Below are 69281 nucleotides of genomic sequence, written 5' to 3'. Positions count from 1 at the left end.
TGTTTTGAAGCGGGATTTCCGTTCTGCGGAAAGGGTTTTATGACTGCCTTTTATGGTATTCGAAACACACAAATGGATGAGTGGGATCCTGAATGCTTGTGTATGGGTTAGCTTTTGCAACATTTTGAATACCATTTGTTTAAAGTTTGCTCAGCATTCTGACGGCTTAGCCATATTTTTTTCCGGGTTGTACGCGGCGTATGCGTAATGTGCGTACGACACACATTAAAAATGTATCAGTCAAATGAAACGGAAATGGGTACAACATATCGATTGAAATATGAAAAATAATTTTGAATTTTTGTGCATTTTCATGTCCCACTGACATATTCTAATCCAGATTAAAAAAATGCAAATAATTACTGCGTTTTTTTCCATTAGAGAGCAATGCACATGTCAAAGCTTGAAGTTTTTCTATGAGCACATGTCAAATGTGACAGCATAATCGTTGGATTTCTATGACACAGGTATGTATGTATGTTTAATAAATACTGGTCAGATTTATTCAAAATAAAATGGCTGGTGTACAGGCATTTGTGAACATGACATTAAATGTTTAAAATCTACTAAAATAGTTCAGCTTTGTGTTTGGCTTTAAGTTTTAAGAACTTTACTTACTCTTTGTAACGTTCTTTATCAAAGATCTTGATAACGGCGCTTTTCTTGAGGCCCAAATAGATTCTGCCCTTCGGCTAGTTGGATATCAATCCAATTAAGCCTCCCTTTGTGGGCAGTGCCCATTAGGGTTCTGAAAAACACAGATAGCTCCTGTAAGCGGCTACGTGCTTCTCCAAGGATCTTTAAGATATGTCGACCCCCCTGAATAAAGCCATATTCTTGTAGAGCCACCGCAAAAGTACTCTCACGGGCGCTTTAATCTGGCCGCAACACCGTGAACTTGGTAGCAACCCTTGGCTGGATTGAAATGAACTTGGATTCCAACTTGAACTCGGACGACTATCATCCCCCGTTAAGGAAAACACCTTGCAACCACCGAGCTGAACAGACACTAACATAAATTTCATTTCATGCCAATTTAATCAATTGGGGCTATCGTTGGCACCCCCCCAACAAAAATGAGAATAAAACCGAAAAGTCCTAGCCGCCACGCACAATCGAAATGGGAGGCTGTTTGTCACATGCTGACGAAATTAATTCGATTTTGATTAGGCGCAAAAAATCAATTTCTCGACCAAACTCAGTTTTATTTGTTTATGGCGGACATCAGTTTTTCTAGCCGCTCGCCCCCTGGGCAGCTGTTACGTCACATTATTTGTTGCTGTCTGTCTGCGAAAGGCAACAGTTGATGCTGGCCAATTCCCCCCCACACCTGCCATACCTTCCATCACTTCCCTCACTTCCATCCCTTCCACCAACTCGATTAGACGTTTATTTGTTTTTGCTGGAGGTAAATGCAAATTCGAGTGGGTGGTTTATAAATCAAATGCGCGTCGCTTGGACAGCAGCTTGTGCTGGCAGCTTTTCTACGGTTTTTCGATCGCCATGTTGACAATTTTTTGCCTCAGTTCCGCCCCCATGACCCCGAACTCCGAGCTTCGGAGTTCTCGTGACCCTTGACCACCGCCCATTCCACGGATTCGGTAATTAACACATGCAGATTTCATCGGCCGGGATGGGTGGCAAAAATGCGGCTGGCCAATTTGGCACAACTGTTGCCACGCAGGACCTTTTTTGGCCAACGATTTTGGGGGGCGTTTTAATTTCAAATTCAATATTGACGCTGCCAACGATTCAAAAAGATAGAGAAAGGTAGAAGGACAGGGACGATTGGCAAATTGTTGTCACATGTTTGGCCGATTCTCCCTTTATTTGTTCGCAAACTTTACATAATTAATGGCCAGACGATTGAATGGGCTTTGAAAGCGACGTAGAGAAAAAGTGCAATTTGAGAGGGAAATTTGGGATTGTGGTAAATATGAAATATAAAATGCTTGTACAACAATTCAGCTTCGATTTTAAACTGTAACATGACAAACGCAAGCTTGAAAAAATCGTTGACAATTTTCCACCGCTAAAAAATTTTTTTTAATTTCAGAAACAACATTACTGATTGCTAGCAATTATAAGCACTTATCCCTAATTATAATCTTTATATTTAGCTTGAAATGATACGTATAAAGCCTAATCCATTATCAATCCTGTTCCGCCATCACATAGTGCTAAATGCTGTCTGTCACAACCCCAGCCTTTTGTCCACCTGAATGGGATAGCGTGACGAATCGTCGACTGTGAAACTGTGAAACGCTCTTGTTTAACCCAGGAAACCTGAGGGAAACTCAGGTTCAATGCACCTTTCCCGAAAACTATGCCACTGCGGCGAATTTATCGATTTTCCCTACGGCTTTCGCACAGTTCTCGTGGCCTGCAGTCGGCGTCCGTTCGAATCAATTTCATTAACACCGAACAGGAAGCAAAATCAATAGTAATTAATAAGAGTACTTGACGAGGACACGATAGATGGGGCGGGTCGTGCCATTTCACCTACCCACTACAGCCGACCACAAATCAAAAATCAAATATTAAGCGAGTTGGAGATGAGTCAGGGGAAAAGATGGGGTCGGAAACTCGGGTGTGTGAGTGTGTGTTAAATAAATACGTTTTAGCCATGAAAATCCCTTTTAATTGCCACGCAACGGCCAAAGGATTTGCGCACACACACTCACCACACACATGTACACACTTGCCCCAGACAGACATAAGCAGGAAGAGGAAGGACTAAACAACTCAAACTGCCTATGCAGCCGGAATACTCCCTCCAGTGGAGAACGGAGAACCGGAGCACGGAGAACCGGAGTCAGTCGAACGGCGGACCTGGCCACATCCAAGTGGGATTTAGTGCAAATTGCAAAGTGTAACTTGTTTTTCGGAAAAAGCACTTTAGCGCATTAGAACCCACGCACACACACGGAGCATTCGAGGGTTGCTTTCCGAATCGGATGGTCAGACATCCACATGGTCGTCCACAGCCAAACGGACAAATCTATGGCACAGTTGTCGATGATGATTAGAAGCCCACTGGGAATGCGAGTGCAGAGTGCAACAGGGTCCAGTTTACACAGCTCACGAAGAGTAAACATGACTTTCCGAGTATGACATTTTCAATGAAATATTAGTGCAATTTAAATTTTGTTTCTCTGTAAGAGAGCACTAAGAGCACTTTTTCCCATTAGCTGAACAAATTCGCGATAAACGCAAATCCTAATTTCTGGTGCGGCATAAGCGGAGTTGCAGTGGCAGTACTCGAGGACCCTGCCGCATGTTGTTGCATGTCCGCTACAACGGCAGCAACAAGCTTGCATATTGCAATGTCCTGGCTGAATTCGGTAAATATCCTCGACCGGACTGGCACCATTCGAAGGGAAAATGCATATGTGCGGAGCGAAAGCGGCTCAGACAACTTTCATTAAACAAACAGCATTAATTACATTAAAGATTTTGAATACATTACTGGTGACTCGGTCGCAACTCGGCAATTGAGGGTTTGAGTGTTCGAGGAACGAGGAATGGGATCCTGAAAGGATGCAGCTGCCGGATAATGGAGTTCTGTTAGTTTAACTAGTTATGAGCCCATTATGCACAGGGCTTTTAAACAAGTGGCAACTGCATGCAATTTTACGGCGTAGCAATGTGTTTGTAATTCGGATTAAATGGGAACAAGTTTATCCTGTGAATAACAGCTAGCTTAATTTAATAATGTACGAAATAAATCGCGCCCTTGTAAGATGTGCATCATTTCGATGAACTTTTAACTGATATACGGTCGTGTATTTAAGACTCGGTGCGCACATTTTCACAGCAAATCGAATTACAAGCCAGCCGAAGTGAGTGAAATGAAAATTAATTGAAGACAATGGAATGCAAAATGCAATTTCAATTAATTTTCATTCTCTGGACAGTGCGACCACCGCACGTACTACATATACTCGTATGCACTCGCACAAAATCACATATTCATTATGTCGTTATGATTTGAGGTGTCGTGATGGCAGGCCATTGTCCAAAGTGTCGGATGTTTTTTATCAATTAAGTGCTTGGCATAATTTCGGTTTTTCACAACATTTTTTTGCGCCTGCAGCAACTTTATCGCCGCATATTGGTTATTTGTCATTTCGAGTGCGCAAAGTGTTGAGTATATCGGTTTCGTTATGGAATTTTAAGCTGTATTTTGCAGTGGTTTCTTAAAAATTTCAGTTTTTATAGGTCAGGTCGCATCTGATGTTTGGATCAGTGAGTTTTCACCAGCTGCCCGTTCCGTTCAATTATAAAACATATTTTCAAATCAATAAGATACGACAGAGCGCGATTACATTGCGCCGGAAGACAGACGGTGGTGCGGAAATAACACCATGAAATTAATGAAAAACCGCAAATGTTCAAGGACCTCCAACCATGATCCTGCCCCGCCCACCTCCTATCGCCGCACTTCCGGTGGCGGCCCGCTCGGTTAGCTGGTCGGTTGGTCGTCTGCCAGGCGGCCATAATTGTTTGCGAAAAGTTTATGCACGTAGCGATAACCGGCAGGAAAAAATGCAGGACCCTCTGCCATCGGCTGTGCCGCCGCTGAAAATCGCCATTCGCCTAAACTTCAAACATAAAACGCCAAATTGCACCATTAAGAAATTCGTTGCGCATCACTGAACATTTAAAATGGGGTCGTGGGCGCTGGCTTCATAAATAATAGTTATAAATACTTAGTGGTAGTAAACTTTGTCATTGAACCCGAAAACCCAAAACCGAGCATCGGGAAGCGAGGGTCCGGCGCACTTAGCAACACAAATAATGCGGCAAGGACTCTCGGCTACACGGAGAGAAAACATGCCAAGCGAGTCACCTAGATGTTTAGTAAAAGAAAACACATGAGAGTTTCGTACTTAGAAGATACCCTTAACTTAAAGAAATGAATTTTTTCCATTCAGATACAAGTTTATGTATTTATCTTGAGTATTCTCTCTGTGCATCGTGAGTCCTGAAATCAGCGCACGTCAGCGCAAAACTTGCCCAGGCCGGCGCACTTTGCTGCTTCCTGTTTCTGGCCATCGTAATCACTTGAATATTACGGAGCGGAAATCGAAAAGTACGCTGAGGAATTTTTCAACGCTATCGCACTGGCGGCGAGGGGCAGGAGCCAAAAGCTTATGACAATAATGAAAGCGTTTTGAATGTGCGCCAGTCGCCATCAATTTGCAGCTTTTGGCCAAGCGGACTCCTCCAGGATAAGAGTTTGAGTAGCGGAGACTACTTGCCGCCGGAAGTGGCAGTGCTGCAAATAAAATGGCGGCGCGTCTGCTGGCATCGCATTTTGGTCATTTTTGCGGCGCCATTGAACAATTTCGTTTGTGTTTTGCAAGTTGTCGCAGGTTGATGATGATGGCGCTGGCGGTGGCGATGGAGGAGCTCCTGGTGAAGCACCAGGAAGCCGCCCAGTAGTGGGAGGCTTCCCTAATTTTGTGCTTCGCTGGCGATCTCCTGGCTGGCTGCAGTTTTGGTCCTGGCGCCACTTAGACCGCCGTATCTTGTTTATGGCACATAACTAATATGCTGTAAAATAAGTGAGAATTTACGGTGGCGAACTGTCTCCTGCCCGTTTGGCAAGTTTTCTGTTCAAAAACACATTTGCAATCAGTTTGTCTGCGGTGGCATGCATTTTCGATGGGAAAGGGATAAAGGATAATAAATGCCACACAAAAAGTGCATTGCTTAAATTTTAATACAGTAAAAGCAATAAATTGTTTTTCAATATAGCACGCATTTAATAAAATTATGCCAAATATTTTATACACCAAATGTTTGTTGTTAGGCAAACTGTAGTTGTGCAACAACTGCGGACACAAAATGTTGCATTTCGAGGGAACTTTTCTTGCGATTTCCGCTTCAACTGAAAACTGCCAACTGCCAACTGCCAACTTGCAACCCACAACTGGCAAATGCTTTGTCTGTGTCCATTCGAAGTGCGATCCAACAAAGGACTGACTCTGGATGGTGGAAAACGCAAACAATTGTAATGACAAAACCAAACTAACCACATGGGCGAGGACTGGAGGATGTTGCTGCAGGATGGACAGATAGATGGATATACGAATACGTACGTACCGAATGCTTAGAGATGGATGGCACGCAGAACGCAACGGGTTTCGAGCACAATAGCTGGCAGGAAGGGGAGAGAAATATATAAAAATCTGCTAAAATCATTCATGGGTCTCGCTAGTTTCACAGAAACTGACAAAACTGACAGTATGGGCGAGGGGTCGAAGACAATGGCCCGAACATGTTGACAAAAATTGCACACACACAAAATGCTCTAAGTCTCGGAGACGGAGGGAGACTCGAGTCACAACCTTTGAGTTTGGGTTTGCGGTAGGGACAATGGTCATGTGACCGTTGCGATGTCCCTGGGTGACGCCCTTCCAAGGGCGTTTAAATAAAAATCTGATTAATTTCCTTTATATTCGTTCGGGTTTTGTGGCATTGTGTGGTGAAAGGCAGCAGCAGATTTGGGCGGGACAAGGTGGCAGGAAAGGAAACCAGATTGAAATGGGCAGTGACATGTTTTGTGCGCAGCACATGACACATGTGTGTGGCACTCACCATCAGATGTGGCATTCAGCTGCAGCTAAATGTTGTTTTACTAACCGATATCATAGAAGGCATTTGCTTTTGGTGTGTCGGGAGTGTCCATCGCAGAGCAGACATCATTATAATAATACGCCCTGGAACAGATCGATTTCCATATTCCGCTCTTATCACCGAGACTTGCCAGAAAAGTTCACACATCACAAAATCAGATGAAAGAGTTTCCCCATTTAGCATCGCCGCTTAGGTGGGTATTTTCGAATTTGTTTCTAAATTCGGGTTCACATCGCGGGAAAAGAGCTCTTATTTTATTTTTTTTTCGGTTTTATCTCAGGGTATTCACACTTCCCACTTTCCGCTCACGTTCCCTCGCGACCGAGCATTATTGTTGAAAAGTCGAAAATGTCTTCTAATGACTCATAAGATTAAAAAGTAATTTTCTTGTTATGCGCAGCGATTTTCGTTTCGTTGTCGCCGGCTTCCCCCCCTCGTTAATTTTATACATATTAATATTGGAAAGGCTAGGGTATAAACATAAATTTTGATGCACCAAATTGGGTCATTATTGGCAGCACCGTTCGATTCGGTTCGGGATAGGTTTGGGTCTTCTTGGGTTTTCTTGGGTTTTCTCATTCTTTTTCGTTTTTTTTTTTTTTTTTCTTTTTTTGGGGTCGCAGGTCTGTTGTCTTGGGCGCGTAAAATTACGCCAAACAAATTCATAATTTCGTCTGTGTATTCTTTTTACGATTAGCACGCCCTTAAAGCAAAGGAACCCCTCGAAAAACCAAGGCGACATTTGCGCCCATTTATGTTCATTTGGGGTGGCTGGGTGTTGGGCCATCGGGCGATTGGGTGGTGTGGGTGAGTCAGCGACTCTTAATTATTAGCTGCCTTTTTTATGGCCTTGGAAAGTGGGTGCCATGGGAGGAGGGAACTCAGACAGACACAAGAGCAGCACACCAATTTCTGTGGTTTCCAATTCAACGCACTCTCCCAATTAGAACGTCCAATAAATAGTCTGGATGGGGAGCGACAATTTTTGGGTGCTGGGCCATGTGGCCGCGTGGCCGTGTCTTGTACATTAAACTAATTAACAATTAAAGTGGCAGACCAAAAAATATGCCGCCCATTAAAAAACAGCCTAATGAATTAATAATAAAATATGTTTATCACAATGCTCTCCTAAATGATGGCAATGTCTGCTCAAACTGACAACGGAAACACTTGAGGAAATGTCTAATGTCAAAAGGCAAATTATGTGGCTAAAGAAAAAATAAAGAATTTTAACGACTGGAACTTGTTTATGTCTGGAATGGCAATCAAGCAAAAAATGTGACTCACAATTTGGAAAAAAATCTTATTACATTGTATTGGATGTTAGAATTGTTAACTGAGCAGCTTCATATAAAAAACAGGCTCGAAAGCATAACATTTTGGTTAATCTGATCAGGTGAATTTCATTTATCAAACTGTTAATTATCTAAACGGCACCCTCATCTATTGCCTCCCAAATATTAACCGCTCCATTGCGTCGATTTCCTGACTTTCAGTTTTGGGCAACGGCAGGAAGGAACCCCTTAAGAAAACTGCCACTACGACGGCTTATCAATTTCCGCATTTTGCTGACCCCCGGGCATAAATCTCCCAATCTCCTAAGAATTTCACCTAAGCCATGGAATGTAATTAGTTTTATCAGTCGAATGGCAACGACGAATGGAGAGGAGCATCCAGAAACTGGGCTTCACCTGCAATCGAAGCTCTTTTTATGGCATTATTGTCTTATTGCCAGGAAAACAGAGTCGAGCGATACCTTTCATTGTCTTTTCATTCGAAAATGGCTAAAGCCGAAACCCATTGCTGTCCATAATCAACGCAAATCCTTGCCTAATGCCAGTTTTGTGTCACACACAGAGGGTCCAAGGGGCAAACGACTGGGTATATTGTCATTTTCATGGCTCTGTGGAGCGCTTTCACCTTCCGACCATCCGATGATATCCTTTGGCGAGGACACTCACTACTGGGGGACAAGTCTGTTCGCCGATTTGGCCGGCTTAATGTTATTTGTATGCCCGTTGTCCTTTTTAGTTTGCAGTTGTTGTTCCTAGGACTATAGGACTATAGGACTATAGGACTACCATAGAAAAAAGTGGCTCGTGGGTTCGGGGTTTTTGGGCCAGCTCCGTTGCTTTTTGCGGTCGTTGCGATGTCTTCTTCAAAACCCAAAGAGCAGCTGAGTGCTGTGTCCTGCCAGGATTGTCCTTTTTTCTGCAATGGGACATGGGGAGGCGGCGGCACACATATGCGATGTGTTGTTCCTGCATGTCTGCGGTTGTCTTTTGGCGTCCTTTTTTCTCTACTCTTGTTTGTTTGTTTGCCAAGCATGTCAACTTTTTTTTGCCCAGTGTGCGTTATCCAGTCGCGTCCTGGGCTCAAATTTAATTGCTGTGGGAACGCCACATATGAGCCACTTCAAAATTCGTCCCCAGTCCAGATTGGATTTTCGATTGAATTGGTCATCCCGACATCCACGCAGTAGAATCCCACTTGCAGCCACTCTTCAAGGCTTTTTTAATTTTTTGTTAACAAAATATTTTTCAACTTTTAATGGCTCCCCCGATAAAACTTCAGCGCCTGTCCTCATATTACAGGGAGCGGTTTAAGAAAATGCCTACTGAAGTTTCCTGAGCAAACATTTGATACGCAGTTTTTGTGAGTAAAAAAAAAAGTATTCTTTTCAAAATTAGTGTCCAAATATCTATTCTTATTTAACTATTGTAGATTGTGGTACAATGAACAGGACTTTCAACATTTTTAGACCAAGTATTCCCATCTGCCTAAGCTCGTTTGCTTCTCATCATTATCACCAAGGCAACAGTTCCGATTTCCATTTTTGGCGCAACAGCGAAATGAAGTCATTATGTTTTTATTTGCACATCCTTGGGTTAGTAGTGATAAAAAGTTGTGGTCGCAACTGCAACAACGCTGCAACTGCGAATTCTGTTTTCTTAGTGCTGCAAAAACAGCGACATCATTATGCGGCAGACACTTAATTGTCGCCCATATCTATGCCAGCAGCAACAGCAACAGCAACAGCAACAGTAGCAAATGTAGCAACAGTAGCAACTGTGGCAACAGCAGCAGCAACACTAGCGACATCAACCAGCAACATGGGGATGCAACTGCGATAGTTTGCTCATGCCACCGCCGTTTTGGCTGGCCATTTTCATTTTGGCATTGGCAATATGGCAGCGGCACTTCGGTTTTGGCTTTTTCAGGCTAGTTTCTGGCTCTGCCAACTGCCGTATGGCAGGAACATTATCAGCAATAATCAGTGTGCTGCTGTGGCGACTATAAAACGCCAAAGTGCTGCGTAATGTATGCAACATAAATGCAGATATTTGCGGCACGGCCGGCGAACTGGTCTCCATTTCTGCAGCGGTTGTGTTTGCCCTGTCCAGACGAAATGAGCTATGGACTAACAAATTAGAGCCATTGTGGGTGACACTGCAGACACTACGATACCAGACTTAGATCTGAACGAGTCCCTAGAAAGTTATCCATTTTGAGAGCCTAAGCACTACCCAAAATAAGCAGATAGTAAGTAAAGCAAGTAAAGCACCAATGTAAATATTCCTTTAATTCTTTTTGCTAGTGTATGTGTCTGCAATAATTAACTTAGAGCTCTGTTTTCCAAGCCATTTTCCACAGTCGCCGAGTCGCAGCCTAATCTAGTCATAACCCTTGGTTATTCTGCCCGCAGACAGAGCCGTCACTATTCAGAAGTTGGCTCAGAAGTTGGGAAACCCTTTCGTCTATTGGACATTCCAATTTCAGCCGGCGGCGGTTTTTCTTGGTTAAGACCAAATAACATTTATTTCTTTTTGCTGGCGTGCTAATAAAGGTTGCTCTTGTTTTGCGAAATTGTCAGGCCGGCAAAAAAGCCTCCTCCAAAACTCCAAACCTCCTGCCACCTCGATTAGGAGTTGGAGTTGGACATTAAACAGTCGGCTCATTGTCGTGCCCGTCGTGGAGCGACGTCAGTTTTAGTTTTTCATCATCCGCAGGGCGACGGGAAAACTGGGAAAATGCTGGCCAGGCAGCAGCCAGCAGACGGCGGACATGGAATGAATGAATGAAGCCACTTGAAGCCATAACAGTGCAGTGCCGTGATGGGTGAAACAACGGCGATGATGACGATGATGACGACGACGACGACTAACGGAGCCAACCAGCTAACTGGGGGTCATTCCGCAGTCCCTCCACTATGAAGATGTATGGTTATGCCTGCCCGCCCGATATGATGATGAACTGGCTGCAAGGGGCACACTATAACGCCATTACTCCAACGCCGACTGGCGGCCAAGCTCCAAAGGCCTTTAGATACTAATGCAGATGCAGATACAGATGGAGATGCCTCGTTCGCTTTTAGCCTTTTGAAGTAATTTGCAGTTGCTATTTCTGTCTTGTAATTGCTTATTAATGTCATTGTGCCCGTCGGAGGATTGAGTGCGGCATCTCGCGGAATGAGGGCCTGTGCAATAATTTCACTTGAAATGTTTTTAACAAATTTATGCTAATGTGATTTTGCAATTAAAGAGCTCCGGGCAAAGTGATTGAGCGGCATAATGCACAAGTGGCGGGCGATTTATAATGCCCAGTGCCACATGATCAGCATCCCTTCTATGATCGGCGGTTGAGCATGCGATACTAAATCATCTTTCCATATGTTTTGTTTGTACGCCGACAAATGATGATGAAGTTTGTCGGGCGGCGGATTAAGTGGATCTCCTCTGGTTTGCATAGACATTAGATTCCCGCTCCGTCAGAGTTTGAGTTTTATGCGGAAATTGCACAGTAGAGTTAGCTGCTCTCGGGAGTGCCAAAAATTAGCATTATTACACCATAATAAGTTTAAAAATCTTTCTTTTAAGAAAATGAATGAAATATTTTAACTTTTAACGCATCACAAAGATAAACATACGAAAACTTATAGCTAATAATATCGGAATCCCCTCTGTAATTAAGTGGCATCGTTTTAGCACTCCATCTGCCATTTAGATTTAATGTCTTAGTCTGGCCTTTGATCTCTGCAAATAGTTTTCCCAGCTATAATCTTGTTTCTGACATTTACGACCCACCTCGTCGTCTGTCACCGGAGATGAAATGATAATGATCTGGATTTCGCCAAGAAGGATTAAAGAAGTTGGCTGCCATTTGGGTGCAAACTATATGCTATTTAAGGGCTTGTGTGCTGCTTTAAAAGTTTAAATGCATATTTCAGTCGCAGAACGTCGCGCATACGCCCCATGTGGCACATCAAGTGCCAGCCATCACATGCAATGTGAGAAATCATGCATAAAAATTTATTATGTTCAAGCGCATGTTGCAACATCATGTTGCCTGCAACCATCATAATAATATCAACGGCAGCAGAGCTCCCAGAGCAGCAACAAAGAGATGCATAAAAAATGTATAAAAAGCTCGGTAAAAATGCAGTTTTTATTCATCTGAAGATGCCATACCCTTCCATTGTTTATTTTTTCGTTAGTATTTTAATTACTGGCATGATTTCTGTGACGTAATGTGGTATGAAGTCGAGGTATTCTTTACGGGCTTGAGTTCTTAAAATGCTTTTTAAAGAGTTGTATAGTTATATATATATATCATCCCTAATGAGTGTATCATTATACCCCCACGGCAAGTGGGACACCAACAAAAACATACACCTGCATTCGGAAAATGCAGCAATGCAGCAACGTCGACTGCAGCAGCAGCTGCAACTGCAACTGCGACGTCAACATCATTTGAACTGTCATTAAACTTTGACTATCATCCTTTTATTATTTGGAGCTACCGGCGCCACAGCGCTCTCAGTCTCACATAAGTGCCCAGCACCGGTATCAGGTAGTGGGTATTACTGGGTTTTAATGGGAAATACGATTTCATTTAACCTGGCTTAAAATTTGAGCTGCCATATTCAGTCCTGATGCTATCAATATATGTTTCCAATCGCCGAGATTTAAACACAAACATTTAGAGTTTTAGTTGTGTGTTCAATTCTGGTAGCCTAACTACTTATTCGGGATTTCCGGGGTATTTAAGATTCGATTCCTGTTAGAGTCTGCTACCAATTGTGGCTGGGCACAATACTATTTTTTGTTGCAACGCTGCAATGCGCCTGTATTGTCTCGCTGTGTTCCACCAACACGTGAGCTCGCCGCACTGCACGTTGAATGTTGCACGTTGTTGCTGCTTTTGGCCTTTGTCTCGTAAGCCCCACAGCAATAGCAAAAGCAAAAGCAAAAGCAAAAGCAAAAGCAAAAGCAATAGCGGCAAAAAGTGATGAACATGTTTACAACATTTGTGTTATAAATTCCTACCTTTCGCCCGATTGCTTTGTTTTCGATGCTGCCGTTGGCCTCTTTTGGCTGCCGCACTTCTCGTGGTCCAGATGGCGCAATAGACGTGGCGTTATTACAGCCAGTGGCTTACATTGTTGTAATATGCATTTGTCAACACGGTTGACTTCTGTTGTAATCTCCTTTTTCATCAAATGACGTCTATAGTATATGCTCGTTCGGTGCTGAAATGCGGAAACAAGTCACAAGAAGCTCCGGCTTATAATACTTACTGGAATGCAAAAGTCCTGCTAAGCACTGTTAACAATACCAATGGCGCAATACCTGGACCAATTTGTCAATTGTCAATAGTTTAAGAAAGTAAAAATGGTATATTTTTCCATAAAAAGTAAAATAATAATGAAACTGCTGATATTAAATGCCTAGCAGTGCAGTTCTTTGCAGCCACTTTAACAGAATATTTTGTATAATTGATGAATAGTGAATCGAAAAAGACCAGAAATCCATTCGATGCTCATATCACTTTTGACCTCAGTGAAATGAATACCTGAACTGGCCACTTAAGCTCGTTTTTGCCGCAAAAGCGATGGCAATTATTCAATTTTCGCATCTATTAATTGATTAAAGCTCAGTTTGCCGCTGGTACAGCGTTCATTTTTCGCAAACGTCATCATTTCTGCTTTATTTAATAGCTGCCAGCAGATTTAACTCTCACAATTTTGTTGACTGTGCTATATTTTTTTTCGATTTCCTTTTTCCCGCTCATCTCGGATATTGCCACATTGCCGAGAGGCAGTTAATTTACAAGCCTCATTGGCCCATCAGTGCAGAGCATTTTAATTGGGTGATGTTTAAAAGAAAAAATGAAGTACAAGCTAACTGAATTAAGTGTGCATCGGAAATTAAAATTATTAGGTATCAGCCAGAGCCTTAATCAATCTCCTGCGAATATCAAGTGTGCGACATGTTGCCAGCGGTATTAATTTAATTCACTGATTCATTCATTTTTCCCGAGATGACGCAGCTGACGTGCTTGAGGAAAATATGTACCCGCTAGGCGTTTTTCAATTGAATTTTCCATTCTCCTACGATGGGTGGTTGGTTGGTTGGCGAGGGAGGAAGTTCATCGCATATGTTTGGCAATTTTGAAGCTGCTACGTGAGCTGCTTGAGAAGAGTGTTTCTACCAATTAAACCCGGGCAATTGAGCCACTTACACTTTAAGAATTGCATTAAAAAGTATTCCGCTTCGATTTTCATCGTCGGTTTGATTTCGGTTCGCAGTGTTTCGCATCGCCAAACTTCCGCATCTCGGCCAGACTACGTGCCTTGGTTACGGTCTATGGTCTACAGTTTTTGGCCTGCAGTCTGCAGTCTTGGCAGTCTTTGCAGTCTGCAGTCTGGATTCTCCCACTTTGGGCCAAGACGGAGCCGACGTTATGCATTTCACGTGCAACAAGTTGAAATCATAACAAGTTCGCTGCGCTGGGACAGACACCGTGCTTATGCAACTGAAATGCAATGAAAATATTGAACGAGCTAACATTTTTACAGATGTTTTTTGGGAAATGGCATAGGAATTCTACTTCTTACTGCTTTTCCTATACATATTGGTGCTTGTTATTCAAAGACGAACACTATGTTCTCTACGAGCTTTTACAGTGGAAAAAGTTTATGTTGTCGATATATTTTAAGCAATTTATATATATATTTTAAAAGTTATCAAGCTCGTTGTACATTGATCATTACAGCAGGTACACAAAAAGTATTAAAAGGTCTAAGGGATTTTACTTTCGCAGTTAATGAATCGTTAGAACTTCTTTTGTTTTCTTTAACTATCAACTGTATAATAGTTTGTAAAACTTATGCAGTTCCGTTGCTCAAAAATCTATATGTTGATATATTTTGCACTACTTTGAAGGGAACTTCCCAGCATAGAAACTTTCTTTTGGAGTCTATAGAAAGCAGATTCGCATTGCAATAGCCAGAAACGTGCAACAACAGCGCTTCTGTTAATTTGCCTGATTTTATTCCCCCCTTTTTGCCATCAAGCCCTTTGGGCCAGCATGCTACTTCAGCAGTGGAAATATTTAAATTTTTGCCTCGTGCGTTGCCTTAGACTTTAAAACTCAACTGCGAATCACGACTCGACAAACAAACTACTGTGTTTATACATATTTATGTCGGCAGCCGTCGCACCGCCAGACAATCTGAAAAAAGCACCAGGAACACGGTGGTGCTGGTGGTTCTAGTGGATCCGGTGGTGGCATTAAGGCTCGCGTTCCCACCAGACGAGAAGTGGAGAGAACGAGCTGGAACAAAACGTGTGCAACAAACTAAGCCATTTTTGTCGCCGCCCGTCTAAATACCAAACTTGGCTTATGGCAGCCTGCAGTCGGCCGAAGAAAAAGAAGACAAAAAGCCACTACGCGAAAAGCGAAAATATCCTGCGCTGCAAGGAGCAAAAAAAAAGCGAAAAAAAAAGCACAAATAAATCATGATTCATGACCAAAAGCCACAGAAATGCCAAAAATAAAAGCAAAACTTTGAAAAAAAAAGAAGAATAACTCGAACAAAAAATCAAATGGATGGCAGAAAAAGTTGCAGAGGCGACAACACAAAATGTTCGTGATTCGTCCGAATTCGAAAAAGGTACAAAGGGAACCAGAAAAATAATGCGGAATATTTTTGAAAACACAAAAAATGTTTGCGCGCATCTAAATAAACAGTGGAGTTGCACTGGAGACGGGGCAAGTTATTTTGCTCCTTTGCTCGCCCGTCATGTTGGCCATGTTTACCAGCCTAAGCATTTTTATCACGCAGCCTTCTGTTCCAGCCGCCAATCGATGGGATCCCCAGCTCCAACTCCAACTCCACCACCAGCTCCAGTTAACATTTCTGTGACTTTTTTTGAGAGTTCCTCATAAAAATCATGTTGCTCCGTTGGCTGGCCAGCGTTTGTGCCAGCTCTAAACGATCGTTTTGTCATAATGCGACATTTAAGGAATTTTTATATGAATTCACTTAACGACTTGGCATTGGAACGATTCGCGACGATCCTGGCGCGTCGTTGTCGTTCATCCTGATGTGGATGTGGATATGGATGTTGATGCGGTTTTGCCGCCTTTCGCCCTCTGCACATTAAGGTGTGGAATTGTAATTATCCCGAGTTGTCTCTCAGCACAGTGGATGGTGGTAAACGTCTTACGGATGTGATAGGTAATATCAATAATATAGTAATATATTTATTTTACAAATAATTTAAGTAGCCACCGCAATCTGTGTTTGACCATAATATTTTTTTGAGCTTGGCTGCTCATTTTAAAATTCTCTTATGTATTTATGTATTTATTTCCTAAATTAGATTTCTATAAAGACTGCTCATCTTAAGCCGCACTTAACTATCCCACTGTGCCCGAAGGACGTCAACACTTTTCGCATTTGCCGTGGCACGTCGACGAAGCAGCAAAGCAACCACAATAACAGGCGAAACAACATCAACTTACAACTTTGTCAGAGGCCTCGACCATCATGATGATGCCTTCGGCTCCGGGCTCCCAGCTCCCATCGCCCAGATCCAAGCTCCCAGCTGTCTCCACTCAGCACTTCCCGTTCTGGCCGCAATCCCCGCTGGCCATGTCGGGTAGCCAACTCTGGTGCTCCGTGGGCTACCTTGGGCCACACAATTAACTTGCTCGCTGACTTTTAAAAAGGCATTGGCTGACATTTTTACGCGTGTACATGATTTTATTCGCCGCGCTGTCCGCGCAGGTAATTATGGCACGTTAAAGTGTTAATGGGCCACGTTAAGAACTGGCCAGGAGCAACCGGGACAGCAGCTGCTGTCGTGAACTTTGGCTAAGCCGGGCTAAATCTGGCCTCGATTAAGCCATTTAGGGGCACAAAATATGACCAAGTCCTGCCGGTCAAGTGAGCCCATATCTTAGCCATTTTAGTGGGCTGACCAATTAGCCGGCCGTTGTCAACGAGCTGGCCAACAGCAACTGGTTTCTCGGCCAGCAGCTTAGCCAAATATAACTGTATGCAAACACTGGAAAAAAATAAAGCTATCAAACTACTCAGATTAACAAATTCCATTTAAAGTGTAAAAGTTTTACATTTTCTATAATTTTTGTAGACAGTTTGTCAAACTGAAATGGTTACCTTTTGTAAACTTCATTTTAAGTATAGAACGTAAATCTATATTAAATTTGGTGTACCATGCGAAATTTGACAGATACATAATTTTCTTTATTTCCCAATTACTTAAATATTTTCTTTCAGTCGAAGCTGGTCTGCTGCGTCAGTGGCGCTCCAAGTCGGGCTGTCACCTGCTCCTGCATCAATAGACGCTATTGATTCCACAGCAAGCAATTTTCCGCCACCCAATCGCCATAAGTTATTATGTCTCCGCCTGGCGAGATGGCTGGCTAGAAGACTGGAAGGTTGGAGAACTAGCAACTGCCAAACTGGTTCCCCTATCATGTCGGACATGTATAGATTGCCTTTCGCCTATTGCCTATAGCCAGAGCTCCTGGGGCATGTGTGCTGTGCCAGCCTGCGTGTCCCCCCTAGAACTCCATGGTGCAAAGCCATCCTCATCCGCCTCTCAAGGCGTTCGGGAAAATTGCATGACAAATAAGTTTTGTGTGTCGCCGACAGTTGACATTTTTTATGCCGTTGAGTTATATGACAACGCAGTCTGGCCAGGATGGAGGCTTCGGCCTGGTTCTGCATCCCAGCATGGGCTGCATCCCATCTGGCTAGGTGGAATATTGATTTTTATAAATGCTGGCCATATGCAAAGTTGGCAGTTTGTTAAAGCGAGCCGAGAATTTCCCGAGGCTTTCGCTGCTCGATATGTGAATGGGAAAAAGCACTTCCTTTATGATCGTGAGACTTCTCTCAATTTAGCAGTGTACTTTAAAAAGTCTCAGCAATATATGTAAGGTTTTAAACTAAAATAGGCAGTTTATCAATTTGCCTAGCAACATATTTATTTTCAATTTCCTAGGAAACACTTCATCAACTACTCGTTTTGTAATTATAATTTCTGCGTATGACAATGTTTTCATCTACCGATATACGCATGTCTCCAGGCTAAATTACTTGACGGCAGTAAATCAATTAAAAGGTCCGTGCGAATTTAGAGCCATTACCCCTTGCCGTCCCACTTGACCAGCAGTCTAGGCATTTTAATTGAAATTAATTAGGCGGGTTATCCGCATGGAACCCAAGGAATGCAGAATCCAGCTACGACTACTTCACGCCAATTGTTGGCAGTCAGTCAGCGAATGCCAAGTCGCTGGGCGATATGAATCGGATGCACTGCAGCCAGTTGCACAGCCAACTGGAGGCCAAGGAGGAGCAGTTGAGCTGCATTCAGCGTTCAGCATTCGTTGTGTGTCAATCAACGGGGGCCAACATGTGAATCTTTTCCACATGGGCATGAAAGGCGCTCAAATGGAACGACCGGGGGACAGAGGAGCTGTGAAGACTGAGGAGCTGGGGGCACTGCATTTGCCATTTATGACAGTTGAAATGTCAAAAGAACAGCGCCGAGCAGAAGGCGTTTGCAAGTGTTAAGCACTCCTCTTGCAGCGCAGCTGTTTTTGATCTGCCACGGACACGCCGCTCCACTGTCACCGAAAAAGGGGTGTGAAGGGGGCGAAAGGGGGTGCTTGGGGCTGCTCATCCCCCCAGTTGTGCAACCCCTCGTAAATCAAGTTAACGGCCACGTCAAGAGCACGATGATTGCAGCATGGAGTTGATTTACCCCAGCCCAGCCGATGCAAGTTAGGTGCATTTGCAGCATGATAAAAATAAATATCAATGTATTTCGATAATGGGAATAGAGTTTTAATTATGAGTAGCCCCACTCTTAATAATGCTTACTTAAGATGGATAGATACATATTAAAATGCTAATTAAATTGTTTTGCATATGGGGAACCCAGAGTAATCCCGACAACAATATGGAGATTTTACCCTTTTCTTATAACTATATATATTCCTTAAAAATCTCTAGATAATTGCAAAAGAGCAACACAAATTCGACATTCTTCGCACTTGGTCGTGCATATAAATTTAAATTTTGAGAAGCTTTTTAGCATTTTAATTGTGAAAAGTGCGGACAGATTTGTTGAAACGCTTGTTAAGGGGCACTTTTATGTCAAAAGGAAATAGTCGCTGCTCCACTGGGCTCCGCTCCCAATTCCGAATGTGTTATTTGAGCTATGGGCAAAGGCGTAAAAATCTGCGTAATTAAATTTTATTTTCGGGCGACGGCAGCTGTTGCCCAGGGATTTTTGACTGCCAAGTGTTGAGTGCTGAGGGATGGCCGTCGTTGCCGGTGGCACATGGTCCACTGGCTAATTAGCTCTGCTCGAGACTCGAGAATCGAGTCTTTCGGCTCAAACATCAAAGCCCGGGGCACGCGACCCAAACCATTCCCATTCCCATTCCTTGCCAGCAACAAGGAACAAGAAACACCTTCCCAGGAGTTCTGCTGGTTTGGCAAGACAAATCCATTGACGGCTGTCAAATTAGCAACGCAAATTGCAAATATTCGTACGCACACGGTATATATCTGCATAATTTGTGCAAAAATAAAAGAGTCATATTTTAATGCCGGCCCCCAAAACTCCAGCCATACATCCATCCATCCAGCCAGGCATCCACTTGTTTAGGCTTGTTCTCCGGCCCTCGAGTGCCACTTGTTTTGTTTCCCTTTTTGCGATTCAATGGCAGGGCGGCAATGCGCTTTCATCTCAACTCATCCGAACGCCCCCCATCCTGCAGATACTTTTGCGGCCATATGGTGGCAGCACCATCATCCTCATCCGCATCTCATCCACATTCAGCTTCCCCATCCTCCAGCATCGTCTTACACTCAATAACAACGCACAGTGCCAGTCATGATGTGCGATATTAAAATTAAGTGTTACATTTGTCAGCGATGATGCGCGTCAAAGAGCAAACGAGATCTGATATACAACCGATTCGAATCCAGAACTGCAGTTGCGAGTGGGTGATACACAATCAAAGCTGAGCGAACGTATTTATGAATCACTTGATCAGCAGATGACGGCACAGCCGATCCCATTTGTAGAAATTATGATCGCAAAGCTCAGTCCATTCAGAACGTTATGTTATGAAACCTTATTAAATCCAAACGATTTTCTATGTTACACTTTCTGAAATCAAAATTAAAGCTTGTCAAAAATTAAATTGTAGTGCATTACAATTATAATGGTTATTTGATTTGCAGCTGCACTATTCAAGTCCATTGTCTTGGCCCCCTTTAAATGAAAAAATAATTACAAATTTCAATTGTGGCTAGCTTGGGCCGCTGGTTGTTTCGAATTTATGTTACTTTAATGACTCACGAGTGTTTCTGTGGTACTGGCTTTTATCTGGCTATAAACAATCTCCGACTGCAATGACACTTTAAAAGGGGTCACCCTCCGGGTCAGGGCACTTCAAAGTTTACTTTTTCGTTGACATGTGCGACTCTGGAGCCGGGAGCCCGGCACTTTTTGTTGCCAAGTGAAAGTGTAACTGTAATGCTATCTAACTGTAATTATATACAGTCTGTCGTCCAAGTTTATCTAACGTCGAGCTGCAAGTGTCGCTCAAAGCCCAACTGCCACGCCTCCATCTGTCTGACTATTCTGCTCGGCCCGTTGGGTTGTCTGGCTGTCATAAAATATGAAACTTTGGCCCAAAAATATCTCCCGTCCACGCAGAAATATATGTACGTACGTCTGGGGTAATCCGTACCAAAGTTTGGAGTTTGGGTTCCGGGGACTGGAGCCCAGTTGCCGACATCGAGGGCCGTTCCGAAAAGTTAGCAGTTTTTGTTGCCAGACTTGCTCCGATTTCAGTTAGTTGCGAGGGTGTAACTGGAAGCGCCATTGGCCCAATTACACTAAACGAGTGTTTCGCAGATCCCAGCAGGCAGCAGATCCCACATTCTCCATCCACTTGCCACTTTCCACTTTCCAATCCCAGCGCAATCCCAGCAGGCAATCGCCGGCTGTTTGCCAAGATAAACGACGAAGGATTTGACGAGGATTCCACTCGATTCCACTGCGACTCCGACGCATTGTGTCTCTGTAATTTTGGGCGTTATAATGGCGCTTAATGCACAAAACTCGTTATCAGCAGGAGCGTTGAAAAGTTTCCCGAGAAGCCAACAAATGGAACTCGAGCGCGTTTGATTAAATGCATGTAATTTGGCTTGAAGGACGACCACACGCCATAGCCTCCTTCTGCCAACTTTCAGTTAGATCAGATCCGGATGGAGCTCAATACCCCGAGAGCCATCAATTGCGATTGTCTGTTCTCTGTTTGTCAAATTACGCGGAATGAAACGGCAAACAGAACTCGAGCCAACTCCACTCAAACACTTGGCTAGACAATGACCCCATTCAGTGCCCGAAAGGCCAAAAGGTAAACAATTGTGGGGAAGATTTTTAGCATCATATTGTAAAGTCCACCCTTTTTTTTTGGGGGGGGCCTGCTATTTATGACACCTCTCAGTATGATGTGAGAAATGCAATTTTATTGCTTGTGAAACATGTTAAATTCTGACGAGTATGTGGCAACAACAGAACATCGTGCTGGAGATTCACCAATTTAATGCCGCCGGATTCGGAAGAATTTATATGGCACTGGGCGTGGCACCTACCTCCCTACCTTCCCATATACGAGGCACATTTTTATGTCTTCTGCTGTTCTCTCTGATCTCGGGCCAATGTCGAGGGACGAGAGTCTCTGAATCGGGCATAAAAATCGTCAGCATTTTGAATTTCTCATAAACGTCATGCGTCGAACGACCGACCACTCGTTAGGCTGCCCTAAGAATCTCGCCTATATCTCTCATATACAATTGTATGAGTACGGTACGGTATGAGCATATATATTTTATGGAAATTGTTAATGCTCTACGGGTGTTTACGATGCCGACAAGGGGGCGTGGCCGAGCGAAAGACACTTTTTTGGCCACATTTGCTTAGTCAGTTACATTTTTACGATCTGCTGGCCGAGGAAATAAACAAATGGGCGATTTCCACCAGTGACACAGAGCACTTGAATTCGGGGGGGAAAGTTCTTTTGACCAAAGGAATTCTTTCTCCTCTTCGTCCTTCTTACTTTGGCACAACTCTCGGTGCCTTTGTTCATGACCGGCATAACGTAAGCCGATTTACCTTTAATCCCTCGTCCAAAGTCAAAGTTAACGATCTGACCCAGTCGTAATTGCACTTGCTTCTACTTTCACTTCTCGGACGGGCAGTCTTTTGTAAAGAATGGAAATGGACCCTGTGGTCCTGGTCCACTTTCTTAGTCATAAATTCGCCATGAACATAAGTTATAGTTTTTTGAGTCCGGGTAGAAGCTGAATGCGCCGTTTAAATTGGTTTGCCTTTTGCGTTTTGTTTCAGCCTGCTGCTGCATATTGCACACATTTTATGCATGCTGCAGTTGGCCATTTCAGTTTTGACTGGCTCCGTTCAAGGACAATTTAATTATTCAGCCTTATTTTCGCAGACTTTTTGCACACAGCTTGCACTTCCGCTTCCGTTTCCGCCGCTGCACTTCCGGCCAGCCATTGTTGTCCTTGTCTTTGGCACACAGAGCTCTGCACTAGAAAAGTTTTTCCATTTCCTCGCTCGCTCACTCGCTTTCCCCGTCTTCATAACAAGCTGCTGGGAAAAGCTTGCCGCAAACTTCGCTGGCGCTCTAATGGAACTTTAAGCTAGATTAATTTTTTAATTAGTTCTTTTGTTGCTGCACTCTGAAGTGCCGCCCTGCCAGCGGCAACTACTCGGCAGCAACATCCCAGTGCTCTATGTATAGCATCCGCCACCCGCGCCCCCCCAAGGATAGTGCCCCGTATCGCCTCCAAATGGAAATGGCAGTGGCAGGCATCGCATGCAAAACTAATTTGTGCCTTATTTATATGTGAACTTGCGCAGGCACAGCTGCTTGTTCGAAGGAATCGGCTGGCCGAACCTTAAAGCTCGAAGGTTTATTGAAAAAATCCGTAATTAAATTTCCGTTTCCATGTGTCAAAGTGTGAACAACACAATAATTTGGTTCTTTATTAACTGCCGCTGTTGCAAAGGGGGCGTGGCGAAGGCGGTGGCAGCAACAGCAGCAGCAGCTGCAGCACGAAATCCTTAATAAAGTTAAGCAACGCGGATGCGAGGAGGCCTGTGTGTGCTGTAGTGTTGGCTATATCCTGCCACCGGAGGTGTCAATTTAAAGCCAATTTAATTTGGCGGCAGCAGCAACCACAGCAGCAACATAAAGAACGGCCCGAGGAACTTGCGTTTGCCCCAGCGGCAATTTTAAAGCCGCTTGGGATGGGGATGGGAATGGGGAAAAAAAAGGCCAAAAGAAGTCGATGGCAGGGAAATGGAAATTACAATTTTTAACTGGGCCTGCTGCCGCTTCGAATATGCCTCTTTCAATTAAAAGCCATTGGCCAACCGACATTGGCAACGGCAGGAACATGGACTCAGTCTCAGAAAGGGTTTCGTTTCCGAATGGCATTGCGAACGGGCATGGGCATGGGAATGGGAATGGGATGTCCTGCCACATATGTGCCAGCATTGTTGCCGTCGTGTTGCAGCAGTTTGCGAAAATTGCCAGCGAATTCCGACCAAATGTGACAACAATGACGGCAGCAACATCATCCACAACTGCAGCAGCAGCAGCATTTGCGACCTAATTTGCAGCTGCAGATGGTCAACAGATTGAAAAACGATCCAAATAGGGATAGAGCTTTCAGTTGTTTCGAACTGGTTAACTTGTACGAGCGAAATATATGATCTGAAATGTGTACTTCTGCAACAGTCACCTTAAATCTGCTGAAAATGAAACTTAGCCCCTCATTTAACTTTGAACTAAGTATCTTAAACTATGTATTCCCATCCTGGCCGAATTGAAAGATGAACAACCAACTGCAGCTACTTATCCGCGGTAACAACTGCAAGACTTTTAACCCCATGCGACTTACTCGCTTGTCATGTAAAACACGAGGCTTGCATTTGGTGCTGCAGTTGCTGCTGTTGCACACGCAAGTGGCGACAGGATTTGTAACTCCTTATCCGAAACCAGGTGCTCCTAGTGCTGTGAACTTTTTTCGGGGTACAAAGCCGAAGACAAACTGGCGTGTATTAAATTTTTGTCAAAGACAAAATGCCTCCACACGGCAGCAGGAATTGGCTTTCTGTTCGCTAACGGTTCGTTGGGCGTCAAAAGCAAAAAGGTGCTGCAACAGGAGACAGGCTTTTGGCCCTAAGCCTGGCCATAATGCAGCCATCCTTAGCCACGATGCCAGCCAAGGTGGCAGGATTTGGAAATGGGTAGGGGGGATAAGGAAGTCCCTGGTGCCTAGTGACACAGTTTCCCGGACGGAGAACAACGCAGTGGATTATATTAAAATTTCTGGACAGTTTTATTTTTATTCGGCCGTTGCAAGCGCTTCCCTCTTGTTTTCTCTTGGATACATTTTAGTTTTTCTCGGTCTTTCGCTGGAATGCTAGTCCTGCTCCTTGGCCATCTTCCCTTTATAAAGATATATATAGATAGTAGTGTGGAGGCGGGTGCGGGTGGTCTGCGGCTAACAAAAGTTGTGCGCAGTCAGTTGACATAAATTTTGTTAGCCTACTTCCTGGCGAAATTGCTTACAGGCAATGCGCAGGCAGTATTATTACTGTTTTTCATGCAAGTCAAAAGAGGGTTAGCTGCCAAGAGCCGGATTAAATGCATAAAATTCGTACATTTCACCTTTTCCGCTCTAAAAAATAACCATTTTCGGGCTTAGTTCAATTAAAGGTTTTCAGATTCAGTTAGAAGCATTGCCCAAACTAACCTTGTCAGTTATTATACAAATTCTATTGACCTGCTCTATACTTCTAACGAAAAATTCGATTACAAATTTGATTTTATTTTAATGAAAGTATTTCCTGGGTAACGTTCCGTCGTAGCTCGAGCCAATCTTACAGCCAATTCAATGGCTGAAAACAAAAGTAAGTTTAATTAAAATATTACGACTACTTTATGCCGAGTACCACCTACAAACGATGGCATGCAACTAAAAAATAAATTTAATTATGCAAAAAGTGCGCTGCACTCGACCAAGGAGGGGGCACACGGAAATTATTTCAATTGTATGCACTTCACAAAAAGAGGGAGAACAAAAAGTTGGCAAAAACAGAGGAAGAAAGACCAGAGCGAATCGAAACGAACATTGCGAGAATACGTTGTGGTGGGGCACGATGCAGGGTCGGTGGGGCAGGGTCGGTGGGGCAGGGTCGGTGGGGCAAAGTCGAGTGGTGCACTTAGGACACAGCCCGTAGAACCACCGCGGACTTTCCGGACAGACGTTCGGGGCCATTTGAATGAGGTGCTGACTGACGGACCGGCATTTCGGCCGGGCTAAAAAGCCCAGCGACACCGACATTGGCAGACCGAAAAGTTTGCTTCAAGCTTGAAGCTCCAAGCCAGGTTGAAGTGGCCAGTCAATGGTTGGGTAAGGCTACCCAACCAAGCTACCTGGATACCTGGCTACCTTCTACCAGCTGAGTGCCTCTTTTCGGAAATTCAAATTTCCGATTCTTGATGATTTTATTTAAATTTGCGTATTCGAGTGTTTGGTGGAGGCTCTTCAAGTGCCGACTTCTGAATGCCGAATGCCGACTGCTGGTTGACTGTTTTGTTTTTTGGCGAAAATTGTTTAAATTGGCTGGAATTTCTGCGTCCAAATTGGTGCTCTCTCTGTTCTCGACTGCAGCCCTGGCTGGCCAGCCAGCCCTTTTGGGCCAATTAACATAGTGGGGCTTAACCATGATTTATTTCGGCGGGATACTTTGCCAGAGGAAGCCCTCATTATCATATCAGTCTTAAGTGCAGGCGGCAGCTGCTGCAGGGGATTTGTGGGAGGTGTAAACATGACAAACATGGCAAAAACTTGCCGAAGGTCACTAGCCAGGCACGCCCCCTTTTTCGGGCAACTGCAGTGGCTAGATAAGCAGGACAGCCACGTGTGGTGGATGTTGAACCACCCATTATGCATCCGCATCAGCATCCTCATCCGCATCCGCAGCTGCACAAGCATTTCGGTGGTAATTTATTAGCCTTTTGGACAGAGCTCCGATGTTAGATAGTCTAGGGTTTCACGATCAAACTGCTCATAATTTGTAGACACACGTTTTGTTTAATCTTTTGTTTTATTCTGTTCGTCAATTTTCGATTTGAGGAAGTCACAAAGTAACCCTCGTTATGAGGTTTCCCTGATCATATCACAATGCGTTTAAGTATGGGAAGTCTTTTGTATGCGTGGGAAGCTTTTATGGCCGTGCCGAAGGGGAATTAGTCAAATTCCCAGCAATCGCATTCCAAATGCCTTATATCTGCGCCGTATGTCTACTTAAGCCGTTTGTCGAGCAGTTATCTGGCCAAAATCTGTGCAATATCACGCATTCCCCATCATCAGCGGCGGCAACACGATGCTGTTGCAACTGCGACTGCAATTGCAATTGCAATGGCAACCAAATACAGTTGGAACTGTGTTACTTGGACACATTGCGGGCTAGTTATGCCACGAAATGCCCAATCAGAGCCACGGCCCACTAACTAACCCACTCATTTGACCGCCAGACACCAGAATCACCGAGCTCCTTCGCCAATTGCCCACACGTTTAATTGCGGAGACCCCCGAACATTTGGCTCAGTGTATCGGTGTATGTGTGTGTGTGCGACATAATATAGCAGCCCAAATTATACCACTTATGGCCAAAACCGCGCGCGAGCCCCTCGTCGGTTTCAACGGTTTCACAGTTAACAAGAACGAACCAAAGCGAAACCAAATGGACAGGCCGCCAAATGAGCGACAGGCAAACGAGTGCAGCTTAACCAGGCCGGATCGTTCTGGCCGGCTTTGTTGCTCTTGGCCTGGCTCTTTTCGGCACTTCTCGTTGTCAGCATAGTTAGCGTTGTGGCTCCCCCGGCGGACGGGGGGAGCAGACGATTGGGGAAGTCCAGATCCAGATCCCCAAGATAAGTTCAGTCGGGCACAGCTGCGCCGAAAATTGTTTGGCATTTTGCGCATGCGTCGCGGCTAACGCGATCTTCGAGCCAACGAGACAGGGCTAACATACAGTGGTTTAAGTGAGGATAATTTAGGGATTTTTGGGGTTTTTATATTACTTAGAAGACCAGAGGACAATGTTAACCTTTTAAAATTTTATTAAAGCATTTAAATAGAAATATGTAGTTACGCCTTGGAATGTTTAAATTGTGTTTAAAAATCCTAAGAATATAATAATCACATTAATTAACAAGATTATTCTTAACTCCCAAGCTATTCCCAATCTGTGACCACCGTGCACCTTCTGCGCCAAATACAAAATTTTTCTTTGCTCTTCCCAAGATCTCAGGAAGAGTTTCAGCACCTCCGATGGCGAAGATGGCGAAGAAGTTGGCGAGGGAAACCAGAACACAAAGTGTTGTTAGGGAATGTGCTGCAGAATTAGCTGAAATAGTTGTTGGTACAAATTTTAGACGTTCTTGGTTGTTTTTTAGTTTCTTATTTTTTGCTCGCTGTTTTTCAGTTCGTGTTGCTGGTTAGTGGGCCTTCTGTCGCTGTGTGCGTGCTGCCAGAAACCGTTAGAAGGCCAACTGCGTTGGCGCTTGTAAGTGTCAATGGGTCTAGACGTCTTTTTGGGACAGAGGTTGCTACAGTTGTTCGCAGACCTAGCCGAAAACAAAAAAGCAGCAACAACAAAGCATAACAGAATAGGCAAATTTTTCATTGCACATAATTTATTTGACTTTAATTACAATTAATTACGGTAATTATGTTGTTTTTAGAGACCAATGCCAACTCAATTATTTGGGCACACACATTCGCGGGTGTGCAAAAAGCTTCAGCTCTTTTTGCTACATGAAAAGTTTGCGGTTGGCAAGTCCTGACTTCCGTTTCCGTTACCGCCTTCCCTCTCCCTCACACGCTCGCTAGCACTATCTCTCTCCCGCACCAGCAGTATCCTTAAGGGCAAAAAACAGCGACGAAAATAACATTTGTGCTCGACGGCAAAACTTTTTCCACGTTGCGGCCAAACTTTTGTGAGTGTGCACAAACTGAGGTACAACAGTCTTCCAAATAATAGTATTCTACAGCCTTAAGTTCTTAAATAAGATTAAAATTTAAATATAATTTTTTTGAGGCTTAAGAACGCTCTTCAAGTGTTTTAGATTAATGCAGAACATACTTTGTAATGTTCTGTGCTCAATCAGTACTATTTTTGTGTACAGTGCTGTCCATCTGAGTGGGCGGAGGACATTGCAGCCATCTAACACCGGGCGTTGCCCAACGAACACTCTCGAGTTTTCCCCTGGTCCAACATTTTCCGGAAAGGGCGAAAAATTGCAACAAAAACTTATGACAGAGTGTGTGGGTGTAGTCAGCAGTATGTGTCTGTTCTTGAGCGTATGCGTGTGTATGTGTGTGTATGTGTGAGTGTGGCAACCGCAATCAAAAGGGATATTTAATTGCGCCTAATTAGCCAATTTATGCTGTTGTGTGCCACAAACAGCAGGCCAGGCTCTAAGCATATTAACTGTCTTCTCCCGTTCTTATGCTAAATGCCACCGCAAGACGGCGCCTGTGGTGCAGTTGTTTAGTGTATAGTGTCTGTTTGTGGTGGGTCGGGGAGGTGCATGGAAAAATTGGTGGTGCAACGCACACAGGTTGCAGTTCCCTTTCAGCGATATTACATGATTTCCCAAATGGCCTTAAAATTGCATGCTGAAAATGTCAATATGACTTCAATAGTCGATGAAAAGATAATGCGGTTGCACGACATGGAACTTTCGACGAGTAACGTAAAGCAAACTTTAAATTTGGCTATATTTTGAAAGCTATTTTACGTAATTATACTTAAATATTTGTAATATCTATTTGGTGTGGAAGCAAGACTTCTTTTCTCCTTTTTCAGACCTCAATGCCAGTAGTTTACCTCTAGGCCAAACCCAATTCCATTAGGAACTCCCTGCCAAGGTCCTTGGGCTCAGTAAACAGGCCGCGACTTATTTATTGAGTGGCTTTTCTTCAGGATGCATTGAATATTTCGCAATTTTTTTGTATCGCCGGCAATTGATTTGCTTTCGCCCACCGCCGACAGTTGCGCGTCAGCGGAGCTGAAAATGGGCTTAAATTGGGAATGGGTGTTGGGTTATGGGTAATGGGGACTGGGGCAAGGACGTCGCTGGTGGCTCATCCATCCGCCGGTGACCCAGTTCGTGGCTGTCTCCAAAGTCAAACACTGTGAATGGCTGTCACGGGCGGCAACAGAACCAAGCCCAGAACCCAGAGCCCAGAGCCCGCCAACAACAATGGATGAGGCAACAATGCCTAAACGAACACAATAATGACAGGCATTTTGGGGCGGTGGCAAGTCTAGGTTTTAGCATAAATCGATAGAGCCACTCGCTAGTTGTTTACTTGCTGCGCTTTAAGGACACGCCGAGGACGCGCTTTCCCTAATGCGTTTAATTTTTCTCCTGCAACAATTTGCCAGCTCCTCTGCTCCTTGAGCGCACAGCACGTCTTTGGAGCATTTTTTGCTGGGCATTAAATTTTATTTCGCGCTCCGGCATTTGCATAGGAAAATCATTAATTTTCCACGAGGGAGCCGGATTGTTAGACAAATTCTTGCGGCTGTTGAACCATAAATATTAAATTCATTGAGAGTTCATGTCGTGTAGAAGGTGAGTGATACATTTAAGCTGAGCTCGGCAAATTCGCTTATCATTGCTTTTCTTTCTTTCTGGTTAGGCTTTCTTATTCTTTCGGCTTGTCATTGCCCGTTGGCCATTTCCTAGACGGGGACATATGGACACTTCAAGCTGTCAGTCGGCGCATTGTAATCGGCGTCTGACCCGCATTAATTATACCTCTACTGACATGCGATATTCACACTCCGCTTCCCCGTGCGTTGCAGGGCACTCAAGATGTACACTTGGAAAAATATTTAACACAAAGCCATTTCACTCAATTTGCATGGCCAACAAAGATTTACTCATAGGCAAAATTGGGGAAAATATACCAAGAGAACTGCTTCTATCCATTCTGCCAAAATAAGCTGATTTGATTCAGATTAATATAAGAAACTACAAATTCTCTTCTTTTTCTCTCAGTGACGAGATGATGGCTCCAAATGGAGTTCCATCTTCGACTTGTTAATCGATATTGCCATAAGTGTTTGTAGCTGGCTGCCAACTCTTTTCGTTGGCCTGAAATTAAGCCGTGTCCAGACCATTGACCACTCACCATTCCTTTTCCATTTACTTGGGCCTTACTCATTTCAATTGCTGTTTACTTGGCTGTGAAAATCGAAAGTCGCTTCACACCTTCGGTTGGGAAATGCAGGGGACCGATTTTTTTTTTTTTTGGGCTGCGTATCTGCTATGTGGGTTAAGATCAAAAACCAAACACTCCAGACATTGCTCCAAAGTATCTATTGCCTTGTGGCATCTCCTCCATCGACGACGCCAAGCTGTTTGTTCTCTAATGGACGGCGCTTCACTTTCTATTGTCTGAGGCAAAGAGCATTTGACACACATCTTTCCGCTTTCATTCTGCTGGAAGTCAGACTATGTGAACTACAAAGAAGTATGAGTGCTATTCTGAAGAAAGTACGGTCTGGGCATCGTCACAATGAAGTTGAATAAGTTCATTGCAAATGAAAAATGTCTTGGGAACGAGAATTTAATAGCGCATTCAGCTAATAATTAAATTTAAAAGGAGGGGAAAAAGTAGAGCTAACTGCAGAAGAAATGAAAAACTAAATAGTAGTCCGTTGATTATTTTAAAGAGGCAAGCCAATCACTTTATCAATGACTCTTAACTTATGGTTAACAACCTTGCTTAACACAGAAAATTCTCTAGCCTTATGGCTTTCAGTGTCAATTTTAAGTAGAACTGCAAAATCGTACGTTTATTGAATAACATTTAATTCGTGCAGCACCAGAACCCAATCAAACTTTCGGTGTCTGCCAGTTTATTGGGAAGTGGCTTATTAATTTTCAATCAGAGTGCAGCAAACTCTCATCCACTCTCTATTCAAGAATTTCAGACAAATCAGATTCACATTAAACGACTTACCGATTCGATTTCGTTGTGGCCCCCCTTTCATCCTTCCCCCTTTCCAGAGCGATTTCTGCCGCTAATCTCAGCTCAAATGCAATGCAAAACTGATAAACGCTGCTGGGGAAAATGCAGGTGGGCAGGTGGGGGCGGTTGGGGAAAATTCCCCAGCATTGGGAAAAACAAAAAGGAAAACAGGTAAAAATGTGCTTCCTGCTGCTGCTGTTGCTGCTCAGGTTGCTGCCACTAGGGCACCTGAAACTCGAACGAACGTTCAACTCTAGCATTTGCCAAGCAATTTTCCAGCATTTTCCGCTGACTACTAAAGTCATTATATTGGCAGGCGAACGTCGGCACAGAGCGAGCTGCCATCTACACATCTATTCCCATCTATACCTATATATCTATATCTATATCTATCGGGAAAGTCGAGAAAGAAAGGAGACGGACTGCTTGCTTTCTGGGCACTACGTTTTGTCGTTCAGTAGGTAAGTAATCTCATTATAATAATGGGAACAATTGATTTCTGCCAGCCATCCAGCCAGCCAGCCAGCTTCTTGGGGCATGCGAAGCTCTTGCCATGACAGGTCCTGCTCCTGCCCCTGTTCCTTCCCCTTCCCCTGCCCCTCCTCCCAGTCAAAATGTTGGGGAAGGCGCATCCTGCAGCCCCACCACTCAATCATTGCAACCACATCGCGCGGAGTGAAGTGGATGGCTGTCTTCGGCGTGCCTTCGATGATTCTTTAGTGTTGCCGCTGATGAAATTATAATCAGGGGAATATATAATTCCTTTCACCTGGCTGGCTTGGCAGACGGACGGCCAAACAAAAACAAGGGCGCTGAAAGAGGCGCCCACTTGGCTATTGTCTAGCCAAATTTCAGCTTTTCTTTTTAGCAGAAAGTTCGCACAAATGCTTGAGATTAAATAAATAATGCTTACGAATGTTTCCTCTTCATATAAATATACGTACATATATGATTCCTACTTGTAGAGGAAACATTTAGTTTCTGTTTAAGAGCTTGGCTTGGTTTGCTCATACCTCGACTTTGTTCACCTATAGTTTGGCATCATTTCTCATCATTGGGACTGCCTGGCTGCCTGGCAACTCCTGTGGGTCCTTCAAGTTTCGTTGATATGATAATTTGCTTTTGTTTCGCCTCCACCCACGACGAGAGAAGTAAAAGTTTTCGCCAGCGGCTTTGATGTCGGTTCAATCTTGCTCCATCTTGTTTGGCAATTTCCATGCTCAAAAATGCCATTCAAATGCAAACCCCAAATCGACCGCATAATGTGCCACAATTAAATTACAATAAATCATACTCAAAGGCAACTCTGGCAACTCTTGAGCGTAATTAATCATTTCTCGCAGTTGTGTGTATTGTGTGTTCGTCTTTCCAGTAATTCACTGTATTCTTGCCACGCCCTTTCCCATTTGGGGTTTTCTTTCTATCTCTGTGCTTTTTTTCTTTTTGTGTGGTTGTTTGGCCCACAGTAGTTCGATGCTAATTAATACTTCATTTACCATTAACATTCGCTTGTGCTCTTTGAACCAGAACCCAAATTCTCTTTGGCTTGATGATTTGATTTTTATTACAACTGCTGAGAAAGGTACTTTACCGAGGGGAAAGCTTGAGTAAGGAAATCGAGCAACGGAATGTGATTGATGCAATACTTTTAGATGTTACAAAAATGTACAAAAAACAAATACAAGATGTTATGCACTTGTATTATAGCCTTAATTAGTATGTAAACACTTAATTCATTAACGAATTTTCCGGCGTTTAATGGGGTTCACAAACATCATAAATTTTAAAGTAGCAATAGAACACAACGCAGTTTGCCCCGTTTTGTTTGTCTTTTGTCTGATCGAAAATGTCTTAAAAGTTGCTATCGGGGTAACCCCCGGAACTTATCAACCCCCCGACTTTTAACTCGATTCTGGGTATAGCATCATTGTTTCTTCAAGTTCCATTTGTTTGTGTTTGCCCGTTTGTTTGCGTACTCCCCTCGATTTTTACAATACCAAAGGAGCGAAATAAAACGACTATTCTGCTGGCAGTGGAATTCGGATCAACAGCCGCCGCCTCATTAAAATTTTATATTTCAATCAAAGTTCGCTGCTTGAAGTGTTTTGCCAGACGGGCGGGTAAGTTGCCAATTGTAGTTGTTTCGCGGGCTCAAAGGGTAGCAGATTGGGCAAACAAACTCCCGACCCTTCGCCTCCGGCCAGTTGCGTCTTGTTTTCCCAAATTTGGTTGGCCATCGCAGGAGCCGTAGAAAGTTGCACAGTGGTGGTGTAATCCGATCTATCATAACTACACACAAGTTGGCTAATTATGCAACAAAAACTGTGGAGGAGACAACGGCACACGTGTCCCGAGTTTTCCGAGACATCCGCTTTTCCAACACCACCCGAATATCCCAGTTACCAACTCACGCTGAGTTAGAAAATTTGTTACGCTCGCAGCGTAAGTAGTTTATAATTAAGAAGTAACTGAATTAGCGTTGATAATGTCTATTATATAAAGGCAAGACTCACAAGCCAGTGGTAATCTGAGGCTCCGCATTCTCATCCGCTTTTCCTGCCCTTCAACGACTGACATTTCGTGCACAATTTCCCATTTAAGCCCTTTTAATTTTCCTGAATTATGATAAAGACGCAATCGAGTCCCCATAGCGATTTTAATGGCGAAAAGGCTTACTACCAATTTGGTATATTGTGTTGCATGTGTTCTACGGAAAAGGAACATGAAATCGAGCTAAATTCCCAACTTTTCATGCTTAACCCTTTTTTTGCAGGAGTAAACAAAAAACCTAATTTAATTTAATACACAGACTTCAATTGTTTGTTTATACGCCGTGTAAGCCAAAGTAAAATCAACGTTAATGCGCTACAAATTAAAGGTTGTGTGTAAAGGCATGTGGAATACATAAGGATATTTCCTGTTTAAAGGAATGCAATAACCTGTGCTTTAACATCGGATCGAAACGCAAGGTAAGTAAACAGCTAGCCACTCCGGAATTCCCGATGGGTTTAAAAATTAATACTCGGTCACGTGCCGTTGATTAATGAAATATACGAGCAGAAGCGGTAAAAATGCTGCAAAAGATGAAAGGTAAATAAATGAAAATCCAAATGCGATGAGCGAAAACCCGAGCAAACACTTTCCCAGCAGCAGCGAAATCAAGGCTCCCAGGACAAACACTTTAAGAAACGCTTATGACACGCATACGCCGTGTGGCGCGAATTGAAAAGAAACTTGCGCATACAAATTGACAAATATTTGGAAAGGATTGCGAGCGGAGTGGAAAAGTGGGAAAAGCGGGAAAAGCGTGCAGAGGTGCACGAGCGGGGAAGGACGAGGAAAATGGCGGCGAGGCGGCAGCGACAATGACATTAAATGAGCCAGTGTATGGAGTGCGCGTAGCAAAAGTCAAACAAGAGATAAAAGCAAGGATTAGTACGTTAAAACGCAGACGACGACGACAAGGACGAGGGCGAGAGCGAATGAGTGGGATGAAAGGGGAGGTCCTACCAACAGGATCTGGGGATGAGTCCTGCAACGTTAAGTAGACAGATGAACGTAAAACACGCTCGTGGCTGCGGTAATGTCTACGACACAGCCACCCACTAAAACCGCCCAGCCAGCCATCTTAGTGTGCGTGCGTCTTATCGTTAAGGCTCTAGTCCCCGCATGTATGTGTGTGTGTGTGCGCCAGGATACCCGGAAAGCAACAAAAAAATGAAGGGGAAAGGAAAGGAAAACTCCTTGAAAAAGCATGTTGAAAGTAAATTGAAGCAGGAATTTCTGCAAGTGAACAAAGAGCGGGGTGGGCGCGGTCACAAAAAGTTGCCAAGGAGCAGAACTTTGCCAACTGCTTACAAGTTAAAGGAACTTCCCACACAACTATTTGGGGCAGCTTTAAGCAGTAGAACGGGGAGCCGTACCAACTTTTATACAATACCAATGATGGGGTTTTGCAAAACTGTACTAGCTGCCCTCGTTACCTGCTCACTTATTCATTTGACTGGGTAAATTTGTCTTCAGCAATTTGATGGCTTAATGAATGTCCGCCCCAGCAAATGGCTCAATCCAGAATGGCAACCAAAAAGCCAACCACTTCCACCCTCCCCTCCCCCATGCTTTGTCTTTGAAAACCTGGCCATAATCCCCGCCCGGCTGACAGTGACTGACTGAATGAATGAACGAATGACTGAATGAGCGACTGACTGACTGGCTGACTGACTTGCAGGCTGCTCATCCGCTCCGTTGCTGATAAATTAACTTCATAATCGGCACAGTTATAAGCGCTGATGTTCGGCATTACTCTTCCATATTTTTGGGGTGCCCACCTGCCCTTGGAAGCCGCCGAAAACAAAGCTTTATTCCGGGTCAGAATCGGGGGTGGCGAACTGTACGTGACGTTAATGGCAACCAAACAGGCAACAGGGCTAACTTTCTACCTTTCGCCCAGGGGATGCCGGCCAACTTTGCGTTGCGAAAAATTGCTCTCAAAATATAATTGAATGTGTTTAATTTCGCTTTTAATTTTTTGGCATTGTGTTTGTCTTTGTGTTGTGACCTCCCCTTATATAATGGGGCGCGTAATGAGCTCTTGGCCAAAACGTAACGCGGAAATGGGCACTTGGGTTAAATGAGACAGCAGCGAGATCCTTTGTCAACGCTTTAGAAGACTTTTGCAGGATAACCCGGAAGTCAAATTAGGTATTTTGAGTGGGGGATTCACCACGCAAATCATAAACGAAGCTTATTGTTTTTAGCTTTGGAAAACGTAGCTTTGGCAAAGAGATATGAATTAAGGAATAAATAATAGATCGTATTTAAGATAGTTTTGGTAAACGTCATATAAGAAGGCATTAAAATTATATCCCACAAATATTTAGATGCTTAAAATAAATTGAATAACCTTGATAGTGTTTTCCTGTCAATAATCAAAGTAGAGGATTTTTCCGTCGCAGACGAAACGTGAGACTGTTCAAATGATAAACCCCAAGAATCCAGTTATGGCAAACGCGAACGATTAAAATCTTGAATGTCAAGCGGAAAATTGTTGAGCGAAACGATGGTGATGGAGATGAACATGGAGATGATGATGGTGACGTCGTTGATGTTGATGGCGCAGAGACAAAGATAGCAAACAAATAAAAACGCATCTGATGCCAGGGAACAAGAATCACTAGACAAACTGAAATCCGAAACACACGGCAAAAAGAGAAAAACCGCGGCAAAGCAACCGAAAATCAAAGTACCTTGGCTGCAACCTGCAATTATGCGACAGCAACCAGGACAACTGCCTGCCTTTTCCGATTTCAAGTAAAAGGGAAATGCGAAATGGGAAATGGAAGAGTGGAAAGTGGAAAGTGGAAAGGGTGCTCCGTGAAATCCGAGGCGATATCAAAAAGCAGCGAGCATCGTTTTAGGGGCTGACTCCTATGCAAAGGAAGTGCCTGGAAGTGGGATGGAGTGGTCCTGGTAATGTCCCAGCTCTACCGCAATATGGTACACAGATACAGGAATAATCGCACGAATAACTCTCGACGAGCGACACTCAAATGGAGGGGGTAGAGGAACCCCATCGAACAGAGGAAAAACCCAAAGAATCCTTTTTGCCATCCCGACCAACTCTACGGTTTCAATTATCAAAAGCCGGGCGACGACGGTGACAAAGCGAAAAGGTCGCCTTTGTTTGTTGTTCGGCGTGTATACTCGTATATATACCGAAATAAAGGCGATTAGCATTTCTAAGCCCTAGATTACCTGAAGTAGTTTATACAGCCCCGTCTTCGATAACAAGATTGCCCGGCTTTGTTTGCTTGTTTGTGACGATTTTGCCAGCGGTTCTCAGGCGCCTGCAACCCTCTGAAAGATTTCATGTCATCTAACGCCTCACTGCACTTCCCTCGCAGGCATCCGAAATTCATGCCTCAGTTGCCTTTTATGCGGTACCGCAAATTCCCAAGCTCGATTGATCCGAACTCGAGGCAAATCGTCTGGCCGGCCAAGGAATGAGCAGTTATCCTTCAGCAAGGACCTCCTTTTACATAACTCCGCGCAGTTCAGTGCGTTCTTTCAATGCGTTCATATGTGGATATGTGAAGTGGCCGAGGGAATCTCATTGCTTATGCGATGATTTATTCAGAGGAGTCCATAATTGCATTTCGTTTAATATACTGCTCCGCTTCTGTTGGTTAATGGCAATCGTGGTTGATTAGCGCACTTTATTGGAAAATCAAAATTGTTCAAGCGCCCTTCGTACATCTGTCAACAGCTTGATTGTTCGTTTTCTTAGATGATACCCTAAATTTCTCAAAGGAAAAAAATAGATAAAGAAATGAAATGGGACAAGAAATAATTATTTGGAACCTTAGTCCAACGATTCGCATTTGTTTCATTTTAGTTAGTTGCGTTTTTAACTCAGTTCAAAATAAATAAAGCAATCTGCAAGTTAGTGGCAGGAAGTTACTTAAAACTCTTCTTTGAAGTTGTCCCTTATCATTGCCAAATCAAGTACACTGGCCGACATGAGTGATAGTCCCACCTCGAATTAGACCCTGCCACAAAAGAGCCGCTCGGGTTTAAGAAGTTGCCAAAATGCAGGCATAATTCTGGCGGTAATTTCACACGTCCACTCTACCTGTGAATTCTCCTGGGCCAACTTCAAACTTCGTAAGCCAACTGGTGGCCACGTCCTAATTTACACGACACCCCCTCCCGCAGATCTTCCAATTCACACATCCGACAAGGAGGCTTTATTCGCAGGAAAAAATTAACGCAGACACAAATTATATCTGGCGCTGATTAATCACTTAACAAGCCTTGTACTCCGTGGATATTACCCACACACACTCTCGCATTCGCACTCGATCCGGCCCACGTTCGTCCTGACCTCCGGACCTCCAGACCGCCAAACTGGCAAACCGGCAAACCGCCAGAAAACCGAGGGAGTGGGGAGTTAAATAAAATGCCACGTCAATTTCATGCAAAGGTGCGCAGTCGTAAATTTAACTGGACGCGTAAATCCTGTGCGCAAATGTTTCAAGTTCGCGCCGACGACGCGATCGCCAATTCAGATCACACTGCACATAATTTTCAGTCGATCAAGTAGGTGTGATATTATAATATTAAAAATTGTCAGTCATCGAATTTAATGTATACAAACTAAAAATATTTTTTGCCATCAACATTACAACATTTTGTAACTGCATAGAATAGGAAATTATACACAAAAATACTCAGTTATAATTTATTTCATTTTGATTGTATTTGATGGGAATATAAATTTATAGGATTTAATAAAATTTCCCAAAGTGCAGCTTGCTTCAGCTGAGCTCGGCTCATTTTCAGCCGATCCAGTCCAGACCATTGCTGTCCAATTGTATTTATTTAGGGCCCGCTCAACTGACTTTTGCCAGGCATTCTGGCTTGTCAGCTCCGCTGGCCGCGCTAAAATTTAAAGACTAATGAGCACAATTATGCATTATTGCAGCTCGTTGCATCGAAAATGAACTTTAACAAGCCTCGGCGAACACTTGATGCGCCCTGAGTTGAAGTTGAGCAGGGGATTCGAGGGAAGAAATGTCTGGCAGCTCGAGTTGGGTAAGTCGCAGAAAACTAGTTTTTCGCGGTTGTCTGTCGGCTTCTTTTTTTTTTTTTTTTTTTTTTTTGGGTTTTGGCAAGCCTGGGATTGGGATTGGCTAAGGTTGTTAGCACTGCTCCTCTGCATTTTGCACAGCTCGCAAGACAGCCGAAGTCGGAGGAAGTCTGAGGAAGTCGGCGATAAGGTCAGCAGACAAGGAGACAATTGCACATGACACTTGCCGGGGCACTAATCCGATTTAGAGGCAAGAATAATGCCTAAATTTGTGCTTGGGTAAATACACCTTGGCCAAATGGATTGGCTTACGGAGAATGGCAGAGAGAATGGAGAATGGTTTAGGCTTTACATTCGATTTTACTTTATGTTCGATTTATCTATTGATAATAATTTGTAGTGCCTGGGATAATAAGAAATAAATCAAATGAGGAATAAATTGTTTTATTACTAATAACACACTTTAACTGTTTCAGTTTTGTCAATCACTAAAACCGAGACAATTGCTTTATTTGATATTAAAAGCCAATCGATTCGATTTTGAAATAATTGACATTTGTCAAAAATGTAATGCCTAATTGGCCAAATCTGCATTTGATTAAAGTTTGTGATGACTGGAATTATCCGCACTACTGCGCCTGAGTCATGGCTTCCCATTTCGCCCACTTCGGAGTTCAACGTAGGACACTTGCCAAAATTGTAGCAGTCAAAACAGATCGCCGGGATTGGCAAAAGGCAACAGGCAATGGGCAACTGGCAACGGGCAACTTGGCCTGACAAATAAGGCTGTGAGTTGGCCAGGAAATTCGCTTTTTCCTGGTCGCCTCTTGCGTGCGCATAAAATTCAAATCAATGACAAGACGTCGAAAACGACGACGACAAAGACGAGGACGAGGATGAGGACAACTTTGCCGGCAACATTTGCGTTTCATTGCCAAAACGCCAATTTGGCAACTGGGAAAGCGGAATGCTGTTGCGGTGCTGTCCTGGCTTTTTATGGCTTATAGATATTGTCTCAAGATGTCTGCGGCGGATAATCTTGTTATCGCGACTCGTTGCATTTAATTGAGGCAAGCCAACTCCAAACTCCAGGCTCCAAGCTCCCAGCTCCAAGCTTCAATCTCCCAACTCCAAACTCCGATCCCAAAGTTGTTCAAGTTGGTTCTCGAGGGTAAAAAATTAATTGGTATATCAAAGCATTTGAATTTTAATGTGTTTTGCGTGGTCAGCGGTTTGAGTTTTTTTTTTATAATTTTTCTAGTGCTTTCCGCCCCCCAAAAATAAAGAAAGGCGTGGCCTTCATTTCCATTCAATTGCACTTGAGCGTCCATTTCTTTTCCGCCTTCTCCATTTAATTTGGTTTTCCTTTCATTCCATTCTATTTTTTTGGAAATAAGGGGCAGGTTGAGCGGGAAACACGCAGCTGCCGTTGACATTTGGCATATCCATTCGCATTTCAAACCGAATTCTAAGCATATCAAAATGTTATTCAATACTTTTTGCCCAGCATTCCTTAAATGCTTTGTAGTAGGCTCCCCTTGGTTCCTCCTTGGCCGTATTCTAATTTACCTCCGAAAAGGAGCCGGGCGAAATGGAAAAAAGTGTCGCATAAAATTACAAAAGACAAAAGGTCGATTGTCCGTCCGAAACGCTTTAATAGAAATCTGCGCCCGTATTTTCGTTTGACAGAATTTCCAGCCATTTGGGCCCAGTTCTTTGGTTCGTTGGATTTTTGGTTGGTTCTTATGGTTCCTTTTGGTTCTTTAGCTGTGGTACACGCTTTTTGCATTTCGCTCTATTTTCGGGCAAAGTTCCTTTTGTCTAGCGCATTGTTGGGTCGCCCTGCGATTCCATTTGCCAGTGCCCCATCCAGATTCGCAGTTCCATATGCAGATTGAATTACACCGCAGGCCGCCATCGTCTCTTTAATTGTCAGTTCAAAGTGGACCAGTTAGGATAATTTGCAGTTGTTCTGGATTAATGCTCTCCGGGGCGGAACATCGGCGGTTGGGGGGATCCACGCCTCCGGCTAGAAATATCATTCTTTATTCTTTATAGCGGGGCGGGGTCTCTTTCAAACGCGATTGGGGTTGCTTAGGCCTAGAACTCTGTGGGAAGCTCAGCTCGAAAGAGACGAATATATATATATTCATAAAACTTAACTATGGCCATCCCTGTTCACCGCGCTCATTGCTTAAATTATCAAATAGTCTGGAAAGGGGCCGTAAAATTACTACTCAGACCCACACTAAAAACTGAATTATCCCATTGCCAAGGGGCGTTCAGCGATCGTTGTTACTTCAAAATTTCTGCTGCCATGTCGTCGCTGCAATCTCGTTTCAAGTGCCCCGCCAAAAAGCCACCAAAACTTAATAATATTAAAAGAATCTGCAAATGACGCGCAAATGTTTCAACACTCTCGGCATCAGCTCCTTCGTCCTCCTTCCCATTGCAAAAAGCGCCGCAATGCCAAAGCAAGAAAAATGTAATAATAATAAAAAACGAAATTATTGCACTTCACATTCACAGTCATCGGACAGTGCCATCTTTTGCCGGCGGCCATCCCGTCCTCTCCTGCACTTCACATTGCGCAATGGGTGCCTCCACTCCGTGGAAGAGGCCAAGACGACCAAGCCCGCCGATCGAGAGCCCAGGATTGAGGTTCGCGGATTGAGGATCGAGGATCGACAGCCAACTGGCCCGCCACTCGTTCTAACAAGAAGGTGATATAAGTGGTTCGATTGCCGCGGCCATTGCACACTGCTTTCGAATGCGAAGCTCCATCTTATTCGTCACTCGCAACTTTACTATGACTTTTTCAGAACTTAGTTTTAGAAACAAATAAGTAATAGTATGGTTTTCGCTTGAGTATAAAGAACAACTAGAACTACCTTTCAATTTTATTTTATCATAATTTACAGAGTTCCTCTTTATTTCTGAGATTGTAGATCATTTCTTCGGAAAGAACTTTTTTTTTAACTTAATTTAGCTAAGTAACATGACTTTGTAAAACCACTGTGCCACCGATCTTGGCGCAGAGTCGGCGGCGGCGGCGCGTTAGCACTAATAAGCAATTGCCAAATTACATTCGCGTGAGTAATCTCGCGCCCCGATGCCTGCGAACGGGTTAAGACGGTAAGACGTTAAGACGGTAAGACGGTTGGGCTAGGACGGCTGCAGCTTGGTGGGCGGAGCCTGCTGGGCACCGCGAGCGCAGATACTTAAGTGATGCCTCGTCCGCTGTCCGCTGTCCACCGTCCGCAGTCTTCAGTCCGCTGCACGTCCATGGCCATCCGCAGGGGCCTGCCAGTCACTCACTCACTCAGTTAGTCAGTTAGTCAGTCAGGCAGTCAGTCAGTTGGCCCGGTCACTCATTCATGCCGTCTCTGGTACACATGAGAAAATAGTTTAAAATATAAATCATCATATCTATACAAAATTAGGTCTTTATTAAAAATAAAAATACAAGCAAACAAAAACATTTCTTTATTTAAGAATTACCTTAAATTCTGTATACAATAAGGTCAGTTGTTTTAGCTTCTTGTTAAATATCCACACTTAATATATTTATAATACATTACTACGAGTATATCCACTTACTATTTATTGTTAACTTTCTTAGATATCCGGTTTTTTTCTGTGTACTTGAGGAAGCAGCTCCAAGCTCCCCGACTTCACAGACTTCTCGAATCGAAGACTAAGCCTGTAATTTAATTTTTTGCCCGTTCGGCTGCTTCTGCTGCTCTTTACCGCTGCTGCATTTTGTGGGCCAAAGTAGTCAGTTAGTTAGCGCTGCGATCGCCATTTCTTCGCTCCCTCGGATAAGGAATTTCTTCCCTTTAACACATTTTGGCATGCAATTTGTTGAAATTAACTTCAATTGCAATTTCTGTTCTCGCCGTGCCCAAGCCGCTCTGGCTCCTCCTGCAACTTCTCCAAAACTTGTGTCATTCCCATTGGGTTATCGTTGCCGCATCTTTTTGGGCCAACTGACATGTGCATATAGGCATGGATGTGGCCATTAGAGCGGCAATCTGGCTGTCAGTGCGAGGGGAGATCGGTTCGCAATTCGATTGCCGTTTTGCTGTGAAATAATGCCCCCCAGGCGGGATAACTGTTAATGGCCAATGAAAGAGCCTTGAGATTCATTTAACGGGCGAGAAAAGCAGGGGAACAACTACTCTTCGGATATTCGAACAACTACCTATTACATTGTAGTAAAGGGATTGCAGCGCCTTTCTGAGTTCTTTACTTCTTACTTCTGCTTAATTTACTTCAAACTGAGGTATTTCGATTGCAATCCTGCCATATTGTATTGGTATCCTCCAGGTATTCCACACAGTGAAAAAATCTATCTTAATTAATATCTATACATTTTTTAACTTTTAAAATATCGCTGCAAATAAAGTATGCAACCCTCCGTTCTTAAATACTATATAACTAATTTATGATGTCATGGTTATATTGCTTTATTTATTAATGAGTGCTTATCATCGAAAGAACCTTTTTTTAATTATTTTAATATTTTTTCTCGGTGCCTTCCCAGTTGAATTGCTTTCGACTGGCCATGGCCTAATATGAAGCAACACCATTAACAGCATGCAAATTAAAAGTACTCAACAACACATCAACTGGCCAGCTACCAGACTGCCATCTCCAGCTCCAGTTCCAGAGATCCAGCTGCTCCGACTAGGAGCTAGACTGCATCCTGCTGGTTTTGCTGTCGGCTGGGGCACCCAATGCTGTCGAAACAAAGACTAAATGCCTGAAAAACCTGGCAAAGAGCGCTGCAACACGAAATGGCCGGCAAGAAGCTATCAAAGCTGGCGATGGTAATTGCAGGTTTCGCTGCAAACATTTTGCACCAAAACGACGTCGCTGCTTTCAAGGAGCTGCCTCATCCTCATCGCCATACCCATCCCCATCCCCATACCAATCCCCATCAACATGGCTTTCAGCTCCGAACCTCGACTACAATGTCGGCGATGACTGCCCTCGATGCGCATGCGCAACGACCATGGAGATCAGAATGGCAATGGCCATCAGTCAACCAACCGACCGACTTTGCGACTCACTGACTGCTCGACTTAATGACGGGCCGGTGAGTGGAAGAAGCACACTAGGCACTCCAAAGGGCGGTCCTAGACTTAAAAACTGGAAATTGTATCAGAGCTCTCCGTCATTGGGTCTAGAAGAATGATAAACTTCTCTAATATCTTTATTTTTAGGACTCTACTTCTAAAACAATTTTTGTGCTTGTCTAATCAAAAGTGGTTTCATTTTAAGCCAGTTAATCATTATTTGAATATCGTTGAGTAAAATTAATATAAGAATGATAAATGTTTTCTTTTTTATTCTTGCTAAAAATAGCCATCAAGAATTTCCCTCAGGAGTCCTGCAAGATCTGCTCAAAGGTATTGACTTTCGGTCTAGGGCCTAAATGAACGATTCAGCTGCTGGTGAACCTGAATTTAACAGCCATTGTGGCCAACTCCCTCTGGCTACCTGCTGCCTGTTTGTCTTTGCCATTAGAGCCTCCGCACAATTTCCCAAATGACAAACATGCCAAAACGGCTACAGCCCTAGACAATGGCCAAAAGGAGCAGCAGGATGGCCAACAAAGGCAGCAGCAGCAGCAACAGCAGCAACGGCAGCACATTAATCACAATGCTCCAAAACGGCTTGACAGGCATCTACGAGGAATTGTCCCTGGTCCCCGACTGAGTGTGTGTGTGTGGTATCCTTGGCATAATTCTTATTCAATCGCTAAGGACAATGGCTACGGCTCGTTGTAGTTTCAATTTGCGGTGGGCTTGAGATTTGTGCCAAGACAATTGCCAAGAAAGACAGGAAGCCAACGACTCCGGCCATCAATTTAAAAAATGAAAAATTTCCTTCTGCCTTGGCAGTGGCCGGAAAATGGAAAATTAAATTAACCTTTGCTGCTGTCTTTTTCTTTCCCTTTCCCTCTATTCTTGCCAGCTTTCCATGTTTTGTTTGCTGACCGAAAACAAATGCAAGTCCAGAGTCCAAAGTGCGATAGCATCTACTGCCGAAATATGTTAATTTTCAATTTAGTAGTTGGTCGCTCTGGAAAAATTGTGTTTTTATATACAGCCACCCCTCCTCCCTCCCACTCAGTTTTTCTCTAATTTTTCGTTTATTTTCGGGCCTTTTCTTGGCCTTATTGGAGGCACTCGAGCGGAACGGGAACCAAAGTTTCCAGGGAGCAGCGCGTCGAACGAATTATCACATCCACTAATCTGCTGCATATCATTTTCGCAGGCGTAGTTGGACCTGCTGCCACGCCCCTTTTTACAACAAGAGGAAGTGTTGCCATGTTAGTTTGCCGCTCACCGACTTCATAAACAATTTGTTGGGACTGCTGAAGAAATAATTAAGACATTATAAATTATTTGGGCCGGGGGTGTTGAGTGTCTGGCTTTGTCTGCGGCATTTTCGTTCTTAATGAGCATAACAAAATATTTCATTTGATATGTATCTGCGCTCTTTTCATCATACTCGTTGATAGTTTGAGTTATGGGATGCGGCCTGTTAACCTTCCGTTTTGGGGAACTTTTGTGGGAACTGCATTTGATAGCTGAACTTAGATTCAAATGATCCATTTCGAGGCGCTCATTCATTAATTTAACATAAGTAACAATATAGTTAACAGTAGTTTTTCTTTGAATCTTTAATAAGATATATAGATGAAATTACATATTGCTGCTTAAGCTATACAGAAATAAATCCTACTTTCTCCCTTGAAGTTCATACTCTTAGGGATTTAAATTCCAAATACTTTTTTGAATTTCATTCCACTTCATAAAGGCAATTGGCAGGTGAATGCGCTCTTCACAAAACCACTTGGGGCAATCGCTGGCTGAAACTCATTCAATTCGCAGGGCTTTCAATTAAGCTGAAAAAGTTTTTAAGCCAAAACTGCTAAACGTCGAAAACATCAGCGATTTGAAGGGCACTTGCGGCCAGTTAACTGGACGGATCAGTCAACGAAGCGCCTGCCAGAGATGTAATCACAGCCGGGATCTGCATTTCAGGCCCGGTCAGAATCGGATTCGAAATCGGAATCAGAACCAGCGCAGCAAAAGCGATTTTCAAATCAATTTCTCAATCAATGTCAGGGCGAATACAAAACACGTCGGAGAAGAGCCGCTTTGCTTTTCAGGCTGCATTTCGATTGGAGTAGTCGCGCGATTCCTGGAAGCCCAAGTCGGAGCTGGAAATCGTGTGCTCGCATACTGGTACCCAAAAAGTAAAAGGTTCAAATTGTGTCCAAAATGTCAAAAGCGGGCTCAATATGATCACCGCCGCCTTGCCGCAACAGAAGCCCAGGAAATTTGATCGCATGCAGATAGCGCTGGGCCCTGGGACTCCAAGTTAACCAAGGTTCTGGGCTTTAACTTGGGCTATGGACTCGGTCTTGGGCCTGGGCTTGGGCATGCAACTGTTTTGTCGTTTTTGGCGTGCGATAACCCAAGTCAATGACTGCCACTGCGGTCTGAGATCCGATCCCCATCCCCATTCCACCCCAGCTCACCATCTTCCTCCTTATCCGGCATGAAAAGTGAACTTGACTGCAGCCGGCACTCGAGTGCACTGCCAACTTACGGGAGCCATGGGCCAAGGCGGTTTCGGCCTGGCGAAAACTGCAGTCCCGGCCGCGGTCTCATCCTCATCAGCATCATCATCGCTGCATACAATCGCCGATAATCTCACGCTTGGCATCGGCAATATCGGCGCAGACAGCGCATCCGCACTGGGAGAAATCTGTACAGAGTTCTTTGGTTTCCTGAAAATGAATAGGGTATTAAACTTGCATTATTGTTTAGCATTTCTCCGGCCTACAAAAAGTGGTGCTTTAAGTAATAAATATGAAGGTTTTTACTTCTGATATGTACCAAGTCCCCCTTATTTCTCTCTCTGTACAGTCAGAGGCGACCTGAGCTGGGAGTTCGGCTTAGTTCGCTTTAGTTTAGTTTGGCCCCTGGTCGGGCAGTTGTTGTGACTTGGCATTCAATTGAATTTCGTTAAATTACATGAATGTATAACCATTTTAATTTTCTTTTCGGCTGCTGCTCGGAATCGTCGGGCATCTGGATTTTAGGCCCAGCCTGGCCAGGGATAGCGACTCCTTCGCTGCGACTGCTTCGGTTTGGAATGGGATGGGATGGGATCTCGCCGCGCTTGTAGTCGATGCCTTTTGAATGATGACCCTACAAATCACGTTTCGCAATGGCTCTGGTTCCTGCTCCGATCATCAAGATGCTGGGCCGCCGATAGTCCCACCAGGAGGCATTCCCATAATGACGATGATGATGGGGAAGTGCCAGCAGCGACGGCTCCCAGGAAAATGGCTTTTCGAAGGTGTTGCCACCGGTCTTCTACTGGCTCAACCGGAGGCTTTTCCGCAACCATTGCAATGGTACAGTGCGAACTCGGTTCGGTAGTCGCTATCCGTAATGCACTATTAGTTAATGGTTTTCCAGTTGATTGACGTTGCCAATATTCCCTGTGTCATATGGGTTTTACTATTGTTTTCTTTTTAGTTTTTGGACAGTGTTTGTGTAACAAATCCCATTTCGTGACTGTCAAAGACCCAACCACTGTTGTTTATTTAGGTTCCCAGACCTTTGCCGGGCTATTTGCCCTGCGAGTGACTGAAAGACATAACGATTCTGCGACTCCCACCCAGAATTTCGCACTGCACAAATCATGTTCATTACCCAGCCACACCGCCTCTGTGTCAGTTAATTTCAATTTTGAACATGATACGCCCCAAAAAGGATAACTCGTGTGACAAAAAACAATTAAGTTCCGGGGTGACACGAAACGTGAATGTAAACGTCCCGCTGCATATAAATCAGGGAGTGGGCTGTGCCTCGGATACAGATTTGGAGTTGGAGTCGGGAGTCGCAGGCGACAATCCAAAGACCAAGTAATGCTCGTTCACAGTTCCCATACCGAATAATACCTGCATGCACGGCGAAAGCGTGAAAACGAAATGAAAAATCACGCTGGAGATGCACAGGGGCGAGCGGGGGTAGGTGGCTGAAGGACACGGGGTGGGCTGGGGTGGAGTGGGGACGGGCGGTGAGGCATGCACAATTGGGCGTTGTAATTGAATTAGTCACACCCACAGATTGCACACATGAATGACTTGCCGAAGACAAAAAGACACAGGAGTCCTAAGGGAGGGACTCGGATCGCAGGCACGAAAAAACTGCGATTTATTTATTAAACTAGGTTACCAGGCAACGGATCACGAGGGCGGTGAAGGGGTGGTGAGGGGCGTGGCAGGGATGAATGGATTTTCCCAAGGCTGGACTGGTAAACGATGCAATGCAATGCATTTAAGCAGCGACTTAGCCGGATTACACAAGAGAACACTAAAAATGTATATTTAATATGGCTGTTAGCTGCTGAATTTTCAATTCAAAGCTACATATATTGTAAAAATATCTTTGCAATAAAATACCATATCAAAAATGAACTTTAAGGCCTTGTTAAAACATTGAAAGAATTCTGATTTTGTAATAAATATTTTGCATTATAATCGGGAGTAGTGACGACTTGACCTTGTCACACATACAGAGACACCCTTACACACACACTGTAAGAGTGGCACACAGATACGCACTCACACACGAACAGCCTGTTGCAGCCCGTTTTTCTACTACACTTTCACGAGCACTTTTTTCAGCGCCGCCCGAAAGTATGCTTTGAGATTTTGCAGCTTGTAATTAAACATGTAACCCGGCACTACATTAAGGTTATTTATCGCCGAGTGTCGAGTGCCCTCCAGCTGCTGCTGCTCTCCTACTTTGCCCTCCTACTTTTCCACATTTTGCTATTTAAAATGATAAAATGCATGTTGACCTCAACGGAGCAGCGGAGAGTGGGAAGTGGGGAGCACTCAGCATCCTGACACGGGCCCCGTAATAAAATCCAAAAATGTGTTGCCACAAAAATGTTATTTCCTAAATAAACCCACCCACCTGGTGGGCGGGTGCTCCTCATCCACTTGGCATCTCAGTTCGCCGGATAACGACGTCTGCTCCGCTCTGCAATGCTCTCATCCCGGGCTGAAGTTACTCATGCGGTTTTTACTGGTAATTAAATTAAATTTATTTAAGTTGAGTTAGCTTGCGCTCGCTGGATCTCCTGGATGTCCTAGGTGTCCTGGGCGGGGTTCTGCCTGCTGGCTTGGGTTACGGTGGTTTTCTACCAACAATGTTGCGGTGGGGCAACCACAGCACTCATCCGCTCAGGTGTCCATCCACTTGAGGCCGCCTTCTGTTCTCCTGCACTGCATTTAAAGTGACAATTTTGTTTGTGTGCTTAAAGTGAGTAATCGGAGCTGATAAAAGCTTTTTCTATTTGGACGTTCCGAGTGCCCGGGGTCATAGTAAGGATGGAATTCTATACCGTAGCGCAGGAACTCAAGAGATTGTAGCTATAAAAAGCTTACTTCAAGGCTGAATTGTTGAGATTTGTTTTGGATAGCGAAGGTATAGCAAAAGTTTTCGTAACGCGTAATTAAAGTTAGGAGTCTAGAAATATTTAATATTTTGCACCATATATTTTCCTACAAACTTTGCTTTCCATTCAAGAGCAACTTGTAAATAAAGCTGGTAAGGTCAAGAGGCAGAGCAACGATGGTGGGAAATCAAAAGGGATAGAAAACCAATTGAAAATCTGGCTCTTGTGGTTGTTATATTCACATTATTTATTTGTTCACAATTCACGCTATTTGCCATTTCTGGGCTCAGTTGTTCGGCTGCCAACTTTATTTATAGGTCATTCATTGTGGAACTATATGGAATGGAGGGGGAATTCACAACAACAATGGCTTGTGGCCAAGTATGCAAGTATTGTGCAAAATATATTATTTTATTTTTTACAATTTTCCAATTGCAGCGGCCGCGGCCTCGGTGCCTATTTTTGTATTTGTTTCATTGCTGGAAATGCTTTGTAGGTACATGCAAACGTTTTTCTATCCACTTTGGACACGAGTTACACCTCAAAAAAGTAGGAAGTGCTAAAAGAAAGTTTTAAGTTGGAGTGCATTGATTGCGATATACACTTTTGTGATGCTTGGAAGGTATATGTAAAATTCAGATTAAAATATAAATAAGTATAAAAAATGTTATTTAATTTATGTGTTCCATTACCGAACAGAATGCCTAGAATCGAATTTAAAATCCAATTTATTTTTGTGCGCAGAGTTTTAAAACTTGCTTCTTACCTATTTTTAATACAATATTATTCCTCAAAAAGTAAAGGCTTCTGTTGAATTTCAATTTGTATTTTTATATTATTATCTAAGAGACTTAGTATGCATTCGACCATTACAGATTCCGATAAGGATTATCAGATTGGGAATACCCAAACTCTAGTGAGTATCGTTGGCCCAACTTCAGGCCACAGAGTGTTGGCACTGCCGAAAGCATTTCAATTTCAATTTTTTGCTCGAACCTTGCCACCGTGTTGCTGCTGCGCTTTTCTTGCTGTTGCTGCAGCAATGTTGCTGCTGTTGCTGCTGCGATATTGCTGCTGTGCTGTGGCTCTTGCTGCTGCGATGCTGCTGGCAGGCTGAAATCGTGCCGTTAATCGCTTTAAATATGCGACAGGTTGCTGCAAAGCTCGGTGGCGTCTCCGGTGTGCTCGTGTTTTCAACTAAGCTTGCAGGCTGTGAGCGAAGGATTTCATAATCCACGGCATTTGTCTCACCGATTATGCAATTCGAATAGCCAGCAGTTGGGCTGGTACACTGCTATATGCAGCACACAATTCAGGAAGTCATTTGCCAAACGTATTAAAGCCTTTGTGCAAACAAATGTTTATTTAAATTAGACGCCCGACAAATAAACACAAAAGACCCAAAATAAAAAAAAATCGGCCAGAAAATGCAGAGATACGAAAGCACAGAAATAAACGGTAGCGTTTTGTATTTGATTTTCACTTTCTATTTGCGGTCGGTTTACCATTTGCATTTGATTTGTTGTCACCCATTGTTATTGCCTCTGTTATTTTATGCAAATTCGCATACCCTGGTCACTGGCTGCTATTTGTTTAATAAAAAACCGAAGTCATGCAACACAGTCGGAATATCGCAAAGTTTGCTTGTTGATTTTCAGTAAAAGCCATCTCATTCGCACCAATCCACTTCAGTCTAGAATGGAACGACTAACTTTTGGCACTACCTTTTTTTGATAATAGGTGCAGCTAATTTGACTATATTAGTTTGTTTACCAAATGCCATAAATGATCATTTTAAATAATTTTTTGTCCCTTTAGTTCACGCATGTATGCATAAGGGTAGGCGGCCCAAACGAAGACGAGCACTGAAAAAAAAACATAGCTTGTTTTATGGAAATTCTCCTGAAAATCATAGTTCCTATTGACTAACATAAAAATATGACATTCAAAATGGCAACCACAATATCTACATGTAAACCAAGCCTAGGTAAGTATATCATCAATCCGATCTTTATAATTATCAAAGCCACTCCGCAAATCAGTGACACTATTACCCAAATAAGCAAAAGAATGGGTATTTCCTTGAGAAAAAATATGTCTTTTAAATTAATCATTAATTACGCTTACTAGCGAGTACTTACCCTGAGTGTCCCTATAATCAGAAAAACAGCAGCAATAAAAATGGGAATCCATGCGATCAATGCTCCCACCAACCATTTGTTCATTCCATACAAGGCTTTATATAAATGCAGATATATATTTGTTAGTTTTATAGTGGATATAATTCTTACCTAAATGAATGCAGTCGTAAGAGAACTCTATAATACCGACCAAAATCGCAAGCAAAGCTATTGTGACGCAACAAGGCTTTTGGTTCGCATTCAAGCACATTGTAATTTTAGTTAATTATATAATTTATTTTTGAAATTGAAATCCATATCACTCTGTATTACATTTGAAGCGCCTACTGCTAAAAGCAAATATAAAAAAAATTTCCCCAGAGGAGATGAAAGCAGTCTTTAAGAGTATTAAATACGTGCTCAAAACCTATGTAAAAAATTATTGGTTTTCTTTATTTAATAGAAAAATAGTTTATTCGTAATAATCTCCCTCCAGCTCACGCGCATATGTATATGGGAAGTATATGAAACAGCAGATGAGTACTGAAAAATTAAGATTTTATCATTAAATAATAATATAATAGTAAATTAAAATACAACTTAAAGTTTACTAACATACGAAGGCAACAATGACTATTCCGCCGAGAATATGAAATGCAGAGTCCGAACTCTTATAAAAAAAGGTCTTCCATATTTGTATTTCAATAACTATCAGGGCCACACCGGTAATAAGTGTGACTACGATCCAAAACACTACAAGATAGCGAATTTCCTACAACAGGTCAATAGTTATAATAGATACATATTCCTTTACATTTACTTGCTTTTAATGCGCCTATAATAAGAGGTATCGCTGCCATAATAATAATTGTCCAGGCTACCATGGACGCCTCTTCCCAATGGGTTATTCCAGTCGTGCCTATGAGCATAATTATAGTAGAATATTTTTAGTAAGCACAACTTTACCTAGCCGGTAAAGAGTGTATCCTATAAATAAGGTAGCTATCAGGATCGCTAACACTCCGATAAAGAAACAACACTGGCGGTTGGTAGTGCAGCACATCTTAACTGGTTCAATTGATGATATAGCCAAAATTTAAAAATCCAAAAACTACCGAATGCGATGGAGTATTTTTATTATTCACCATTATGAATTTTGCAATTGAAAAATAAATATATATATATATGTATGCATATATGTATATACATATAAGCAGCTGTTAGTATAAACTGAATATTTTGACATTTAATTCCAAATCACTTTGGTTTCCATAGATACATCTCACCGTTCTTGAAGCAGAAGACCCTATAAGACAATAATACAGTTATCAAATATTCAGATGGTAAAACTTGTATTACCAAGAGATCTGAGCTTTAAAATGTATAATAATAATAAGTGGTTTGAGGAAAGACATATTGATTTCAAAATTTGATTTATTCGTATTCGTCTTCTTCAAGTTCACGTTTGTATGCATAAGGGTAGTACGCGGCAGAAAATACCAAGACTGACAAAAAAGGGATATTGTAATCTTAGACATACTGGTAAAAATAAAGTTTTAGGTAGACTTACGTATAAGAATTATTATAAGGGCCCCAGCAACAATATGGTACGCGTCTTGTGAATACATTTTTTTGCCTGGAGTGAATAGTACAATTCTTACAAGAATCTGAATAACTCCGCAAGTCAGTACTACTATTATCCAAATAACCAGAAGAGTAGGGATTTTCTAAAATTGCGAATAGGTCAAATTTGTGTAATCTTTTTGATAACAATTATTTGCCTTTATTGCGCCTACAATCAGTAAAACTGCTGCCATGATTATGACTAACCAGCCTATCGCAGACACCAATAGCCAACGATTCCCACCATATGTGACTATAAGATCAACAAATAATATCTGTCAAATATAGAAATGCAAAGTGTGGCACATTTTTACCTATCAGATGAGTTCGGTATCCTAGATCGGCGGACCCTACAATAATCGCCAGGAATCCTATAACGATGCAACAGTTCTGGCGGCTCGCATTGCAACACATCTCAGTTCTTGTATGAGTTATAAAATAAAAAGATTATATTCACTGAAAAAAAGGTATAAACGTTCAACACATTATGCAATTTTTGCCTTTTACCGAATTATAAGAAGTGCATTATCAAAATATTATTGATTTTGCGACTGCTTATTAGTGGAAGTGACATTTAATGCCAAGACACTTTGGTTTCTATTTTTAATTTTAATTCAATTTTTAGCACAAGATGCCTATGAGTCAGTCTGAAATTTCCCATTTGTTGGTGGCTCATCTAGTTGCCTTTGCAATAATTACAATGTTGTTTCACATAACTTCACGATTTCGTTGTAGAAAGTTTAAATATTTCCAATACCAAACGGAATTTTTTGGAACTTTCAGTAGTGATTTTTACTCTATTTCTCAAAGTGAGCCAGGATGAAGCCGAAAGATTTGGATTATTCTCAGGAGAAAAAGAGCGACGCCGCTGGCAGGGACTCTAACAACGAGTCACCGCACCCAACATCCTCCGGGTTTAGGCCACGTTTCACGTTAAGCTCGCCATTTTACCAGGGAGCCACTACCTTTGGCGGTAGTGCGGCCACCATTGACGTTTCGCACCATTCGAGCTTTACCAGAACGCTCTCTTCGGAAGTCAACAAAACAAAAGAAACTGCAAATTATTCGGAGTCCGGAGAGTCCAGGATCTTGAAACGCCGTCGTCTGTACGCCTTTCTAAATCAGAAAGAAATAATGTACAGAAAATATAGGAAAATTCTCAATAATTCAGAAATGGAGCTGGATAAATCACAATTGTCATTTAAGAAGAATCAAGTCACGAAGCCAGTAATGCGAACATTCTTCTTCTCGGAGCCGTTCCCGCTAAAACCACTTAACTCAAGGCGCAATTTCATATTTTCCGACCCAACTCCTCTGTAATAAGAACTTTGGTTGAAAGCATTAAGGAATCTACAGCATGTACTTATGAGTATAAGTATAAGTATTTTCAATGTTTCCTTGTACAGAAATTAAAATTTATTAGTGGTACTATTTCTGTATACTACAATATCTGTTTTGTAAGCATTAACTAATGAATTTCATATTAAATGCCAGTGACGGCATTCGAATGATCTTTCAAATAAGTTAAGTGGTAGCACAAAGGATGTGCCCATTTTCGCACATTGAATTTTCCATTTTAATCAAACATATTGGTAATTTAATCAAGAACCTGTGGAAGTTTGCTGCACTTCGGGGAGCAACCGGGATTTTCCCCCAGATTTCAGTGAGTGCATGGATTGAAATGATATTTTTACGACTGGAGGGTTCCAAAATGCCAGCGTTTTAATTAAATTTTTCAAGCAATTCAAGCAAAGTTGCCAATGGTTGACACTGGGCGGGTGGGGGCGTGGCAGGTGCACTTTTTTTGTTGACTGCACACGCCGAGAAGCGGCAACAAATGTGCAAAAAGTTTTCGCACAGCTCCAGGACTCCGGGGCTGTGGGGCAATTGGCATTTGCAGTGGGCGAGGGCGAGGGCAGGAGGCCATTAATTAACTAGAAATGCCATTTTCCACAATTATACGTTCGCCGACTATATAGAAATGTAAAAACTAATTACATTGCAATTTGCCAGCGTAATAGCCCGGGCCAGGCTCGTGTCTCCCCTGCTTTTCTGCAAACTGCATGCAAAGCGAATTATGTGGGTGGGGAATGGGAATGGGGTGGGGTGGGGGATAGTGGGAAAAATGGGGGCTGGATGGGCGGAAGGCCGACTAACAAGTTTCCGCGCTACTTCCTTGGAAATTCAAAATCAATGCAGAAAGCATAGGACACATCCTGGTGGCTCGGAAGTTTGTCCAGCTCCAAGCCAAGTCCCGCTCCCTGTTCTAAAACAACTTATATTCCCGAGCAAGGACTCAGGTGTCCTTTTGAGCATGTATGAGTGCTGTGGGGGCGTGGCATGTTATTATATGCTGCATGCAATGCATTTGCAGGTCCTATAAATGGGAAACACTGGTTGAAAGGACCATGGAACTTAGAACTTGAAAGAAAAGAAACATTTAAAGTAGTTGCAACAAACCCATATAGACATATATGACATCTAAATTTATTGTACGATCTCCTTAGCTCCATATAGACGTATATGTCATCTAAATTTATTGTACGATCTCCTTAGCTCCATATAGACGTATATGTCATTTAAATTTATTTTACGATCTCCTCAGCTTTCACTTTAAAGGTGGAAATCCACAGCCATTCTGCGATTGACTTGGGCGATTAATGGCCAATATAGTTTCCATGTGCTGTGCGCCATTGTGCTTAGTGGTTACTTAAGCCGGGCTTAATTTGCCTTTGCTGCACCCGCAGTACACACACAAAGCTTTTGTTGATACATTAGTTGTTAATATGCTACCGTTGTTAGGGCAACGGACAATTTGATTGATGTGGGATTTGAGGCAGTTGCGTTCTCAAACAGACTCGTCCGCCAAGGAGGTCTTCCTAATGTCCCAATATGCTTATGGATACGCCTTGCACTTGGCTTAGGTGGTAACGCTATTGGCCAAATGTAAATAGTTTGTAATCACTTTAGATTTGCAATGGTATCACTTTAAAACCTCAAACTATATTTAGGTATGGGATTAAATGGAAAGCCAATGCTAGTAGCTTATGTTTATGTTTTTTGTGAGCAGCCATCACTTGAAGCCGATCGAATGACGTCGTAACAGAGAGGAGTTCGAGGCCAGTTAACCTTTCCTAGATTCCGTCCGCCAAACGAGGTGCATTTGAGCCATCATAAGCCCGATTTTTCGACTGACGGCAGCCGGAGAAGAAGTTATGACTACAATTTGCGCTAAACCCAAGCAAACCAAACAATTTGTGGTCGCCTCTATGCACTCACATATAACCCATGCCCATGCCACAACCTCTTCGACATTCAGAGCTCGGCTCCTGGCCAATAATTACGCAGAGGAGCGGAGGATGGGACGTAAATTATGTGTGCAAGTTGTGCGTAAAGTTCGGGCAATGCTTAAACTTTAGCGCCGTGCTCAAGGACGGGGAGAGGAATTGGCTTGGTATTGGACTCGGGCTCGGAGGACCACGGACCAGGGACCAGAGACCAGGGACCAGGGACCAGAGACCAGGGACCTGGGATCTGGGACCAGGAACTGGCGGATGCCCGCTGACAAAGTGGCTGCACTTCCACTTCCCTCTCGATGTCATAAAGTTTATCAGAGGAAGCCGCTCCTCGGCAGCCAGCCGTTTTGGGACCCCATGTGCACTGTACTGTGCTCCATTGTGCCGGCTTCTTTCTATATTTTATGGCATATTATTGGCATAAACATGGCGACGTGCAGTTCGAGTTCGGTGTTCGGGTTTGGGCTTGGGTTTTCGGTTCAGGTTCAGACCTACGTCGCTCGACTGGCGAATGGCGACTGGCGAGTGGCTTGCAAGGTGCAAGCTGGCAATCGTGTGATTTATTCGATGTGTCAGACAAAGCGTTCAATTAGCGACTTAAATTGCGGCGCAAGAAGGCCTAGACAACAAAAGCGCTGCGAGATTTTCAGCTCGCAACGAACCTCTGACCCAGTTCTTCGGTTGACAGTCGAATTGTTTAAAATATGGCCAAGGGTCCACTTTAAGATGCTCACATAAATATATTTCATGTGCGAGAGTGCGTAGGGTCTGGTCTGTCTGCCGAAACATTTAGCACAATTTGCGCCACATTGCTCCCAATAACAATGCCTCATCTTCGATCCAGAGCCGCAGCGGCAGCAGCAGCGGCAGCGGTTCACTCCATTATTGATGATACCGAGTGCCTGTAAATTATCAATTGACCATAAATTTGCTCATTACGTTCGCTTCTCCTGTTCGAGGTATTTTCATTCAAGCTTCTTCCATCCACAATCCGTCGTCTTGAGTGAAGTCGACTCCTTGGTCGCGTCTAACTTTTTGCGCGTTTTCGCGTTTGCCGTTTGCCGAAACGCTTAGCGTTTAACCTGAAACGACTGGACGTCTCATCATCATTTGCCATTGTTGGCTTGGATTGGTTTTGGCTTGCCTTTGAGTTTGAGTTTGGCTCTTGGACTCCAGCCGAGTTGGCTGGGCTTTTAAATAACTTTTTTATAAGCGCTCTCGCACGGCGAGTTATTGGCATTTGGTCTCAGATGCGAACTGCGAACTGCGAGCTGCGAGATGCGCTTATGGCTTATGCGACCGGCAAATTGTTGTTTACAGCTGTCGGGTGTTGGTATTTCATGGCCCTGCTCCTCGCTGCACCGCTATAATTGCACTTTATGCTCTGGGAGCGAGCAGTGGGCCTCGAAAGTGGGCCGTCCATGATGCTTGGCAGCTGAGTTAGGAGCCGATTAGAGTTGGCCGTTGACTTACAGCCCGCTTTGGCAAATAACTCCCGCCTAATTTGGCCCTGCTTGGCATCCGACTAAATCATCTAATCATCTAATCATCTAATGCCCGTGATTATGACGTCAAGGGATGATACCCAAGGAATTTATTAATCTTTTCTGCAGCCCGGGCTCTAATAACGGTGCGCAATTACTGCGATTTTACTCGGTTGTATGTATAATCCATTTACATTTCACTAAAGCATAATCAAGGTATTCCAGTACTCAAATGTCATACCCACAAACAAAAATTTAAGCAACCCAAGCAGCTATTGATTAGGAAAAGATTTAACTCAAAGTAAATTTGGAAGACGTTTAAGCAAAACCATAGTAAAAATGCAGGATGCAGAGACAGATGTAAGTTTTTAAATAATTCGTATTTACTTCTAAACTGATAGATCAAAACCTTACGCAGACGAAGCGAACCAAAAGCTACGTGGAGGACGTATTTCGCAAAGTGCAGGCGAAACCCGGCGTGGAGGACATATTGATCATGAATCACTCGGGTGTGCCGGTTAAGACCTCGATGGATCGCCAGGATGGCCTGCAGTACGCCTGTCTATATGACAATTTGCGGGAGAAGTGCCAGGCATTCCTCTCTAAAATGGAGCCAGCTCAAAATTTAACTCTATTGAGAGTGCGTACCAAGTTTCACGAGGTACTGATTACACCAGATGCCAAGATCACCGTTTTGGTGGTTCAGAATGCCAAGGATACGTTTCTTAACATTAAGGGTTAGCACAAAAGCATTGTGCTGTGTTCATGATTACCACAAGAGATCTAAATAAAGTTTTCAGTCGGACGTTTGCTTTTACAAACGTTATTGCAGCTAAAATGTAATGAAAGCAAACTTCTGAGTTAATGGAAACTTTTCCTAAAACCTTCAAAAATATTATATTAAATTTTATTTAAATGAAAACGAAGAATCCACTTCAGGCCACTTGTCTTGGCGACAAGTGTTTCTCTGTCTGCCGAACATCCGCACCCGAATCGCTCCACGTTTTCGCCTGTAAGATTAACATATCACGTCGCCAATACATTTCACAAGCTCCTACGCGATCTGCGGCACCACCCCCTTCTACCCACTCGACCCCTCCCACCGCCTTTCTTGAGTGGCAGCTGCAAATCAGCGCGAAACCTTTTCCCCTTTTCTGCAACAGGGGGCGCTTGTAATATTTAACACCGTCTGAATTTTAATGCGCCTTCGACTGCCGTTCGTTCACAGCTGACAATGGTGTGCGCCTAATGGCCAACTAATATGCGCAGAATCACTTGGCAGCCGAGTCGCGAACTCGAACCGCAGCTCCAGTTGGGCTGGGATTGGATTGCGGCTGGGATTGGAATGGGATGGAATGGAATGGGGAGCGGGTGCCCAGTGCCCAGATCGTGCAGCTCTTGTGGTACCTGGCCTGTGTTGCAACACCTTCCTTCGGAGGAGCCAACAAAACCGATCGCGTCACGAGTTTTCCCGGCTGTTGGGCGATGGAAGTGCGGTGAGCCGTGAGCGGAGATCGGAGGAGGTGTCAATAACTTTCAAATGCCTGGCCGGGATATGCATTATATTATTATAATGCCGCAGTCTGCAGTTCGCTCCATTCGTCTCCGGCAAATTTATGCATTTTTGAAGTTTTAATAATGTAGCTCGTTAGCCACGGTTTGTTAAACTTTGTTTTCATTTTCACTTGGCTTCACTCTGCGTTTGGGGCAGCTGCACCCGCTCCACATCCATGAACCTATATGCCGCCATGTAGCCATGTAGCCATGTATCCATGTAGCCACACCGTAAACACAATCACACAATATCCCCCATCACGTGTGCCTGTCTTCACTCCGCTCAGACTGCAGTTTTGTTTTCAATATGCGAGTCGTGAATTTGCCCCGGGTCCTTTTCAGGTTTCAGCTGTATCCAGCGCCTTTGCCGTTTTTACTGTCAGCTATTTGTTGCCGTTGGTCATATTGCAGCCAGAGTTGGAGTCCAACCATGGCGCCTTGCCAACGAACCCCACAAGCCCCACAAAACCCAACAAAACCCAACAAGCCCGACAAAACGACAAACAAACCAACCAACCAACCAACCAACCAGTCAGTCCGACACCCGTTTGATAAACGAACAAAAGTGAAAACACATTTTGCATTCGGCAGCTCCTGCTTTGCATAACTCTCAAGGATGTTCGAGGGCCTGCATTCGAATTAGCATCGCATAGTGGAATGCTGGAATGCTGGGGTGATGGGGTTTAAATATGATATATGCATATATGTTTTTAGTATATTCACAAAGTCTAAATGAAAGTATTTTTTAATACAAAATTTGACTAGCAATTGTTGTACATGTATGTACATGGACATATTAATACGAACAGCCATCGCAGCCCTTTAAAAGCAGATGTTTTAAAAGGATGCGGATATTGATTAACTGCAATGTATTAAAACATGTATGGGTGTTTAAATCTCTCCCGATTTACCTATGTGGTAACCTGAGTTGCCGCATCACATATTTGATTGAGTAACCCAATAAGTGGCATTTCATACGCCACAAAGGGAGAATCATGCAGAGGCAGTTAGCCAAATCACAGCCCCCAGCAACAAATTCAGTATGGCAATATATCTGGTCATTAGCCGAAATGGACAAGTCGTGAGTTGGTGTTAAGTGCCAGGCAACAAAAATTAGTTTTCATTTGTTTGCCTGAATTATGGATGGATTTCATTAGGTGAAACTATGCGAAAGATATGTTGCAGAGGGTTAAGAATGAACTTTATGTAATCCTAGGAAGAGTTTCCTGGGATTTGTATGTCTACAAAAACAATCTTAAAATTTTCAAAAATGTGTAAAAGTAAATCGCCTTTTTTATGGATTCTGGGAGGTATTGCATTCGTATTCATTTTGATAGGACTGCTGCGACATGGTATTTAAATATACATACCCATTTTAAAACTGTGTTAATTTTAAGTATTTCTACAGTGTTTAATATCAGCACATACGATATTATTTTCCTTACTCCGGTTGTTATTTTCATTGGCATTGCCTTTGCAATAAAAATTATGTCGGATGTGGTAATAACTTAATAGTTTTCAGTGACATATTTGCGATAAACTAGTTTTTCTAGGAGTATATACATTTAGCTTTGCTCTCTATTTGTGTCATACCAATATGCTGTGCTTTCGTATTTGCGTTGAAGATACACCTTCTGCTCAAGGATTGGAATTCTATTGAAATATTTTTTAAAATCGCTCATATTTTACATCTAACGTTTTTAATTGGTAAGAAAATGTATTATTGTAAAAAAAAATATCTAAAGTTATCAGTGTTTTCATGCTTTTGGCTTCTGTTTATCTTCGCCTATTATTTAAATGAAATGAACGGCTGGTGCTAATGGAAATATTAGGGAAACGTGAGCGTTGGAAAACTGTTTATAAAATTACAATTCCATTCAGCGACAACGTGATTAGCTGAAAATTTGATGCCAAACTTCTGATGAATGAAAATCACCGGAAAGTTCACCGCTGGCAAGCCCCTCTAATAAGACACATTGTCTAGCCGAAGGATATGGCCAAAGCGAAAGGTAAGTTCCCAAAATACAAATGGCATGGGGACGAGTCCTCTGCCTCCGTCGACGCTTGTTTTCCTTGTTATTGTTGTCGTAAGTTTGGCAACTTGGCTCTGCTCCTTGGGCGAAGCGAAGCACATTACAACTAATACACTCAGACGATGTACCCGAAAGTTTGCTTGCGTCGCACAAAGAGCATAATTACCAACAACATGGAAAAATCGGGAAAATTCAGTAATTCAGTGCAAGGGGGAGAGCGGCAAGTTTTCCACAAAATTATTTGCGGTCGCCAAGATGGAAAGAGCAGCAGTACGAAAGTTTGACATAAAGAAAAGTTTGCGCAAACCGACTTAAAGAAAATTATAATTACACGCACAGTCAGCCAAATAGTCGAAGTTTTGGTTTCTGGTTCGAGCTCGTACCCGTTTCGTTTTTGGTTTTGGGTTTTTGTAAAATTCTGTAATTGCCGTTAGTTTTCGAAGTTTTCAATTCGCAATTTGTTCGCCAGGACAACTGGCAGAACAAACAAGAGCAGCAAATTATGGTGAAATATGCAAAGAAAATGAGCCACACGAATCCTCTCAACCCATGAAAATTGGAGAATATAATTATACAACCTGCCACCACTTCAAGGTGTGCCCTCTAAAAGAGCCCAGAAAACTGAGCTGCCCAGATGGAATTACGTGCGGTGCTCATCGACGTTCCTTTTGGCTTTTCTATAGTTTTTGCGCTAGTTTGGATTTCCAGCCGAACTTTATAATTGGCCAGGCAAATGACGTATAGGATGGGGTCGAGAAATTGTTCACATTTCAATATTTTTGAGTTCAGCAAAACGATAAACGTTGCGATGCATATCGGGTTTGAGGCACCAAATATATCGTGTGCATTAACATTTCCATGTCCACAATACCAATTCCTAATAATAATAATAATACTCGTTCAATTTAATATTGTAAGTCAAATATATTAAACTAATTTTAAATGTTCACGTTTGATTGCATTTCTTTCTTCCGTACCGCTTACCCTCTCCCCAAAGTTATTCCAGCCAGTCTGTTTTAATTTTTTATGCTCAACCCCCAACTGCAAGTCTCCCACTACAAAATTCCCGCCTTCTCCTCTTATTTCCATTTTAATTTGCACATGGACCCGAGGTTGTTCCTGGACCGACCCTTGGTCACTCTGGCCGTCCTTCGGGATGAAGGGAGTTTCATTTATTTAATGCATGCACAATTTCCTAGACACTTTAACTGCGACTTTTGATTTCCATTCCCAAATCGCTGTGCTGAGAACTTGATGTGGCGGCAGGCTTTGCACAAAGCCAACTGGACGCCCTTAAAAAACGGCAAAGGAAATAGATATAGACGGTCCCGACTGCAGACGAAAATAAAAACAGCCCAACAAAGGAATTTTCGCGCTTTTCTTTTTGATAATTTAAGTCTGGGCGGTTCTTCGACTGCTAGGCTCGAGATTGAACACAATCGGGTGAGAAAAGAAATAAAAACATTTAGACTTAAAAAAAAAATATATATAAATTCTTGTTTTTGATAAGTATCAACATTTTTACGAAACATAAGTTTCTTGAGTTTTCTGTTGAGCTTAACGAAAAATTTCGTTCAATATTTATCTAATTCTAAACTGATAAAAAACAAAATGTGTGTTAAACCTCGTACAGATCTCGTTGCTGAGGCCATCATCCTAATAATTCTAGCCGCAATTGCAATTGGATTAGTGTCTGCCCGTAAATAAAGTTTTCAATACATAAATTTAAAAGGATTTAAAAGGAACTCTAAACTATATATTTTTCACAGGTGAAACCCTGGAAATATACCACAAACTCCTTATTGGAGTATTCAGCTCTGCAGTTTTAGCTGCAATCTTATTGCTGATTGGCATATTCTCGGTATATGCATGATACGTATCTTAATTATTTTATTTTGTTCATTTTTGATTTTCAGAATAAACTCTTTACTTTGTATGCTGGGATGGCTATAATGCTTGAGGCAGCTATTATACTTTTTACCATAAATGTGATCGAGTGGACCAAGGGATGGAAGTACAGATACTTACTTTACGGTGTATTTTATCCATGTGAGCCACTCCACATTAAAAATAGAAAGTGTAACTATTTAATCTCTATCTTTTGTAGGCTTTTTATTGTATACGTGTTACTATTCATTGAGGTATGCATTAGAATTGAAAAGATCAAGAGATTAAATGGAACCAAGTATGGGGCGACTTTGAATGAAATACTCCAATGCTTTTTAATTTAATTTGTAAAATTGTCTGTGTCCTTATCGAAACCATTTTAAAAGCCATATAAATAACTTAACACTGGGGGTTGTTTTGCTTTACGGTTAAAACTTCACTTTTCTGACTGTTAGATTGGGCTGAGCACAGAAATAAAAACATTGAGATTTATTTAAAAAATATATGGATTCTTGCTTTTGATAAGTTACGATATATTTACGCATCATAAATTCCTTGACTTTTCTTTTAGGTTTAACGAAAAATTTTGTTCAATATTTCTTTGATTGCAAACTGATAAAAAAAATCAAAATGTGCAACTTTTTTTCTGGAAAACTTACCGGTCGATTAGAATTAGGTCTTTGGGCCATCGCCATAATAGCACTAAGTGTCGTTATTATTATATATGTGTCTACCCGTAAATCTACTTTAAAATATATACATTAAAAAAAAAAGATTAAATCTTAGAACTATCTTTTTGCACAGGTGAAACCTTTGGAGTATACCACAAAATCGCAATTGGGGGATTCAGCTTTACAATTCTTGCTGCAATATTCCTTCTGTTTGGTGCAATCTGGGTATATAAAAGGATACGTGTATTAGACATTATATTTTGACCCTTTTTGGATTTTAGAAAAAGGGCTGTCTTGTGTGGACTTGGGTGGTTATAATTATTTTGGTAGTTATTATAATTACTACCGTATATATTATCAAGTTGTGCAAAGAATGGGAGTTTACCACAGAGCGGACTAGAGTATACACCATATTCGGTTTAATAATTAGTCCATGTGAGAAAATCGACTATGAAAATAGAAACCGTAACTATTTAATATCAATTTGTTTTAGGTTTCTGTTTGTATTTGGTTATCCTATCAGTGTTATATGCATTGGAATTGAAAAAATCAAGAAGTGAAATGGAAGACCGTATCGTTATATATTCTCTGTGGTGCTTTTAATTGAAATATCCCAATGTATATAAATAAAAAGCAAAATGTGTGGTCAAAACTATACCAGTCGATCAGGATTCGTTATGTTTGCCGTCGGCATAATAATGTCGGGTGTCACTATAATTGCAATTACAATACTTACTTACTTACTTTTCAATACTATTTTTTTTGCCCAGGTGAAACCTTTATTGTATACCATAAAATCATAATTGCGGCATGCAGCGTTGCAATTTAAGCTGCAATATTGCTTCTGCTTGGGACAATCATGGTGTATAAAGGTATGAGTATAAGACACTTTAATTTAATACTATTTGATTTTTAGGAAAAACGCATTCTTATGTGGACTTGCTTGGCTATAATTATTGCGATGGTTTTTACAATTGCTATCGTATTTCTTATCTGGTTGTTTAAAACTCTTGCGGCAGACAAAAATATTTCATTCCATGCCACGGCCTATGTTTATGGTTTTACATGTGAGTTACTCGGCTCTAAAAATAGGAAACTTAACTATTTAATCCCGATTTGCTTTAGGATTCTATATCTGGTCTGGTTGTCCTATCAGTGAAATATGTATTGAAATGGAAAAAAACAAGAAGTGCATAGAGAATCGTTTCAGTGCACACTGCTTTTGAATGAAGTATTCTAGTGTATATTAAATTAATTTGTAATTTGTCTGTGTCCTTTTCAAAACCATTTTAAAAGCTATAAAATTGTAAAATTTGTCATCTTTTGTAAAAGCTGATGTTAAAACAGCAGTGTGTTTTTCTACATCGGATATGAATTTCTCGTGACATAAAAGGGCGAACAAAGGGATTTTTGAGCTTTTCTTTCTGATAACTTAACTCTGGGGGTTGTTTTGCTTTACGGTTAAAACTGCACTTTTCTGACTGTTAGATTTCATTAAAGATTGATATTGAGCCCATTGCGCTGAGCACAGAAATAAAAACATTTAGATTTATTTAAAAAATATATAGATTTTTGCTTTTGGTAAGTTACGTAATTTTTTAACGCATCATAAATTCCTTGAGTTTTCTTTTAGGTTTAACAAAAAATTTCGTTCAATATTTATTTGATTGCAAACTGATAAAAAAAATCAAAATGTGCAACTTTTTTTCTGGAAAACTTACCAGTCGATTAGAATTAGGTCTTTGGGCCATCGCCACATTAGCACTAAGCGTCGGTCTTATTATATATGTGTCTACCCGTAAATCTACTTTAGAATATATACAATCAAAAAAAAGATTTAATCTAAGAATTATCTTTTTGCACAGGTGAAAACCTTGACGTATACCACAAAATCGCAATTGGCGGATGCAGCTTTACAATTCTTGCTGCACTATTACTTTTGCTTGGTGCAATCTGGGTATATAAAAGATACGTGTATTAGACATTATATTTTGACCCTTTTTGGATTTTAGAAAAACGGCTGTCTTGTGTGGACTTGGGTGGTTATAATAATTTTGGTAGTTATTATAATTTCTACCTCATATATTATCAAGTTGTGCACAGAATATGAGGTTTCCACCACACGGGCTAAAGTATACACCATAAAGTACACTGTCTTCGAGTGAAATATTCCAATGTATATTAATTTAATTTGTAAACTTGTCTGTGTCCTTTAAAAAACCATTTTAAAAGCTATACAACTGTGTCTTTTGATTGATAAAACAAACTGTCTTTTACATTGGATATGAATTTCGCCTGAGTTGAAGGGCGGGGCAGAAATCCCCCGTTGGTTTTCATTGAGGCATGCAGTCAGTCTGGAAGCGAAATCAATGACAGAAATATGAAATGAAAATATAATTGGTAATTTATTGTGTCTACAGATCGTTTTTGCAAAATGCGAGCAAGCCAAGTAAAATAATAAATGCACATATTCGTGTGTGCCTGCCTGGATATGCATTTCCATATACCCAATGCAGTTCTGTTTACTGCCTCAGAAAAGTGTAGTGGGTGGTGCGGGTGGTCTGGGTGGTGCTGGTGGTGCTTTATGGGCCTACAACTCCTCCAGCTACACTCCAGCACTCCGGCGAAATCCACTCGAGTGCGCACCAATAAAAATAATAAAAACTGTGCCATAATAAAAAGCGCAGCGCACAAAGAGCGAAAAACACCCGAGCCGCCCAAATAAATCACACAACTTTGCAGACAAGGGAACCCCCAGGAGTCGGGCTTTTGGGCTCGGTGCACTGTGAAAAACGTTTTGGAACTGTAACGTAGCATGCAGATTATTAATTCTTAAATTTGAATGTCTTGTGTGAATATTCAAAGAGGTCTACAATTTTCTATTTGTTGCAGAATGTACTAAATGTTACGAAATGCAGTTCGAGTCATCTGAGAGTTTTTGCAAGTGTATCTGTGCTGCAGAGGCGTCTGCATTGAATAGAAGGAAATGGAATGAATTGGACGAGCTGTAGCATTGGTCCTTCACAGTCGAGTTAACATTTAAAACTAATAAAAGAGTGGAGATGGGTGGAAAAAAAACATAATTACAAATCTTTAATGTTTCCTAATCAAAAGAGATTTTTGCAGCGAATAAAAATGAATCTCAAATCGATAATGAATCAGTTAGCGCTTGGTTATGTGATATCCATGATCAGTTTGGCATAGCTCAGCAAACAGTTTTGCAGACACGATAACGAACTTAACAATGGCTGCGAGACCAGGCTCTGATTTCTATAAATCAACCGTCACTACGCAAACTGTCCAGACAGCGGAAAAACTTTCCATTTTCCGGCGGTGGCGGCGGCAGCTTTTGTTTATAAACGCAGCAAACCTAACGATGAATCAAAGTCCAGATCGCCAGGCAGATCAAAGCCGCAAAGCGATCCGCAGGCCTTGAACATCGAACCGTAGGAATCCTAAGAATCCGAACAATATTGTCAAAGCCCAAGCGACCTGTTCGCCCAACTAACGAAGTGAGTGCTGTTTCGTTCATTAACGCCATTAAACCAGTTTTGACATTTTAATTAAGAATGTGCAACATTGCGTATGCGCATTCTGATCTGCCAGCCAAGGTCAGGATCATAGATCATAGGCGAGCGCTTATCGCCGTCTACAAGCTGATGCAGAACAGCAACAGCAAAAGCAACAGCAACGGCAACAGAAACCCGCTAAGAGCGCCATCGCACCACAGCTTATCGGCCATATCGGTCGGCAGTATCTGCATTTGGCCATGTCCTGCGGCGAGCAGTGCGACAAGGCCAAGAAATTTGCATTTACCAGACTGTCGCCCACTTAATTACGCAGCAACGCAACCGTTGCAGTTGCAGTCGCTGTTGCACTCGCTGTTGCACTCGCCGGCGTTGCAACAGCATGTTGCACACTAACAAGCCGGTCCTGCAGCAAAGCCTTTTGCCAGAACCCATCGAAGCCGCGGGGCACCCGACAAAAATACTTGGGAACATACTAACACTAATAGTAAATGGGTACCTCTACCATATAGGAAAACCTAAATAGTATTAATCACACACAAAATGCTGCTGAATATTAAAAAGTTATGAATCGAACAATATTTACAGAAAGCTTTAAGTACACTAAAGAAATTGAAAAGTTCTATACATTTTTGATATGCATTTAAAGCCAACATGACGACTTTGCTGGGTGCAAGGGCACATTGCAAGCCGACATTGTGCATCTAGAAATATTTCGCAACAAATTATTCAACACTTTGCATGCACACCAAATGGCTGAGCAGACGGAGGTGACTGGGCGATGAACATGGACAACATGAGGCGACTGGCGACCCTCTGGCCCCCACCCGACTTGGTTCGACTTGATGCCCACTCTGGAATCCCCAGAAGCCCCTTCCCGGATGAGTCCCTTTGGCCATGTCAGCGTCTTGTCTCCGCTGTTTGTCATTTCCTTCGGCTGCCGCTTGTTAAGTGCTGTTGGAATTTGCCATATTGCCACAGTTGCAGCCACATGGATGACAGGCGAGGCGATGCAAGTCGCTTGCTGCTGGTTGGGGCAAACGTAAATCATGCCAATTTAAATGAGTGCAACCTGCGTTTTGACACTTGTCGTTGTCATGGACCCCAAATGTGGCCTCCGTTTGATTGCTACTCCGTGATCCGCAGACTGCATGACGTCGTCTACATTGCCGACACCTTCAGCACCATCCCCAGCCAAGCTGCACGTAAAAAAATTGCTTTTAGCCCGAGGGACAAATTTAAATTGTATTTGCCAACAGTTTGCTTAAAATGGAGTTTGCTCTGTATTCAATTGGTTGCCATATCTGTCTATGCAAGGAAATCCGTTCTATGAGTATAGAAATTTTTCCAGCGTATTATAAGTCCCCATCATTGTCACCGGAAATGTTGCACTTGTCGTCGGACAGGCAGCTGCATTAATCAGCTTGCATTTATGGCCCGCTGATTGAGTAATGCCTGAAATTCCACTCCACCGACACCCACGATCCCTGCGATCTGAGTCCTAGTCATTAAAATGTTATCGCTTTTTTATCTTCAGACCGAGAGTGCTTACCGACATGCATACCTTGGGTCTTAACTTGGCTAAATATCAGCTGCAACATTGATGCTGTAATTTACATCTGCGTTAAAAGAATAAGTTCGAAACAAAGTAAGAGGCATAAGAACATGTACACGTCGTTGTTAAATGAAATATAAATTTTTTAATTATATATCAATGTCTGTACTCTTCGATAAATCACTGCCATATCTAAATAAAGTGCAAATCACGTGGCATTAACTCCAGTTCTCTATGCCAGGCACAACCTAAGGGATGCGGACTCCAGAGGAGCAGTCCCGATATCCACTTGCATCTCGAGTGGATTT

At 42.7% G+C, this 69281-nt stretch overlaps 7 protein-coding genes and 1 long non-coding RNA gene across 13 annotated transcripts; 5 read left to right on the top strand and 3 right to left on the bottom strand.

The window, feature by feature from the left end:
* Window positions 1-32923: 32923 nt before the first annotated feature.
* Window positions 32924-37552, top strand: LOC120321133. The gene is made up of 3 exons (XR_005560704.2): window positions 32924-33577; window positions 33638-34225; window positions 34286-37552. It is a non-coding gene; the product is annotated as an uncharacterized LOC120321133 (long non-coding RNA).
* Window positions 37553-50659: 13107 nt separating this feature from the next.
* Window positions 50660-51717, bottom strand: LOC26535140. Of its 2 annotated transcripts, XM_015197390.2 has the most exons (4): window positions 51515-51717; window positions 51365-51459; window positions 51154-51304; window positions 50660-51088 (listed from the first exon to the last, which is right to left on the bottom strand). In XM_015197390.2, exons 1-4 carry the CDS (start codon window positions 51612-51614, stop codon window positions 51018-51020), a joined length of 417 nt encoding a protein of 138 aa, XP_015052876.1. In that variant the 5' UTR covers window positions 51615-51717; the 3' UTR covers window positions 50660-51017. The 2 variants fall into 2 exon arrangements, 1 of the variants encoding a protein (XP_015052876.1); XR_005560682.2 differs by lacking the exons at window positions 51154-51304; window positions 51515-51717 and having other exon boundaries at window positions 50980-51088; window positions 51365-51451.
* A 72-nt stretch (window positions 51718-51789) lies between these two features.
* LOC26535387 lies at window positions 51790-52504 on the bottom strand. Of its 2 annotated transcripts, none has more exons than XM_039372724.2 (4): window positions 52310-52504; window positions 52168-52262; window positions 51963-52115; window positions 51790-51886 (listed from the first exon to the last, which is right to left on the bottom strand). In XM_039372724.2, the coding sequence occupies exons 1-4, from the start codon at window positions 52404-52406 to the stop codon at window positions 51800-51802; spliced, it is 432 nt and encodes a 143-aa protein (XP_039228658.1). In that variant the 5' UTR covers window positions 52407-52504; the 3' UTR covers window positions 51790-51799. The 2 variants fall into 2 exon arrangements, with proteins under 2 accessions (XP_039228658.1, XP_015052899.1); XM_015197413.2 differs by having other exon boundaries at window positions 51959-52115; window positions 52310-52502.
* Window positions 52415-53564, bottom strand: LOC26535687. 2 transcript variants are annotated; one of them, XM_039372725.2, is made up of 6 exons: window positions 53474-53564; window positions 53281-53422; window positions 53125-53219; window positions 52914-53070; window positions 52703-52848; window positions 52415-52649 (listed from the first exon to the last, which is right to left on the bottom strand). In XM_039372725.2, exons 2-5 carry the CDS (start codon window positions 53378-53380, stop codon window positions 52778-52780), a joined length of 423 nt encoding a protein of 140 aa, XP_039228659.1. In that variant the 5' UTR covers window positions 53381-53422; window positions 53474-53564; the 3' UTR covers window positions 52415-52649; window positions 52703-52777. The 2 variants fall into 2 exon arrangements, with proteins under 2 accessions (XP_039228659.1, XP_043062882.1); XM_043206947.1 differs by having other exon boundaries at window positions 53281-53557.
* A 104-nt stretch (window positions 53565-53668) lies between these two features.
* LOC6530855 lies at window positions 53669-54468 on the top strand. Its single transcript, XM_002091698.4, has one exon. It carries the CDS (start codon window positions 53786-53788, stop codon window positions 54284-54286), a length of 501 nt encoding a protein of 166 aa, XP_002091734.1. The 5' UTR covers window positions 53669-53785; the 3' UTR covers window positions 54287-54468.
* A 3506-nt stretch (window positions 54469-57974) lies between these two features.
* On the top strand, window positions 57975-58639 carry LOC6530854 (dynein light chain roadblock-type 1). Its single transcript, XM_002091697.4, has 2 exons — window positions 57975-58106; window positions 58165-58639. The coding sequence occupies exons 1-2, from the start codon at window positions 58086-58088 to the stop codon at window positions 58486-58488; spliced, it is 345 nt and encodes a 114-aa protein (XP_002091733.1). The 5' UTR covers window positions 57975-58085; the 3' UTR covers window positions 58489-58639.
* A 1888-nt stretch (window positions 58640-60527) lies between these two features.
* Window positions 60528-63623, top strand: LOC26535497. Its single transcript, XM_039372873.1, is given in 6 exon segments — window positions 60528-60652; window positions 60709-60800; window positions 60854-61025; window positions 61028-61309; window positions 63250-63382; window positions 63441-63623. Coding segments are annotated over 4 exon segments (453 nt in total). The 5' UTR covers window positions 60528-60537; the 3' UTR covers window positions 61102-61309; window positions 63250-63382; window positions 63441-63623.
* A 143-nt stretch (window positions 63624-63766) lies between these two features.
* LOC26536162 lies at window positions 63767-66153 on the top strand. 3 transcript variants are annotated; one of them, XM_039372872.2, is made up of 6 exons: window positions 63767-63956; window positions 64025-64116; window positions 64173-64326; window positions 64385-64753; window positions 64808-64958; window positions 65017-65195. In XM_039372872.2, the coding sequence occupies exons 1-4, from the start codon at window positions 63851-63853 to the stop codon at window positions 64492-64494; spliced, it is 462 nt and encodes a 153-aa protein (XP_039228806.1). In that variant the 5' UTR covers window positions 63767-63850; the 3' UTR covers window positions 64495-64753; window positions 64808-64958; window positions 65017-65195. The 3 variants fall into 3 exon arrangements, 1 of the variants encoding a protein (XP_039228806.1); XR_005560726.2 differs by lacking the exons at window positions 64025-64116; window positions 64173-64326; window positions 64385-64753; window positions 64808-64958; window positions 65017-65195 and adding exons at window positions 65757-65848; window positions 65904-66153 and having other exon boundaries at window positions 63936-63956; XR_001454236.3 differs by lacking the exons at window positions 63767-63956; window positions 64025-64116; window positions 64173-64326; ... (1 more) ...; window positions 64808-64958; window positions 65017-65195 and adding exons at window positions 65502-65689; window positions 65757-65848; window positions 65904-66153.
* The last annotated feature ends 3128 nt before the right edge of the window (window positions 66154-69281 follow it).

Source organism: Drosophila yakuba, chromosome 2R, assembly GCF_016746365.2.
Source record: "Drosophila yakuba strain Tai18E2 chromosome 2R, Prin_Dyak_Tai18E2_2.1, whole genome shotgun sequence".
Taxonomy (NCBI): Eukaryota; Metazoa; Arthropoda; class Insecta; order Diptera; family Drosophilidae; genus Drosophila; species Drosophila yakuba.
This window is presented reverse-complemented; position numbering and strand designations above follow the sequence as displayed.

Coding starts and splice junctions, on each gene's coding strand:
- LOC26535140 (XM_015197390.2), bottom strand. CDS start 51,614: ATGTGCTTGAATGCGAACCAAAAGCCTTGTTGCGTCACAATAGCTTTG. Junction 51,460..51,514: donor TTACGACTGCATTCATTTAG/GTAAGAATTATA, acceptor ATTTATATAAAG/CCTTGTATGGAATGAACAAA. Junction 51,305..51,364: donor TGATTATAGGGACACTCAGG/GTAAGTACTCGC, acceptor TTTTTTCTCAAG/GAAATACCCATTCTTTTGCT.
- LOC26535387 (XM_039372724.2), bottom strand. CDS start 52,406: ATGTGCTGCACTACCAACCGCCAGTGTTGTTTCTTTATCGGAGTGTTA. Junction 52,263..52,309: donor ATACACTCTTTACCGGCTAG/GTAAAGTTGTGC, acceptor TTATGCTCATAG/GCACGACTGGAATAACCCAT. Junction 51,887..51,962: donor GAATAGTCATTGTTGCCTTC/GTATGTTAGTAA, acceptor TTAATTTTTCAG/TACTCATCTGCTGTTTCATA.
- LOC26535687 (XM_039372725.2), bottom strand. CDS start 53,380: ATGTGTTGCAATGCGAGCCGCCAGAACTGTTGCATCGTTATAGGATTC. Junction 53,220..53,280: donor ATACCGAACTCATCTGATAG/GTAAAAATGTGC, acceptor TTGATCTTATAG/TCACATATGGTGGGAATCGT. Junction 53,071..53,124: donor TGATTGTAGGCGCAATAAAG/GCAAATAATTGT, acceptor TCGCAATTTTAG/AAAATCCCTACTCTTCTGGT.
- LOC6530855 (XM_002091698.4), top strand. CDS start 53,786: ATGAAGCCGAAAGATTTGGATTATTCTCAGGAGAAAAAGAGCGACGCC.
- LOC6530854 (XM_002091697.4), top strand. CDS start 58,086: ATGCAGGATGCAGAGACAGAT. Junction 58,107..58,164: donor TGCAGGATGCAGAGACAGAT/GTAAGTTTTTAA, acceptor AACCTTACGCAG/ACGAAGCGAACCAAAAGCTA.
- LOC26536162 (XM_039372872.2), top strand. CDS start 63,851: ATGTGCAACTTTTTTTCTGGAAAACTTACCGGTCGATTAGAATTAGGT. Junction 64,117..64,172: donor TTCTGTTTGGTGCAATCTGG/GTATATAAAAGG, acceptor TTTGGATTTTAG/AAAAAGGGCTGTCTTGTGTG. Junction 64,327..64,384: donor CGGTTTAATAATTAGTCCAT/GTGAGAAAATCG, acceptor AATTTGTTTTAG/GTTTCTGTTTGTATTTGGTT.